At 36.0% G+C, this 72,089-nt stretch overlaps 1 pseudogene; it reads right to left on the bottom strand.

Annotated features, from left to right (window-relative positions):
• Positions 1-25,548: 25,548 nt before the first annotated feature.
• LOC141708662 (protein unc-13 homolog) lies at positions 25,549-30,818 on the bottom strand (annotated as a pseudogene).
• Positions 30,819-72,089: the final 41,271 nt, after the last annotated feature.

Here is a 72,089-nt window from a genome sequence, read left to right on the forward strand (position 1 = left end):
TAGAAATGGGAGCATATAGCTATGGATTTTGTGACAGGCCTACCAAGGACTAAAACCAATCACGATGCAATATGGGTTATCATAGATAGACTAAGCAAGTCCGCGATATCCTGCCAATCAACGAAAGGTACACCATAGACAAGCTAGTGGATATTTACTTGAAAGAAATCGTAGTGAGACACGGTGTTCCTATTGCCATAGTGTCAGATAGAGACCCAAGGTTTAACTCCTGATTTTGGAGAAGCTTCCAACAGTGTGTAGGCACCAGACTGAATATGAGTACCTCTTACCACCCCCAAACAGACGGGCAAAGAGAAAGGACTATTCAGAACCTAAAAGATATGGTGCGAGTGTGTGCCATCGACTTTGAAGGGAATTGGAATGACCACTTACCCCTGATCGAATTTTCCTACAACAATAGCTATCACGCTAGCATAGGAATGCCTCCGTATGAAACTCTTTATGAAAGAAGATGTCACTCTCCCTTATGTTGGGATGAGGTCGGAGAACATAAAATAATAGGACCTGAGTTAGTCCAGCAAACCAGAGAGATGGTAGGACTCATTGGAAAAATGGCTGGTAGTAGCTCAAGAAAGACAGAAGAAGTAAGCCGACCAGACCAGGAAAGATATAGAGTATGAAGTAGGAGATTCAGTACTGTTGAAGGTATCTCCATGGAAAGGAGTGATGAGATTTGGAAAGAAAGGGAAACTAAGCCCCAGATTCATAGGACCCTTTGAGATCTTAAGGAGAATAGGACCTCTAGCTTACAAGCTCTCCTTGCCTCCTAATCTGCAACAAGTGCACAACGTGTTCCATGTGTCAATGCTAAGGAAATACCATGCCGATACGTGATATGTGATAAAGTATGAGCAGGTAGACTTACAACCAGACTTGACCTACGTTAGCAACCAGTAAGAGTAATGGACCATAAAGAACAAGTGCTGAGGAACAAGACTTTGAAGCTGGTTAGAATCTTGTGGAGAAATCAGAATGTTGAAGAGTCAACTTGGGAACTAGAGGACGCAATGAAGAATAGATATCCCCACCTATTTTCTAATTGATTCCGGGACGAAATCATTTTTAGAGGGGAAGACTATAATAACTTGAATTTTTGAGACTTTGTAAAACGCTTAATGAATAGTAACCCTAACAAACGGGAAAAACTTTTTATCCCACACTATGTTGTACACTAGAAAGTGAGTTTCAGAGTCGAAAACATGATTACACGTATCAAATGAGTGTATGTAAACGCTATTAGTTTTCGAAGAAAACGAACTTTGAAAAATGACTATATCTATGAACCATCAAGGATTACGGGAATCACAATATAATTATAAATTTAAAATCCTACCAATTCAAATCCAAGTACGATACTTCAAAACATAAAGAACATATAAAAAAGGATTTACACCGCGAACCGTTTACAAGAATTTATTACGAAAATGAATAAGCAACTGAGCGAACGCATAAACGAATAAATAAATGTATCAAACCAAGCTAACTATACTAGCTAACTAGAGTAAGAAACTAACCATGGTTAAGTAACCAAATAGTAACCTACACTAGATAGAATGATAACCTAAAAGCTAGTTAATAATAAACCTAGAATCTAAACTAAGAAGAAGAGCTTGCAACCTAGAATGGCTAGCCAAGATATTCATGGATTTAGTAGTACTAGGATATATACAAAATCATATCTCACAAATTGTAACACCCCTAAATCCGGGGTCGGGGATCCGGGTTGTCACGAGTTCCATTTCCCATAATAACACTCAATCTTAATAAACAACCAACTATTGCGTACTCTGACCCCACAATATACACACACACACCACAAGTTATAGTCTCAGAGATGAATACCAAAAATAACACAAGTCATTTTATTCCATAATTATAAACCATTACACCTTAAAAGGGTTTCTGAATAAATTTACATTTTCTTTGCCATTATTACAGTTCATAAATATACATAAGTCTGGTACATCAACAGTTGAAAACCTAGCCTATTGGTAGTTCCTACCTCAGCTACAGCGGCATCAACGCCTACAGGAAACTGCGGAACATTTCCTATCCGCTCGCGAATTAGGAGCTTGGTCCTATTCATCTTGTTTAGCTGTTGTTGTGTGATGAAAGAATAAAGCAAGGGTGAGCAACAAGCCCACCAAAATAACATGTATAATAATTAACAATATATAAGCATTCCTATAGTACTCATGAAAGTCTTGGTCAAAAAAAAATAAACCAAGTTTGATATCTTAATGTGATGAAGTCGCAAAATATACAGTATATATATACATATATATTTCTCAAAATCTTTGAAATCCTCTGACATGTATAATATACACAGAGTTCCAGTTTATAACTGTATAAAATATCGTTGCAAGGTGATCTCATATATCTAACCTTGTCTCAACATTTTTCTGAAAATCTTAGTCGTGCATAAGATAACCATTAACTAGATATAAGTTAAAAAGATGAAGTTACAAGATACTCCAATATACTTATATCTTTTACGAATACTACTTGAACTACCACCATTCAAGGTATAATCAGTTTCAAAAGTTCATCTGATAGATGAGACTACAAGTTAAGATTTGAATAGATTCAATCTTTGAAATATCATTTGAAATAAATGAAGTTACAAGATACTTCATTAAGTCCCGATATATATATACACCTATACATATATCTCATACTTTCCTTAAAAACCTCTGTTATGAACAGTATAAACAGAGTTGTAATACCCAATGAATTTGGAAAGAAGAAAAACTTTGGCATAAACCCGATATCTTGTTGATCAGGCAAAGATACCTATTAAGTATCCTTTTCTACTATAGATGGATGAATTCCTCGTCGGTCATCACCCTGGCCGCATTAGGACCTCGCGCTAGACCGTTACCCAGCCACTAATACGTGGATGGACTGTCACCCACGGCCTGTCGCTTATGCCGACTCAATTAGATGGACTTACTTCCTGAACATTGGGCAAGTAATCAAATTGTTTTCTCAAAACAGCAACCACGTTGCGAATATAAAATACACCATAGAGCCGGATCCCTTAGATTTTTGAGTGAGTATTCAAGTCCCCTTCAAAAGGGAGATCTTAAATTTGAAAACGAGTTTTGGGAGCCGCTCTAACTTTTAAAATCATTTTGAAGACTCGAAAACATTTTAAAGAATGTTTAGAGTAATGATGATCTAATAAAATAATTCAGTCCCGATATATTAGAAAATATCTGAATATTATTATTTAAATAATATTCCCATAAAGGATAATATTTATAAAAATAATTGAAGTGGAAGTTTTAAAACTCATACTTGAAACGAATAATAAATAATAAACGATATACTTATACGAAAGTACGATCCTTATTTGAATAATCAAAAATAAGTTTGATTATTATTCAAAACCATCGAATATACCATATTCGATTAATAGTTATAGAAAACTATATATATATATATAAATATACATATATTATACTCGGGAATATCGATTCCTGGTTTAGAAAAATATTCACCTTTGGGTCCCCTATACTAAAAGTATACGCAACTACTGCTTATCTTTAGCATAGGTATTATGCAGTTTATAAACATTTGAATTGATAATTGAATATCAAGATTTCACAACATGCATATATAACCATATCAACATGCTCCAATATATCGCAAGATTTGCTAATAACAGTTGTGGCGCCCTCCAAACCCGGGTCAGAAGTTTGGGGTCCACACACACACCTTAATTATAACCTACTTATAACAATAATAAAGATAATAATAATATATGCAGTGACCCTACTTACCATCCACCACGGACCGCAACAGGTTAAAGTATGCACACAAGCTAAACACACTAATATATTACAAACCGTTCAAATCCCAACTATTTCAAACTCAAACTGAATATTAAACATTATTACAAACTTTTACAAACTTAAATTATCCCAAAAGAAGCCTACTAGCTCAGCTTTCTCAACCTGAACCCCTAGCTCTCGCACTGGACTGGGGATCCTCGCTACCAACTGGTTCCTTTTTAACTGGAAAGAATATAAACAACATCGCACAAATGAGCTAACTAGCTCAGCAAGTCACAATGACAAAACTGAGAATAATGATCATTAGGTGAATATGATTATGATATCAAGTGAACATTGGATTATGATTTAGAATTGGATATTATACTTTTAATTTAAAAACCAAGGTTAGGCTGCTGATCAGTCACGCAGTATTGCTCTAACTACTGGATCCAAGGCACACATTGGCCTAACTTGACCATTATATGGTCTGACCACGAATCTGGTCCACAATTTTATAAAAACAATCCAATTCTAACATAATAACAGAATATGCAATAATAAACAATAATCGAAATCATTAACAACAATAAATGTTTAACAATGAAAGGGTTTCAATCCTTGTAAGGATCAATAAGGCAATTTAAAAGCTTGGATGCTGGGTAATGAAAGAATTGGATAACAAAGGAATCAACATTTCAGGGTTTTAAAGATTTGGGCTTTCAATGCATAGGATACAATGATTGAATGTACAAGTAATTCAGTTCAGTGTTTGGGATTTTGTTTGCATGTATTCGTGGAGTAGTATCGTATACTTGAGGTTCGTGTTTGGGTATACAACAATCAATAGTCTAGAAAGAATAAGGTTCATGGCTCAAGAACAATAACTGGAATCAGAGTTTAGGTTTCAGTGCTTCAAAGCACTTGCAATATCAACAAGACTATCACGTATTACAATATTTCGAGAAAGTTCGGAATACTTGCCTGATATTAGCTTACTACACTGCACTCGCTTCCAATCACAAGCGTCTTACTCCTCAACTATCCGTTTCCCTTTCCTACGTCATGCCTCTTCTGCTCACATATCATAAGCACCTATCAATAATTTACTCATGGAATTCTATTCAACACATACTTCTATCTACCCTTCGTTTTACCCAAATCCGATTAACGGATTGAAATTTATGCAATAATCAAGTAAACACAGAATATATAGACCGATAGTCAATTAACAAGTCACATATAGCTTATAATACATCACGTAATCAATGATATATCATTTATAAATAAGTCTCGGGTCATAAATAGGCTTTCTGGTATTTAAAATGACTTTTAAAACATTTTTCGGAATTAAAACGGGTCGTTGGATCAATTTCGGGTTAATAAACAGGGTTCGGTTGGCCAATTCTGGCTCCGAAATAATTTTAGAATAATTATCGAGCATTGGAAATAATTTAGAATAATATTTTAAAGCTCGAAACTATTTTTCAGAATTTTTAAATCATTTTTAAATAATTAAATCTAATTAAATAATTAATTAAAATCAATTAATAATTAATTAAATCAATTAATTAATTAATTTTCAAATTAATTGACCAATTAATCAATTAGAAATTAACTGAAATTAATTAACTAATTAATTTAGATTTCATTGTGAATTAAAAATAATTTTCAGAATTAAAATAATAATTCTTAGAATTTTCAGAAATTAAAAATGAATTTTTATAATAAAAATAAATAGGAAATATGATTTTTAAACATTTTTAAAACAGAAATCCAATTTTTGCAAAGTCTGGAAACTACAGGGACCAAACTGCATCGTTTTCAAAACTATAGGTACTAAACTGTAATTTTCCAGGGGGTCGCCGAAAAACAGTCGGGGATGGCCGGAGAACACGTTCCCGGCGTCCTCACCCCACCAACACCTCCAGATCACATCTACAGGTTATCAGGAACACAACCATGCAATCAAAACAACCTAACAATCCCTGAGTTGGCCGGAATTTGGCCGTGAAATTTTCCAGTTTCCGGCGAACGTCGGAAAACTTCAAAACACAACTCCCTTCTCTACAGACCTCGTTGGTTTATGAAACTTATACGACTAGATTGCAAATTTCACAGAGAACACAACCCACTATAACACAACATCAATCTATCACAGAATAAGAAACCCCCAAATTTCAATTAAGAACATTCATACGGGTTATAAACCCTAATTTTAAAATTCGAAAATCAAACTCAAATTTGAACATGTTATTGAACTCCAAATCAGACGTATGACATATGAAAATCATCAGGAAAACAAGCTCTACAACATGCAATCATCAAATCATACAAACAATCATTCGAACAAAAATTCATATTTTTAATAAAATAAATTCGAAAATAAATAAATTTTTAGAAAAATAACCTTGATTTCTGCAGGTGTATGGATTATAGAATCTAGTAGAGCTCTTCAAGACCTTCAGATTGGTTACTCGAGCTTTCCAAACCGAATTCAATAACACCTCCAAATGCTTGTTTGATTCTTAGAACAGTTTTAGGAAATTAGGGTTTTTCTCTGAAAATTATATAATTATCTGTCTACAATTGATTTTGATACGAAATAAAATACGGTAAAAGGCTATTTATAATTACGGAAAATTAGTATCTCGTTGGATCATTCTGGATATAAAACGGTACGTTTATTTGTAAAAACTGATCCAAACGGTATCGGTTTTCGGGATAATTATCCAAATCAGTACAATTTGTACTACGGTCTTGGTCTCAGCGCCTGGTTACACGTATTACGAAGTGATAATTGTGATAGTTTAATAAAAAGCTCCCGTTTATCGAAAATACGGGTTTTATTGATTTACCGAAACGAATATTATATCGAAAATGTTGCGCCGGGACCCGCGCAGGACAAACCGTACGCCGGATCGAAAAAGTCGAAACATGGAAAATGCTCAGAATATTACAATTAGGTTAGGAAGGGGTTCTCGAAAGAGTTTCGGGTTCCAAAAACGTAACAACGGTTGACGTCGGTTGGTTCCCGTTTTTATAAAATAGATTTTAATTACCCGGAAAAAGATTTTAGAAATTTCAGATGATTCTTATAAATCCATAAACCAACATAAAAATAATTAGGAAGATATGACAATTATCTATATTTTATTTTGGACATATAAAAATTAAAATACTCAATTAATATTATTTTTGAATATTCAAGTACAGATAACACTTAACAATTAACTCACAGAATAGATACTGAACACACATAATAATTATATAATAGCAAAAATAATTACACGATATATCCCGGATATTACATCCTTCCCCCCTTAAAAGGATTCTGTCCTCAGAATCTCCTAAGAAAACAAATGAGGGTACTTTTCTCTCATATCACTTTCTAACTCCCAGGTTGACTCTTCAACCTTTGGGTTTCTCCATAATACTCTTACTAACTTTACCACTTTATTTCTCAATACTTTCTCTCTCTCTTCTAGAACTTCTACCGGGCTCTCTATATATGACAAATCTGCTTGAAGCTCTATTGGCTCATATTCTATTACATGCCTGGAGTCTGGATTATATTTCTTAAGCATTGATATGTGAAAAACATTGTGAATGTGCTCCATGTGCGGAGGTAACGCCAATTCGTAAGCTACTTTGCCAATACGCTTTAGGATTTCAAAAGGTCCGACATATCTTGGGTTTAGCTTCCCTTTCTTCCCAAACCTCGTTAGTCCTTTCCACGGTGATACTTTCAATAATACCAAGCTTCCTTCTTCAAATTCCATGTCTTTTCTTGACTGGTCTGCATATTTCCTTTGACGATCTTGTGCGGCTATTAATCTTTTCTGGATAATTTCAACAACTTCTTTTGTCTGCTGTACCAATTCGGGTCCGAGTATTTTGCGTTCTCCTACTTCGTCCCAATATACTGGAGATCTACATTTGCGTCCATAAAAGGCTTCATAAGGTGGCATCCAATGCTGGCGTGATAACTGTTGTTATAAGCAAACTCTACCAGGGGTAAATGTTTGTCCCAACTTCCTTTGAAATCAATAGCACAAACACGTAGCATGTCCTCGATTGTCTGGATCGTTCTTTCACTTTGGCCATCCATTTGGGGGTGATAGGCCGTACTCATATTCAATCTTGTTCCCAAACATTATTGAAAACTCTTCCAGAATCTTGAATTAAACCTTGGATCTCTATCAGATACGATAGACACTGGAACTCCATGACGAACTACGATCTCTTTCAAGTACATATGAACTAACTTGTCGAGCAAAAATCTTTCATTTATAGGCAGAAAATGAGCTGACTTGGTAAGCCTATCTACCATAACCCAAATGGCATCATGATTAGCCCTTGTCCTTGGTAATCCAACTATGAAATCCATGGTAATATGTTCCCACTTCCACTCTGGAATCTCAATGGTTGTAGCAATCCGCTTGGTCTCTGATGTTCTGCTTTAACTCTCTGGCAGGTATAGCATTTTCTAACCCATTCCGTAATTTCCCTCTTCATATCTGGCCACCAATAATTCTTCTTTAAATCTCTGTACATTTTGCTACTCCCTGGATGGATGGAATATCTTGAACTATGTGCCTCTTGTAAAATTTCATTTTTCAGCTCCGTTACTGGTGGAATCCAAATTCTTGAAGAAAACCTAAGAATACCTTGATCATCTTGTTGCGTGCATAATTCCTCACCTACCAAACTATTTATATCTTGATCCATTACCTCTTTCTGGCATTTCTTTATTTTCTCCAATAACTCCGGTTGGAAAATTATACTGTACACTTTTGCTTCCTCAGGCTTGTAAATTCTAATTTCCAATTCCAATTTTTGAAATTCTTTATATATCTCTTCAGGTACGGATAACACATTTAACCTTTCCTTCCGACTTAACGCATCTGCTACAACATTCGCCTTACCGGGATGATAATTAATCGAGCAATCATAATCCTTGATCAATTCTAACCATCTCCTTTGTCTCATATTAAGTTCCTTCTGGGTAAATATATATTTCAAACTTTTGTGATCCGTGAAAATCTCACACTTTTCTCCATACAAATAATGTCTCCAAATATTCAAAGCGAAAACTATAGCTGCTAACTCCAAATCATGAGTAGGGTACTTCTGTTCGTGTGGTTTCAATTGCCTTGATGCATACGCAATCACCTTGTCGTGCTGCATAAGAACACATCCTAATCCTTTGTAAGAAGCATCGCTATAAATTACGAAATTCCCTTGATCATCTGGAAGTGACAAAATAGGTGTTGTGATTAATCTCCGCTTCAATTCCTGAAAACTTTCTTCGTACTTGTCATTCCATATAAACTTTTCATTCTTTCGTGTAAGCTTTGTCAATGGTGTTGCAATTCTTGAGAAATTCTGAACGAATCGTCGATAATATCCTGCCAATCCCAAGAAACTTCTTACCTCAATGGGTGTTCTCGGTCTTTCCCAATTCGTAATTGCCTCGATCTTTGCCGGGTCCACTTTGATCCCTTCATTACCGACTATATGTCCTAAGAACTGAACTTCCTGTAGCCAAAACTCACACTTCGACAATTTAGCATATAACTTCTTTTTCCTTAAAATCTCCAAAGCTGTCCTTAAATGTTCCGCATGATCCTCCTCCGTCTTTGAATAGATCAAAATATCATCTATAAATACTATAACGAACTTGTCCAAATATTCCTTGAAAATTCTGTTCATCAGGTCCATAAATGCTGCTGGGGCGTTGGTCAATCCCAAAAGACATTACTAGAAATTCATAATGCCCATACCTTGTTCTGAAAGCTGTCTTTGGTATATCTTCTGGTTTGATCTTCAGTTGATGATATCCCGATCTTAAATCGATTTTGGAGAAATACTTGGCTCCCTTCAATTGGTCAAACAAATCATCAATTCTGGATAACGGATACTTATTCTTGATTGTCAACTTGTTGAGCTCCCTATAGTCGATGCACAATCTCATGCTTCCATCCTTCTTCTTGACAATTAATACCAGTGCACCCCACGGGGATACGCTGGGTCTGATTACTCCTTTCTCTAACAGCTCTTGTAATTGCTTTGCTAACTTTTTCATCTCAACGGGCGCCATTCTATACGGGGCCTTGGATACTAGTTCGGTTCTAGGTGTTAAGTCGATTGCAAATTCAATTTCTCTATCTGGAGGAAGTCCTGGTAATTCGTCGGGAAACACGTCTAGAAATTCCTTCACAACTGGAATATCTTCAAGTTTTGCTGGCTCCTGACTTCTGTCGATCACATATGCTACGAAATGCTCACATCCTTGTCGTAGTAACTTCTTGGCTTGAATCATCGTTAAGAACTTCTTTACCTGCTTCTGTCCCTTGAACGTTACTATTCTTTCATCTGGCATTTTCACCATTACTTTCTTATTTCGACAATCTATCTGAGCATCATGCTTAGATAACCAATCCATCCCTAATATAACGTCAAATTCTCCTAACTTAAACGGTATCAAATCTACACAAAACTTACTACCAGAAATCTCAATCTCACAATTCCCACAAACTTGGTTAACAGTTACACGTTCTTGGTTTGCTAATTCCACAGTCATTATTTCATTTAAATACCCAACTCGACAATTTAACTTACTAACAAAATCTTGTGAAACAAACGATCGAGTTGCTCCCGAATATATTAACACTTTGGCATATAAAGAATTTACATTAAGCGTACCTGCCACGACATCCGTATCCTGGATCGCATCCTTCACCGACATGTCAAAAACTCTAGCCCTCGGAGTCTCATTCACTATTGGGGTAGATCCCATAATCCTTAATGCATTACTGACTGGGGATGGTGTCTTGCAATCCCTGGCCATATGTCCTGGCTTTCCACATTTGAAGCATGTAAATCCAATGGCTGGAACCTTCACTGCTGGATTTCGGATAGGTTGATCCTTATTTGCTGGCTCTCTTGCTGGCTGATTTCGGCACTCCCTCGAGTAGTGCCCTTTCTGGTTGCATTTTAAACATACCACATTCAACTTGTTACAAACTCCTCCATGCTTCTTTCCACATACTTGACAATCTGGAAAAGTTAATCTCAACTGATTCGGCTGATTCACATTAGCTGGACGATTACCCTGGCCTCCGTCTCCTGCATTTTGTCTCCTGAAATTAAAATTTCTCCCTGGCTGAAACTTGCCCTTCTTAAAATTTGGAAACTTCCCTGTTTGTGACTGACCCTCACTTCCCTCAACTTTCCTTTTCTTACTTTCCTTATCTTTCTGGAACATCTCACTCTCTGTCTCTGCGATCGTAGCCTTCTGTACAACCCCGGCATAGGTATCCAATTCGAAAATAGCTACCTTTCCTCTGATCCATGGCTTCAAGCCTTGCTGGAATCTCTTAGCTTTCTTTCTATCAGTATCAACATACGACAGCACATACCTTGACAATTCCTCAAACTTCCCCTCATAATCTGTTACCGACATGTTCCCTTGCTTTAATTCTAAAAACTTCAGCTCCATTTGATCCTGAACAAACTGAGGAAAATACTTTTCTAAAAACAATTCCTTAAACCTTTCCCAAGTAATAACATCTGTGCTTTCCAATATCTTCACCATCTCCCACCAATAGGTGGCCTCATTCTTCAGATAGTAACTTGCAAATTCAACCTTCTGCTTATCTTTCACTTTTACCAAGGAAAATGCCTTCTCTATTTCCTTTAACCACACATTTGCTTCAATTGGCTCTAAGGAACCCTTGAATTCTGGTGGGTTTACTGCCTGAAAAGTTTTGAAAGTTACCTGGGGATTGGTCTATCTCTGCTGTTGTTGTGCTAGGTGAACTGTTTGTTGGGGCAAGATTTGAAGAATCTGGGCTATTGCTGGGTCCATGGGTCCTGGGTTCACATTCTGGTTTGTATCATCTTGGTTGTTATTATTGTTGTTGTTGGTTTCTTCATTCTGGGTGTTGGTGCGGGTATTTCTTCTGGGAGGCATTTTCTGTAAAGAATCAATCAATCAATTTAGCTTTTGAATCAAATCTTTGTATAAAAGAAAAGTTTTGTAAAATAGGAATATCTCTTTTTGAAAACAGTTGTAACTAAATAAATTGCATGCTTCTTTACAGAATATAAACAGTTATGGAAAACAGGGTACATGGTATCACAGGGTATACTGGTGCAATAAATAAGGTAAAGTAAAACAGGTGCAATAAAGTAAATGACAGTGTTGGAAAGGAAAAAGGTACTGATATATAGATCAAAAGTTTTAGGTAGTACAAGCGTAAAGACGCTTCGAAAGTAAAAGCAAAAAGGGTACAACCACCTACTCACTAGTCAGCATCGCTAGTCTATAAATATAACTCAAAAGTCTACTGATACACACTACTGTATATACTACATAATCATAACAACACTGCTCAACATCTCCATCTCTGAATCTCTGGCTCATGGTAAATCTGGACCTCCTATCTCCTCAAGCTCCTCTAGAACCCACTTAGCCCACTCCACTAGGAAATCAGGGGTGATGTCCTCATGTGTAGCCTCAGCAATCCTCACAGCAGCTGCTCTACAAAATGCCTGGAGCCTCTCCCTAAGTCGCCTCTCACCACTCCCCATCTCTCTGGTACGCATGATATGCAATAACTCCTGGATCTGACCCTGTGGGAATCGCTGTTCCATAAGGCAAGCCTCAAACTGATGATATGGGACAGGATAGGAAGAGAACTGGAAAGGTACTCCTGTGACTGAATGACTAGTAAAGCCTGAATCAGCAGGTGGGGGTCCTCTAACAGGTGGCCTCATGCCTGGAGGTGGAATGGCCTGCAATGGTACGGGCTGCAACACCGGTGGAGGTAGAATAGCCAATGCTGGTGGAATAACAGGACGTGGATCCAATGCTGGTGCTCCAACTGAAGGCTCTGAGTGATCAGCTGATACGGGAATAAAAGAGTCGGCCATCTCTGCTATCTGAAATCATATCGTAATATAAGAATCTCGTACCATGACGCAAACTATACTAATACCGGTTATACCATAACACTCAACCTCTCGACGTTCTATCATCCTATACCTTATTTCTAATCCTATCCCTCTACCCATTTCCGTCAACCTAGGCTTGTGTCAGTGATTTATAACCTGTAGCTCTGATACCAAACCTGTGGCGCCCTCCAAACCCGGGTCAGAAGTTTGGGGTCCACACACACACCTTAATTATAACCTGCTTATAACAATAATAAAGATAATAATAATATATGCAGTGACCCTACTTACCAACCACCACGGACCGCAACAAGTTAAAGTATGCACACAAGCCAAACACACTAATATATTACAAACCGTTCAAATCCCAACTATTTCAAACTCAAACTGAATATTAAACATTATTACAAATTTTTACAAACTTAAATTATCCCAAAAGAAGCCTACTTGCTCAGCTTTCTCAACCTGAACCCCTAGCTCTCGCGCTGGACTGGGGATCCTCACTACCAACTGGTTCCTTTTTAACTGGAAAGAATATAAACAACATCGCACAAATGAGCTAACTAGCTCAGCAAGTCACAATGACAAAACTGAGAATAATGATCATCAGGTGAATATGATTATGATATCAAGTGAACATTGGATTATGATTTAGAATTGGATATTATACTTTTAATTTAAAAACCAAGGTTAGGCTGCTGATCAGTCACGCACTAACCCCGAGCAAGGCACACAGCATTGCTCTAACTACTGGATCCAAGGCACACATTGGCCTAACTTGACCATTATATGGTCTGACCACGAATCTGGTCCACAATTTTATAAAAATAATCGAATTCTAACATAATAACAGAATATGCAATAATGAACAATAACCGAAATCATTAACAACAATAAATGTTTAACAATGAAAGGGTTTCAATCCTTATAAGGATCAATAAGGCAATTTAAAAGCTTGGATGCTGGGTAATGAAAGAATTGGATAACAAAGGAATCAATATTTCAGGGTTTCAAAGATTTGGGCTTTCAATGCATAGGATACAATGATTGAATGTACAAGTAATTCAGTTCAGTGTTTGGGATTTTGTTTGCATGTATTCGTGGAGTAGTATCGTATACTTGAGGTTCGTGTTTGGGTATACAACAATCAATGGTCTAGAAAGAATAAGGTTCATGGCTCAAGAACAATAACTGGAATCAGAGTTTAGGTTTCAGTGCTTCAAAGCACTTGCAATATCAACAAGACTATCACGTATTATAATATTTCGAGAAAGTTCGGAATACTTGCCTGATATTAGCTTACTACACTGCACTCGCTTCCAATCACAAGCGTCTTACTCCTCAACTATCTGTTTTTCTTTCCTACGTCTTGCCTCTTCTGCTCATATATCATAAGCATCTATCAATAATTTACTCATGGAATTCTATTCAACACATACTTCTATCTACCCTTCGTTTTACCCAAATCCGATTAACGGATTGAAAGTTATGCAATAATCAAGTAAAGACAGAATATATAGACCGATAGTCAATTAACAAGTCACATATAGCTTATAATACATCACGTAATCAATGATATATCATTTATAAAGAAGTCTCGGGTCATAAATAGGTTTTCTGGTATTTAAAATGACTTTTAAAACATTTTTTGGAATTAAAACGGGTCATTGGATCAATTTCGGGTTAATAAACAGGGTTCGATTGGCCAATTCTGGCTTCGAAATAATTTTAGAATAATTATCGAGCCTTGGAAATAATTTAGAATAATATTTTAAAGCTCGAAACTATTTTTCAGAATTTTTAAATTATTTTTAAATAATTAAATCTAATTAAATAATTAATTAAAATCAATTAATAATTAATTAAATCAATTAATCAATTAATTTTCAAATTAATTGACCAATTAATCAATTAGAAATTAACTGAAATTAATTAACTAATTAATTTAGATTTATTTGTGAATTAAAAATAATTTTCAGAATTAAAATAATAATTTTTAGAATTTTCAGAAATTAAAAACGAATTTTTATAATAAAAATAGATAGGAAATATGATTTTTAAACTTTTTGAAAACAGAAATCCAATTTTTGCAAAGTCTGGAAACTACAGGGACCAAACTGCATCGTTTTCAAAACTATAGGTACTAAACTGTAATTTTCCAGGGGGTCGCCGGAAAACAGTCGGGGATGGCCGGAGAACACGTTCCCGGCGTCCTCACCCCACCAACACCTCCAGATCACATCTACAGGTTACCAGGAACACAACCATGCAATCAAAACAACCTAACAATCCCTGAGTTGGCCTGAATTTGGCCGTGAAATTTTCCAGTTTCCGGCGAACATCGAAAAACTTCAAAACGCAACTCCCTTCTCTACAGACCTCGTTGGTTTATGAAACTTATACGACTAGATTGCAAATTTCACAGAGAACACAACCCACTATAACACAACATCAATCTATCACAGAATAAGAAACCCCCAAATTTCAATTAAGAACATTCATACGGGTTATAAACCCTAATTTTAAAATTCAAAAATCAAACTCAAATTTGAACATGTTATTGAACTCCAAATTAGACGTATGACATATGAAAATCATCAGGAAAACAAGCTCTACAACATGCAATCATCAAATCATACAAACAAAAATTCATATTTTTAATAAAATAAATTCGAAAATAAATAAATTTTTAGAAAAATAACCTTGATTTCTGCGGGTGTATGGATTACAGAATCTGGTAGAGCTCTTCAAGACCATCAGATTGGTTACTCGAGCTTTCCAAACCGAATTCAATAACACCTCCAAATGCTTGTTTGATTCTTAGAACAGTTTTAGGAAATTAGGGTTTTTCTCTGAAAATTATATAATTATCTGTCTGAAATTGATTTTGATACGAAATAAAATACGGTAAAAGGCTATTTATAATTACGAAAAATTAGTATCCCGTTGGATCATTCCGGATAAAAAACGGTACATTTATTTGTAAAAACTAATCCAAACGGTATCGGTTTTCGGGATAATTATCCAAATCAGTACAATTTGTACTGCGGTCTTGGTCTCAGCGCCTGGTTACACGTATTACGAAGTGATAATTGTGATAGTTTAATAAAAAGCTCCCGTTTATCGAAAATATGTGATTTATCGAAACGAATATTGTATCGAAAATGTTACGCCGGGACCCGCGCAGGACAAACCGTACGCCGGATCGAAAAAGTCGAAACATGGAAAATGCTCGGAATATTACAATTAGGTTAGGAAGGAGTTCTCGAAAGAGTTTCGGGTTCCAAAAACGTAACAACGGGTGACGTCGGTTGGTTCCCGTTTTTATAAAATAGATTTTAATTACCCGGAAAAAGATTTTAGAAATTTCAGATGATTCTTATAAATCCATAAACCAACATAAAAATAATTAGGAAGATATGACAATTATCTATATTTTATTTTGGACATATAAAAATTAAAATACTCAATTAATATTATTTTTGAATATTCAAGTACAGATAACACTTAACAATTAACTCACAGAATAGATACTGAACACACATAATAATTATATAATAGCAAAAATAATTACACGATATATCCCGAATATTACAACAGTCATACACTTATCTCAAGATAATGGATCAATATATTTACATCACAACAACAGTATAACGGGTAGAAAACTTGCCTGAGCATTCCGAGCTAGACTTAAGCTTAGAGTGAGTCCGGCAACCTATGAACAATAACATAAGCCGGAAATAGACTATGTTCGCTTAAGAAACTAGTCAAAACTCACTCATACCCTAACGGTCGCTTATGGTCGCTTATACGCTTGACGATTTACGTTAATCGCTCGCGTACCCTTGGCTCCACTAATTTTAATAAATTAACTGTTACGAATTTTAAGGCGACTCTTTCACGAATACTCTATCAACTGACCAATTAATCTTACATAATTGTTTCGTAATCCAGTTAGTCTTTTAAGGGCCTTAAACAAGGTTTCAAAGTTAAGCGAGGGGTAATGGTTCGCTCGCGAAACGCCGTTACTTAAAACAGTCGTTTCTCCTAAACCGTTAATCGGATCTAAGCGAACCACATACCAAAATGAAGCTTACGACATGATCTAGCTAAAAATGGTAAAGTTACATATTGGTCAGTGAGCTTTCTATCCCAAACACTAAGTACAAGTAGTTGAATAAAAACGGGTATTACGACGGCAATGCTTACACGATTACCAATATTTATACTACTCCAATTCCTTATCAATTCACTAAAACCACCCAACCATCAACAATACATCAAACACAACTTAGATCAAGGCAAAGTCAGTCCATAATCTCAAGTTTTCCAACTCATTCAACCACAATCATGATCTACTATCCATAACTTAAGATTCATTAACTATTAACCAAGATTCATATCCAAAATCACCACAAATCCAACCAAACTATCTAACATACATGGATCTTGCTATATATACATGGATATTTCTATATATACATTAGTCCATCCATAAATTCATCAAAACTCAAAGTCCAAAGTATAAGTTAAAGGTGAGAGTTGTTTATACCTCCTTGAAGCTTCCTAACACAACCCAAAAGCTTTGAATGCCTAAAAGAACCTTGATCCTTGCTTGTATAACCTTAACATTTAATAAAAATCAAGAAAACTAACATTAGTTCTTGAAAGTTACTATTTCTCATCACTTTTGATGATTTGTTTGCCTAGGTTAAGAATGGAATTTGGCTTCCAAGCTTCTACCATGCATTCACTAGTAGGTAAGGAAGCTATGGTAATTACCTTGTGATTTTAGAGAAAAAGAAGCTAAGATTTGCTTCTTGAAAAAAACCAGCAGAGAGTTTAGGTGGGGAAGAAGAAGAGAGCTTGCTTGATTCTTGAATGCTAAAGTTTGTGAAATGATTTGCTTAGCTAGGATTAATCCTTTGTAAATATCTTCCTTCAACTTTAATAAAGTGATGACATCACCCCCATAACATCATCACAAATACACTTGTCCAAACCTTATGGTTGGATGATGTCATAACCCACTAATCCCATCTGATTAGTGCTTAATTACTTGGCTAATGGTCATTATATGTTTTACGGTTCGCTTAACTTTCGTTCTCGTTCGTCGTTTGAGGGATCATATTCGGGATCTTATTACTTGGGTTCCCTTAGACCATTCTCAATATTTATATTCCTTTTATGATCCTCTCTTATAATCCTTGAATTTAAATCTTTTTAATTATGTTACCTTATACTCAATTCTTTCGGTATCTGGTGGATTTTCGGGAAAAATCAAAGTGTCCGAATTCGAATTCTAACGGCCTTTACATACACTCATTTACTGTCTGAAATACTAATACGATATTAGAATTTCCATAACAGTACTCCTATAGCGTGATCTGATACGAAAACCAAGATTTATTCCATTATTGTCCAAAATTGCAGCATAATTGTTTGTGACAAATTTGGCACCGCCATTGCTTGTTTAGAAGATATTTATTTGTTTAAGCTTTTGATCCGGGTTAGACGTCCTACCCGGGTGAGTTCGCTTTGCTGCTTGATTTGGATCATGGCTTGGATTCTAATAGGAGTTGTTGCTGGCACTTAAAAAATATTTAGTGCACAAATGATTTTAATCCGGGTTGTGGCTATGGCCCCCAACCCGGATTGGGTTTATAGCCGGGTGGTTCCGGGTATGAAGCCTTATCAGGGTAATTTTTTCTTTTCATATTGCCTTTTAATCCGGGCATGTATCCATATCTGGATTGATGATTGCATTTGCTTCTTTGTGTACTTAGAGAATGATCCAAGTACACAATGGTTATTTTTTATCCGAATTTGGATGCTTATCCGGGTTTGTTTTGCTTTTTATATTAGGTTTCAATCCGGGTATGATACCATAGCCGGATTGTTGTTTGCTTTTACTGCTTGATGTACTGAGAATAATCTGAGCACATGATAGCTATTGTCAACCCGGATTTGGATGCTTATTCGGGTTGATTTTTGCTTTTAATATTTGCTTTCAATCCGGGTATGAAGCCATATCCGGATTGATGGTTGTTTTTGTTTTTAATATTTGCTTTCAATCCGGGTATGCTGACAAACCGGATTGATGACTGCTTTTAATATTTTTCTCTATGTACTTAGAAAATTTCTAAGTAAATAGTGGTTGCTGTTAATCCGGATTTGAATTTCTATCCGGGTTTTCTGCTTTTATTTTTTGGTTCCAATCCGGGTATGAGACCATATCTGGATTGTTTTCTTTTTGCTTTACTGCTAAGGTAAAAGAAATAACAACTTTTTGAGAAAGGAAAACTCTTTTCATTGATTTGGAATTTTCATACAATGGTTGCTTGCCATGGGCTACAAGTTTTTGTTTGCTTTTGGTTGTTTTTTCTACTGATAGAATTTTATAAGCCTGAGTCCATGCCAAGTGTTCGGGATCTTGGATTCGTCCATGCTCATGAGCTTGTATGTGTCTGGCCTTAGAACTTCCTTGATTTTATAAGGGCCTTCCCACCTTGGCGTTAGCTTCCCAGTGTTGGTTGGATCTGAGGCTTTTGTTTCTCGAAGTACTAGGTCTCCAACTTGAAAGTTTTTGACCCGGGACTTCTTGCTGAAGTGCTCTTTAGTTTTTTCCTTGTACTTTTCCATTCTCTCAACAGCCTGGTCTCGGACTTCATCGATTTGCTCAATATTTGTTCTCAGCCCCTCCTCATTTTCTATGTCATCAAAGTTGATAGCTCGATGGGAGGGGATCCTACTTCAATTGGTAGCATTGCTTCAGTTCCATAAGCCAGTTTGAAGGGTGTTTCTCCCGTGCTTGTCCGGGGGCTGGTCCTGTAGGCCCATAGGAAATTAGGCAATTCTTATGGCCATTTGGTTTTGCTTTCCCTGAGCCTCTTCTCGATTCCCCGAAGAAGGATCCGGTTGGTTACTTCCACTTGGTCGTTCCCTAGAGGGTAGGCTACAGATGATTTCTTGTGCCGGATACCCCGCTCTTGAAGGTAGGATTCAAATTCTGATCCAATGAACTATGGTCCATTATCCGAGACCAGTACTCTTGGGATCCCGAACCTCATCAAGATGTTGTCCATGAACTTGATGCAATCTTGATGGTTTATTGTTCTCATGGCCTTTGCCTCTACCCATTTGGTCATATAATCAATTGAGACTAGCAAGTACCTGAGGTCTCCTTTGGCCCTGGGGAAGGGTCCCATGATATCAATACCCCATACAGCAAAGGGTATTGGTGACAAGACTGAGGAGGGTAGGACTGGGCTCTTCCGGGTCACATTGCTGAAGAGCTGGCATTCCTTGCATTTTTTCACGAACTCTATTACATCATGGTGAATAGTTGGCCAGTAGTACCCTTGTCTTATGATCTTATGATCTGGGGTATTTGCGGACATGTGATCCCCGCATATCCCTTTGTGAACTTCCATCAAAGAAAGCTGTGCTTCTCCTGGGCCGATGCACTTCAGGATCGGGGATGAGAAAGTCCGTCGATAGAGTATCCCCTCTTTAATGAAGAATTTTGTTGCTTTGGCTTTTAATCTTTGGGCTTTCCCTCTGTCTTCAGGGAGCTCTCCTTTCTCCAAGTAGTTGATAAATGGAGTCATCCAATTCGGGTTGCTGTCTATTTCCATTACCTCTTCAGATTCTATACTAGGTCTCTGTAATTCTTCGAAATAGACGGAGCAATCCAGGTTTGATGAGTTTTGAATGAGTTTAGATAGTGTATCAGCCTCTGAATTCTCCTCTTTGCAGATTTGAAGGACTTGTGTTTTTGGTATTAAGGCAAGGTATCTTTGGACCAGAGCCTGGTACTTGGCTAGAACTGGATCCTTGACTATGCACTCGCCGTTTGTTTGCTTTACTACGATCTGAGAGTCGCTGTAGATTTTGAGATCCTGGATCCTGAGGGTTTTTGTTAGCTTCAATCCTGCTATCAGCGCTTCATACTCTGCCTGGTTGTTGGTTGCTGCGAAGCCAAATGAGATGGCAGTTTGAATTGTGAAGCCTTCTAGGCTCTTTAGAATGAGCCCTGCTCCTGACCTTTCATTTGTTGAGGATCCATCAACTTTGAGAGCCCAGGCTCCCGGGTTATTCTCATTGCTGCTCTCTAGGTCAATGCTCATGGGACTAGGCTCGTTTCCTGGAAGTTGCATTCTATTATGAAATCGGCCAACGCCTGGGATTTGATTGATGTTCTTGGGATAAAACTCAAGTTGAATTTGCTTAGCTCAACTGCCCAATTTACCAACCTTCCTGAGACGTCTGGCTTGTGTATTAACTTCCTCAAGGGTTGGTTACTTACAACCCGTATCTCTCTTCCCTGGAAGTAGTGTCTGAGCTTTCAAGATGCTGTGACTAAGGCAAAAGCAAACTTTTCTAGCCTTGGGTATCGGGTCTCCGTGTCTTTTAGTACTTGGCTCACATAGTAAACTGGTTGCTTTTTGTCATTCTCTTCCCTAATCAGGGCTACTCCAACTGTTAGGGCCCCTGCTGAGAGGTAAAGGGATAAGGGCTCCCCGGGTTGGGCTTTGGTTAACATAGGAGGTTGAGAAAGATATCTTTTAATTTTTTCAATCTGAAAGGCAACATTACATAGGCATAGACCTCCCTGTGCGTGATGAAGGCTGTCTTCAAGATATCTTTCAGATTCATTTTAATCTGGTTGTACCCCGAGTAGGCGTCTATAAAGCTCAGAATTACGTGCCCGGATGTCGCGTCGATCAATTGATCAATATTTGGCAAGGGATAAGGATCTTTGGGACATGCACTATTCAAGTCGGTGTAGTCGACACACATCCTCCATTTCCCGTTTGGTTTTTTCACCATAACAACATTTGCTAACCATTCCGGGTATTTGACCTCGCATATGATCTTGGCTTTCAGTAGTTTCTCAACCTCTTCATCTATTGCTTTCTGCCTCTCTGGTGCAAAATTTCTTCTCTTCTGCTTAACTGGTTTCCTCTCGGGGTTGACATCCAAGCTATGCATTGCTATGGATTCATCCAACCTGGGCATGCCTCTTGGGCTCCAAGCAAATATATCGGAGTACCCTTAGAGTAATGATACCAGGTCTTCTCTGAAGGTAGCCTCGAGTACGGATCCTATCTTTACCTTCTTAGAAGGATCGCTTGCATTAATCAGAATTGTTTCCGTTTCTACAGCAGCCTCAATCTTGGCATGATCCATGCTTGATACCAACTGCTGGATACGGGCATCTGTGTTCTTCTTCATATAGACCCGACCCTGGGCTGTCATTTCTTTTTGGTTGTTTTCCCCTACTTCACTTGTTTCAGGGTTGGTTTCTTGCGCAATAAGATTTCCTTGGCCGAGGCCTGGGCTCAATTCAATCTCTTTTGTGACTTGGTTGCTTTTTTGCTCTTTCGAGGTTGGCTTGGTTGCTTTTGAATCCGGGGTGGTTCTATAATCTGGACTTTTTTTCTCGCATCATCCCTTGAGGGGGCGATGTTTCTTAATGCTTTGCTGTTTGTGAAGGACTTTGGCCTTCCTCTTGTTGTCTTGGTGAGTTTCAGCCATGACCAGGGCCTGACTGTAGCATCTTTCAGCGACCTCATAGTCTCCCTTAACTTCTCCTATCCCTGTTGGAGTTGGGAATTTGATTTTCAAGTGTAATATGGAGGTGATTGCTTGTATCCTGGTCAGAGCTGAGCGTCCAATTATTCCGTTATAGGATGATGGAGTATTGATCACATAGAATTTTATGACATGGGTTACTTGGTTTGGGGCCGATCCAAATATTACCAGCAAGTATAAGGTTCCTTGGATCGGGACCAAGTTATTCCCAAATCCATAGAGAGGGTCCTCTCGGCATTCATTGGAGCGCACGCTCCCTAGCTTCATTCGGTCCACAGTATGCGTGAAAAGTATGTTTACTGAAGAGCCATTGTCTATCAGCATTCTCCTTACCTCTTTATCAAATATGTCAAGTGTCACCACCAAAGCTTCATTATGGTTCGGGTTGACCCCTTCATAATCCTTGCTGCTGAATGAGATTACCATCTCCGGGTAGGATTGGACTGAGAACACCTCATCTCCAGAGCCTGGGCTCCTCGGGGGGAATGGGACCCCCCTAGTACCACATTCACTACATTCTTCCCTCTCCTTTTCCCATCATACTTCTTATTTGTATCCCGGGAGATGTACTAATCTGGTTACCCTTCTTGACTCGGTCTTCAATGAAGTATTTAAGAGAGACACAATTTTCAGTTTTGTGCCCATGTGTTTTATGATAGTCGCATTGTCTATTGTAAGGCCTGCTCTCTGGGAGTCTGCATGAGCTTCGGTGGGAAATAGAATGGCTTTTCCTTGATCTCCTTTAGTATCTCTTCCCGGGTCCTGTTTAGTGGTGTCTAGTCTGGCTCTTGCCTTGGCTCTCTGGATTGCCTAGGTGGACCGGGATCGCTTTTTGATTTTGTCTTAGGACCCAGTCTTTGAAATATTGGAGTGTTTTGCACCACATTGGTCTGCTGGGCTTGTTGACTTTGCTTGAACTTCTTTTCCTGACGGTATCCCCCTTTCGGTCGGTCATCAGAAGTTTTGCTCATGGATCCTCCATTCCGAGTCATTCTCATCGCCTGGAGAACGTCTGTTTCCTTTATGAAACTGGCTGCCATAGAGTAGGCAGCGGCTAGGCTTTGTGGCTCTTTGTTTATCAGCTCTATAATGTACCTCTCATTGTATTCCAGATCCAGGTTCCTCCGAAATATGCTTAGAGCCTCTCTCTCATCAAGATTCGAGACTTTGTTGATGGCTTCCTGTTGAACCATCTTTGAGCCCCGCCCTTTAAGGGTCGAGGCGAAGAACCTGGACTTGGTTAAGTCGTTGTAGTAATATATTTGGGTGATTTGTTCAAAGTAATTGAGGTGCTCTTCCGGATCCCCCAATCCATCAAAATTGTCAAAGTTGTAATGTTTGAGATTTTTCTGTCGAGGGATGGCTTCTAGGGAGTGACCAAATGGTGTAAGGGTTTCCCCAATCTCCAATCCGAAATCTTTTTCCATTTTTCGTTAGAGCTCATAAATCATATCTTTCAGATCCTTTTGACCCTCCTCTTCGTCATCAGAAATGACCTCGGGGGTAGGGTCCCTCCGGATCCTCTTGTCTTTTGTCTTAGCTAGGAGTCTCTCCTCTTCCAGCTGCATCCTTTTCTGGATCTTTAGCTCAAGCTTTTCCTCTTCTTCTCTTCTTATTTGTTCTCTCATTTCTTCCAATTTTTTCTTCCTGGTTGCTTCTGTCTCCTTCTTACTAGGCTCTTTTTGATTCTTTTTTGTCTTGGCTCCAATTCGGTCGAAGACAGATCTCCTAGATTGTTGAGAGTCTCCGGATTCTTCTTGATCATCCTCTTGCTCATATTCTATCTGAGCCCGGGCTTGTTCATCTCTATAGAGCCTGATTGCTTCAGCCAGTTCATGACTTGTTAAGTTGGCCATATGTTCCTCTGCAACTGGAACATTAGTATACTTATATTGATTGAGCTCTATGACATATCTGGCATCCCGGGGTGTTATTATCCTTTCCAAGACCAGGGTATGCTACGTCAATGGTTGCTCCTGGAGGGTCTCTCGGTCTCCCCCAGGTTCATGAGCCTGAGAGTGGTCCTGATCCTGGACCTAGGTACTGGCGGAGGGCCTACCATCCGTACTCTTTCCTGCTCTTGCCATTAGCACAATTGTACAAACAACTGACCAAGATTTGAGGCTAAAAATATGGATCTAAGGTCGCTTTTTTGAAGATTACAAAAAATTTCCAGAATAACACCAAACAAACTTTCTAGGTTTTGCTAACAATACTACTGAATAAGAACAACAGGCTCTAGAACACAAAGACAATATGCAAACTAAAGTAGATCTGGATTTTAAAACTATCAAAACTATCAAACCCCGAGCTTTAAGAATATCAAGATTATCAAACCCCAAACAATCAAAACTAACAAGCGAGGATGGGCTCACATAAACGTGGCCTAACGTAATGAGCTCACACAAATGTGGCTAAAATGAACAACATTCATATTCAAGAGGGGGTATGGTTGCTTGTGTTTTTACAGGTTTAAGATGTGAACTCTCTTAAGAGTTTGCTAATGAAGGTGAATTCAGGGGCACCGAGACCCAAGGATGGAGCCCCCTCCTTCTAGCGCCAAATGATAACTCCAGTCAGCGGGGCGGCCCCTTCCGACGCCGTTCCTGGACCTTCTGGGTATGAATGAGGTGCAGCTGCTGTTGGGCGCCTGCAAAACAACACCGGAGGGGGTTTTGTCTCGCGGTGCGTCCGGTGTAAGAATAAGAAGCTGGTTGGGGAAGAGGAAGATAGAGAGGACTAAGGTGGCTGTGTGTGTAGGCTGAGCATATGAGAGTGTGTGTAATGAAAGTATTTTCTGACCCCTAAACCCTTCATCTTAGGGGGTATACATAGCCCAAAGGTAGGGTTTAGGGGTTGGTACCTCCAGATCAGGGCCGTTGGTTCTTGGGGGCGGAGGATGCCTGACTTGGATGGATTAAATACACGTGTCCAGGGGAGGACCACCTTCAGGGTGTTCTAACGGCACTCTGACACGCGTTGTGTTTGTCTGATATGTTGGTTCTTGATAGCTGTCATCGTCACGTGCCCACATACCCTTCATTGGCGGGTTATGGAATGTGCATGTGCTTGCTGGGACCCCCCTCAGGGTGATCCTGGTTCTGGGCTGGATCCAGCTAGGCAGGTGATCCAGGTCATGACCTGGACCATGGTAGGCAGGTGATCCAGGTCATGACCTGGACCATGGTAGGCAGGTGATCCAGGTCATGTGTTGGACTCTGGTTAGAAGGTGATCCAGGTCCTGGGTTGGATCCTGCCTGGGAGATGATCCAAGTCCTAGATTGGCCCTGAACCTGGGTCTCTCCACTTGATTGCGCTAAGTGAGGGGGATCTGGGTCCATCATTTGAGCCTGATACCTATTAGATCCAGGTTGAGCCCTGATCAGGTTGCTGATACCCTATCAATGCACACAAGCCCTTTATCGGTATCCAGATTTACACATAATGCACCTATAAAATTTATTAGAACTCTTTAAAAATCAAGCTAAAAAAATCACATAAAATAATTCGATATTATGTACAGGTCGCATTTGTTCTCTGGTTAAAAGGTTAGCAAGTTGGTTATCAAACTATGCTCAAGTCGATCACAGTTTCTTGGGCAAGTTGTACGTCTTTTTAAGAAAATTTGTTGCCACCTTGTCATTTCGATAACATAAAACACGTAAAATTGTACTAGGTTCGTCAGGATTCCAATGACCAGATGTCGGAGGCAATGGGAGCTTGGAACTAGCAGATGAACCATACTCATTCAGTACTGCATATCTATACTGTTCGATGAGGATATGACTATCAATTTGGAGAAGAGGAAGTATACGTTTCACGACGATAGCCAATTTATTTATCAACTCAGTTGGCAATCCATTTCCGTTGGACCAGAACAGATCTGTGAGAAAATTGAAGTCCTCCTCTATCATAATAGAATCTTCCACAGAATAAGCACGAGAAGGGCCTCCAGCAAGCAAAACCAACAAAAAACCTTCAAAAGAAGCTTTCATTACATCAGCGATCAGACGCATTCGGACTCTTTCATGAACTATGGATGACATAATCTCCAAGTATTGCTCTAGATCCTCAAGAAAAGGTTCAATCCTCGAAGAAGAAACTTCTCCACTGTATAGACCATCCCAAAATAGGGGGCTTAAATCATGAAATATGACTTTGTATGCAGTGGCTACACACAGTTGATGCACCCCTTCTAAACATGCAGTTTGTGAAAGATCAAACATTTTCCCCATACCATCTAAGTGAGTATATCCAGCATTTCTTAAATGAGTTATCATCCTATTTTCTAGAACTTCCAATTCTTTCTGTATGTGATGCAAAGTATTAATGCGAACACAAAGTTGTGAAATTTCTGCGTTGTCCTCAATTATAACCCTAACTTGAGGTTTCCTCATGAATTAACTTATCTTTCTTCCTGAAGGCAGCTTGGAGTTTTGATCCAGCTGTACATCTGGTTAAATCAGGAATGGCTGGAAGAAATTTACCTTGAGATCCTATAAATCAAAACACAATGGAATGATAAGTTCTGAACAAAACTTCAGAATAGAATTACTTAAACTTTTGCTTTCTATGTAGTGCTCACCGCAGCCAGATTTTGTAGTTAATATGTAATACTGGAGGCATTTATCAAGACTGGTCATTAATTTGGGCAGTAATACAGGATGCCTCGGTATTGGCAACAAAAAGAATGCCTCCAAAGTTTCGTCAGCTATCCGCAAAACCTCCACTGCTGATGGAGCAAACCGCTCTTTGTTTGCTTGTGGGTTCCAGACCTATACCAAAGGCTAAGGTTAGTCATGCAAATCATTATTTAATAGTCGTAATGATTTCATGTGTTCGAATTACACATCTGTTAAACAATTGGCAGAAAAGTGAGGAATATTGGTTGAAGGAAAGGAGGAATTAATGGCTGAAATATCTATTGACTCTAGTTATGCTTATCATTTAACATTAAGGTCATTCATCGATCCCTTAATAGAAGAGGGTTGTGACCATGCAGCACAGTCACACACTTAAACGTGAATGTAAGTGTCAGTGAAATCGACTTTAACCAAGTCATCAACTAAAACATCTTTCCAGAGCCACTTCTATCATTTGAAATAGTCTAACCAAAAAGTCTAACCAACATAATGATATTAAGCACAATTCATCAACTATCAGTAATCAATTTGGAAACAAGTCCAGCTTCTGAAAACTATTTTGGATATGGAAAATACCTCTTGTTGCAGATTTCTGACAACCCATTCCTTAAGCCTGTCTATTCTTATTCTTATCCAAGATTTTACTAGATTTGTAATCACAACTTCAGACTCATACGGGGTCATCTCCTTAATTATTGATATTCCACCATCTTCACTGTCAACTGAATCTTCAACTGCCATCTGCACAAGATCCTTTTCAAGCTTATCAGCAGCAATCAACACTTGTATAGCATCAGGAGTCAGTTCACTGATCCTAGAAATAAATTGCTTTAGTTCCTTTGCAAAGCAAGCATGCAGGGTTGCTACTGCTACACCAGTGGCAAGAGGGTGCCATCTCTTCAATAAAGGACTATATATTTCCTTCTCATTGAAAGCAAGATCACATGTCTCTTGTGCAAGAATGGAAAGGATAGGAAGAGCATTCTGCGGGTGTCTTGACGACCGTCTGCTTAAATATATTTTCTCCTTTTTCTGATTTAAGGCAAGTCAAACAGAAGATCTGAGTCATAGTCATATTAGAAAATAATGAAAATTTAATTTTGAAGTAGATTTATGAAAAAAAACCACCAGCATAAATGTATATATTTCACTGTATAAAATGTGAGGGAACTGCAATAGACCAGAATGATGTCAAAATGATTTTTTTACAGATGAACTGGGAGAAGTCAGCCTATTAGCAAAACCAAGGAGACCAACAACTAAGGAGTATAAAATACGATACTGAAATATAGAAACAAACCACGGATGCTGATTATTTAAATATACTAATCTGAAGTACGGGTTGCAATGTGATTTAAGCCTTTCCTATAAAGAGTTATCCTCCCCCCTAGATTACATTATTCAGGTTGATGCAGGTAAACTAACATCAAGACAATAAGGCCCCAGGCCTTCTTTTTTTTTGAAGAAAAGGTTCAATCCCTTAGTTACTGGTTCTTATTTTTGACATGTTCTCTTTCATTATTATTTTTGTATCCATAAAAGCAAGATAATCCAGAAAATTGTAGAACTTGCCTGAAAGAATGCACTGCATACTGATGACCTTATGTAATTGTCAATTCTGTCACATGAGATGTCAACTTCTGTGCTTTTGCTCCGATAATCACGAGATTTGTCTCCAACAAGTATATCATTGGTCAAGGCATTGAGAGATAGAACAGTTTGCATTACATCAATGTTACCTCTGTAGAAGGTGTCATGGTAAGCTGTAAGTTTTCTGTCAGTCCAACTCAGAACAGAGCTCAAAGCAAAACTCAACATCTTGGAGTAAGAAGGGTCCTTTGCACCCTTCGCGTCGTTTTCTACTTCTAAAAGCAATTTTTCAGCAGCAAAGAGCAGGTCATTTTCAACTTCATCTGTAGCAACATAACGGTCAAATAACACCAGGGAAAGACAGAGATTATGGTATGCTTGGTTTATTCCGAGGATCCCCCATGTTTTCTTTATGAGCTCTAATAATTCATCAACCTCTTCAATAACTGATGTTGTCTTATCGATATCAAAGCAAGATTCTAAAAGTGTTTGATATAGTCTGAGATTGAAAGGGACCCCATCTGCCCAATGACATATATCAGAGACAGACCCATCAAATGATCTACAGGCAAGTGACATAACATTGTTCCAGAGAGCCTGCATTGTTTCACTATGCCTTCTAGTGTCAATGGATTTCTCCAAGCCCCTATCTATAATCTCTCGAAGTTTTTGAGTAGAAGTACTCGTCTTATCCAGGGGCATGTGAGGATGCTGGAGGATACCAGCTTGAAGAACCTTCAATATCCGTTTTTGACTTGCTTCATATTCTCTTACAGAGGAAAAATCTGAAGCTATAAGTTGCTGTAGTAGCTCTAAAGGTAGAACAAGTGACTCCATCCGCTTTCCTAGCTGATACAAGATCAAGAATAAGATATTGTAAAGCAGGCATTATTTGATATTTAATCAGCTATTGAGCTTATTTCTACATTTCCATATCTTCTAGTTCTACTAGGTGACAATGTACTCCATGTAAATCGTAATAGTTTGTTTGAGTATATACTAAATATTAGAGTTGATTCTTAAATTGTGACAATCCAACTTTTCATCCTAAAACAAGATTAACTGAAAAACTAAAACCTCTGTAAACTACATATTAATTCTGCTGCAAACTGTATGTTTTAGCTTACACTCACACAAACTAGAACTAGGTAAAAATTATTAGTTACCTTCAAAATACAATATGTTAATCAAGATTGCTAGTTTTTTTTCCTTGCAACAATCAATTACTAGTAAATTAAGATATTATACTAGTTTCTAATTTGTAAGCTGAACTTTAGTTTGTATCTGAACCGAAGACACACATTTATATATGAATATCTTTCGGAGCAAGTCCAATGCTAGATGCAAATTTACTATATATATTGCAATAATTTGGCATTAGAAAGTATTTTTTGGTGCTAAAATAGAACTTCAACTACAATACTTGTTCAATTTTGAAACCAAATAATTCCAAATTATACTATTTTTGTCTTTCCCTCGAAAATCGTATTTAAACTTTACCGATATGCATATCATTTATGGTTACATGATGATGATGTGGTATGGATGTATAAATGTATCCTTGATTTAAAATTTAGAGTCAAGTATGCATATATGCATGAGGAAAGAACTCCTTTGAAATTGAAATTTTTAGCATCTGGTTTCATGTTACCGAAATGACAGTGCTAGTATACATTGACATATAAGTGGCAAGAGATTGATTAAGAATACCTGTCCAGCTGTAATTCTAAGCAAGGCACGTCTGAGCCTGGAATGAAATTCCTCAGAAATCCTCATTTGAACCCTCATCACCTCTCCAATCGTCATTACTCGTTTTACGGAGTTTTGGTGAGTCCCCACCAAGTTCTTGGCCGGATTCAAACCCCACACCTTCTTTACCTTACTAGGCAAAGACGACCCGGTTGACGACGAGGAAGAAGAAGAAGAAGAAGAAGAAGAAGAAGAAGAAGAAGAGACATAATTTAAAGAGCTGCCACCTTTGGGGCTCCGAGAAGCTGCAACGAAGATTTCGAAAGCTGTCTCTCGGAGATCGGTATCAGATAAATGCAAACTGAGTTGGCCAAATGGGCTGTCACTCACCATGATGATTTCTAAACTTAACAACCGTGTCCTATGTTTTAGCTCTCTCTACCTGATTCCAGTACTAGACTACAAATAAGCTTCTTTCTAATCAAATGCAGAACAAACTTTAATGTAAATGTAAAGATGATTTGAGAGATATCGGACGGTGGGTGGGGGTGTAAATGTAAATGTAATTGATTTAAGAAAAATTCAACACGGTGTCTGTACCAAATGTCAATCACGTCCACATCGTCAGAGGATGTTGAAGAAGCCTCCTTGCCCAAACGCTTTAATTAATTTAAGCGCTTGCACACTCAATTCGAATACCATTTTTTTACAATTATTCCCCAATTACTAGATTCATTTATTACCCTATAAACAATATTTAAATTATTTAAGGACTGCTGCTTCATATTATTCTTTCCATCCAACTTGTTCTTTTTGTCACTTTGCTTCATTTTCCTGCATATGTTACGTGACTATAATTTTTGTAACAGAGAACCATCAAAATATTAGTTTCTAATTTCTATATGTTAATTGACACCCTCATGATTAATTTTTTTATTTGCCAAATGACAACCTCCTGTTATAAATTTTTCCTCTTTCTCGAATGTCACTATTTGGGTATAATGATACTAAATGTCTTTTTGAAAAAAAAATTACTCCAAATGTCACTTTAAAACGGAGTCTGGCTTTCCGTTTTTCTAATTTGACGAGAACACAATTGCGCGTTCCATTTTTTATTTTGTTCCATTTTTTATTTTTTAACTTTAAACACGCAAGTGCGTACTCTGTTTTTCAATAATTGTTTTTTATATTTTTTATGTCAAAACAAAGGTTAAAGTTCTGTTTGGAAGGAAAACACAAAATGGAGTTCCGTTTTGCAATTTTTTTTCTTTTACCAAAAATACTAGATAATGTAATGTTTTTGAGTTTAAAGCGTTTTTTTGAGGGGTGTTTTGTTTGTATTTTATTAATATCAATACATAATTTGATATTTTTAAAATATAAATTTAGAATTGGTGAAACCTAAAATATTAAAAACAATTAATAATTAAGTTAATAATTAGTGTTTTGTTCCTAGAGTTTATGGCATAAACCCTTTGCCTACGGTCTTATAGAAAGAGCTGTTAGCATGTGATTGCATAGCCGGTGATCTAAATCATAAACCTTAAATTGGTGTACCATTTATTAATTTATTTTTAATATGTTTAAAACCCAAAAGGGACTGATGAACCTTAATATATTAAAAATTGTTAAATTAGACGTGTTTTTATTTAATTTTTTAAAATTTCTAAAATCTAAAAGAGTTTATTGAACCCTTAAAAAATTAATAATTATTAAATTATGGTTCACGCTTGAATTTAAAAATTTTAATTTAAGATTTTAATCTTTTTCAAACCCAGTAAAAAAGGTATGAAAATATAAAATATTAATTAAAAATAAATGAAAATGTATTTTTAAGTTGTATTTTATTGTTGAAAACGTAAAATCAAATATTTTCAGAGTCTTCAAATGTGACTGAAAGTAATTAATTAAATGTAATCAAATATTTTTAAAGTCTTCAAATATTTTTAGAGTCTTCAAATGTAATAAATCAAAGAAAAAATAAAAGAAAAAAAGAAAAAGTTAAAAACGTGGAAGGAGAGTACGTTTTCCGGTTTAACAAAAACTTGTTTTGAAATGAAAAATTGCCCAAACTACACTACTTTTGTACCCAACCCGCCCAATATACCCATTGGCGGGATTACCGACAAAATTACCCTCTCATTGCACATCCGCCATCAGCATATCCATATTTTATCTATTCGAGATGGCGGCGAATTCCCATTATTCCATTAATTCACATAATTTAGTGTCAACATATTTTATATGTAGGGCACATCGATTTGGATATAAAATTTATTATACCAGGTTTAGGGCCCCACAATCAATAGTAAAACTAAAACTAAGGGTCTACAACAATCTACAAAAATGTATGGTAATTATTTGAGAATTTGGGACTGTGGTTCATCCACCAGATCCTTACACACCGAGAGAAAATTGGGAAAAGGGAGTTCTTTGTTAGTACGAGGAAGTTTGATGCTTCAAGCATCAAACTATCACGTCAATTTAAATTTAGTACAATTTGGAAGTTTGGATTGTTTGGGTGCATCCTTGGTTCACGCATTGTGCATCAACATTACTGGCTGATGTGTGATTTCGTACGGTGTATTAGCTGTACATATTTGGTATCTTGTCCGTGTATTCAAACAATACGCCTCTGAGTATCCTATTGATACTCCCTCTGGTAGCCCGCATGTACACGATGCGTCTTTGTTCATGACGTGACATGTAGGCATTTAGGGCGCTATAGTCGTCTTCTAGGTGTTTCTGGTTGACTCCTCAAAAAAATGGTTATAAACTTCTTTCACCGTTTGAAATTAGGTTATAGAATGATAATTGGGGTCATTTTTTCGGAAAGAAACATCGAGAGCCATTTGTTTCAAAAAAATTTGAGACCTTTTTTTAACTAGGGATTTTTTCCAGCGCAATGTGCGCTCGTAATTTTTTAGTTTTTTAATTTATTTTATAAATATAATTTAACATAATAATATCACATTTTATTTATACATACTTGTCGGTTGTTGTATTTTATTTGTATTAAAAGCAGTGCATGTGTCATATTTTTTCATACGATTTATAAACTATTAATTTGCAATGTCCACGCTTTTACGAAGAAAATGATCAAATAATTAAATTATTTAATTACTGAACATTTAATTAATCTCCTTATATGTAACTTGTTGGGTAATATAGCTTTGTAATTTATCCGAAAAACCCATAATAGTATAAAATATTTTAGAATTTTAAAATGTTAGGAATATATTGTATTCTTAATGATATTACACCAAAACACCTTAGTAGATTTAATTAAGTATGTTTGTAACTTTCAACGGATAATCTTTGTTTGTCATCCGTTGAAAGAGTAGCTTATGTTTAAATAAGCTTTTGTAGCACATTCCTGTAGGATATTCTAAGTCATGTCGACAAGTAGAATGATATGCAAAATAGGTTGGCTAATTATAAATATTAGATGCCTTGTAATTTTGCATAAATGAAATTGTGTCAACTTCTATGAAAATATTTTCAACGGGTGATTCTACAAGGTTTCACCGGATGACTCAAGATACTTTTAACGGATGATCCAGTAGAGACTCAATGGATTATCTACAAAGTCTCAACGGATAAAAAATTCAAATAGCAGTTGATAATGACTTGATATTCACATGGGTTGATTGTATACAAAAGGAATGTGGCAACCTATTTGCAGGTTTATGAGAACAAAGAAGTATTTCCATTTCCATGCTTGCTTGAAGAAATACAAAGATGCTGGATAGAGAGATGAAGAAACATGTGATTAGACTTGCATACATATATCTTTGTATTTAATTACTTTTTTTCTTAAATACATATATATTTCATTTGTGCATACTTGTATATTCAAGCACATATATATTTTGGTAAAGAGTTTTCTTAATTTCCAAATGAAACCAAGAATTACATTCAACCCCCCTTTTGTAATTCTATTGGTAGATTGTCTGGGAATAACAATTGGTATCAGAGCAAACTCTTGACATACTAAGAGTTTAAAGATCAAAACAAGCTAACAATATCAGTAGAAAGGATGTTGGAGTGAAGATCCCTTTTCTGGACAAAGACAACTACCATCATTGGAAGGTGAAAATGCACCTGCATCTTCTCTCTCAAGATGAAAGGTATGTTGATTGCATTGAGAAAGGCCCTCATGTTCCTCGCATACCTGCAATAGATGTTGAAGGAGCTGTTGGCAACGAGAAGACAATTCCAAAGTCACAATCAGAATGGACAAATGAAGATATTGAGTAAATGCACAAAGATAAAAAGGCTATGAACATTCTGTTCAATGGTCTTGATAGTGATATGTTTGACAATGTTATCAATTGTAAATCTGTTTAGGATATTTGGGATACAATTCAAATCATATGTGATGGAACTGAACAAGTAAGGGAAAATAAGATGCAATTTCTAATACAGCCGTATGAGCACTTTCATTATGAAGAAAGTGAGTCTTTAAGTGACAATTTTAGTAGGTTTTAAAAACTACTAAATGCACTGAAACTGCATGGAAGAATCTACCGGACAAAAGATTCAAACGTGAAATTTTTTAGATCTCTACCAAAAGACTGGAAGCCTATGACTATTTTTCTTAGAAACTCTCAAGATTATAGGGAGTTTACTTTGGAGAGACTGTGTGACATTCTAAAATCTTATGAGCTTGAGTTGGAACAAGATGAGCAGTTAGAGAAAGAAAGGAAGAAGGGATGAACTATTGCATTAGTAGCTGAACAAGAGAGAGTGAAAGAGATGAAGGTTGAAACTGTGGAATCTGCACCAAACTTAAGGGTTTATGAAGGCATAGGAAAAGGGCTAGTGACTGAGCATGAAGATCATCTTAGTTAGGATGAAATGGAGGACATAGATGAATATCTAACTTTCCTATCAAGAAGATTTTCCAAGCTCAAATTCAAAAAGAATTTTGGAGCAACCAAGCCAAATAGAAACATGGTGGATAAATCTAAATTCAAGTGTTTCAAATGTGGCTTGAGTGGTCATTTTTCCAATGAATGCAGAAAGCCTAATTTTGAGAAAAAGAAGTTTGAGTCTGTGGATTACAAAAAGAAGAACTTTGAACTGCTCAAACAAAAGGAAAGGGCTTTCCTAACTCAAGAAAATGACTGGGCAGCTGATGGGGTAGATGAAGATGAAGAAACAAGCTATGTCAATCTAGCTCTAATGGCCAAATCAGATGAAGTAGAGGTCAAATCTTCAAGCAATAAGGTAATCACTAATAATCTAGCACACCTTTTTAAAGATGAGTGTAATGATGCTATAAATGACATGTCAACATAATTATATCACTTGCGTGTTACACTTAAATCACTCACTCAATAAAACACAAAAACTAAATATAATAATATATTTTTAAGTAAGAGGAAAACTGTGTTAGAAACCCAATTTGTTGAGTTTGAGAAACTGAAGATAGAGTGCAAGATTGCAAAAGATGAATTGACTGAATCCTTGAAGAACGAGGAAATTTTAAGAAAGCAACTTGAACGAAAGCAAGAGGTAATCAAAGCTTGGAAATCATCAAGTAATGTAAGTGCCTAAATTGATAAGATTTAATGTAAAGAATCATTCTGTGAAGAAGCTTGGAAAAAGAACAAGGAGAAGCCGGATACTGTGTTGGTAGAAGGATTATCAGCGGATGTGGAATCAATGGATGATGAAGTTTATCCGTCGAAAGCTAAAAGGGATTAACTGTCGAAAGACAAGGAACCACATCCGTCGATTGAAAAGAAACCAATTAGCAAATATAGCCTAGCTAAACTCAATGAGAAATATGGATCAGTTTCCAAGCAGGAGAATCAAGTCAAGGAAAACAAAAGAGTTAATGTGGGGCATCTATCATGAAGCAACTGAATGATAGATTGGAGAAAATTGAGGTCAAGGAAGACTCCAAAAGGAAAAATAACAGGAATGGGAAAGTTAGAATTAACAAATATAACAATTACACACCTGATAAATATGCACCTAGAAAAATATATGTTAAGTGTGGTAGGGTTAATCATTTGTCTGTTAATTACAAATCTGCTATGCCTGCACCCATGTCTGCACCTCCCTCATTTCCTAACATACCCACAATGCCTATGAATGTTTTGTCTGCACAAATTTTGAATGCACAATTTGCTAATATGTCATTTGTACAAAATCCTTACTATGCTGCATTCAATATGCCTCAAATGCCATTTAGCATGCCATAGTGGAATAACATGTTTGCACATAATATTCCATTTCATGTTAACCAACCTTTGCATGATAATTCTGCAGTTAAGAATGGTTTTCAAAGCCCCACTCTAATGAGCAAGGTTGAATCTCAATCATCTAAGTCAAGTGAGGAAAATTCCAAGAAACCTAAAAAGAAGGCTAACAAGACAGGAACCAAGGAAACTTGGGTACCAAAATTAACTTGATTTGATTTTGATGTGTGAAGGGAATAAAAAGAGTCTATGGTATCTAGACAGTGGATGCTCAAGGTACATGACTGGAGACTTTACCATGCTCACTAAGTTAAAGGAGAGAGCTGGCACAAGTATTACTTTTGGAGATGACAGTAAAGGGTATACTGCGGGAAATGGCTTGATTTCTAAGGAGAATGTCATCATTGAATAAGTTGCTCTAGTGAATAGACTCAAACACAATCTTATGAGTGTCAGCCAACTATATGATAAGGGCTACTCTATAACCTTCAATTTAGAAGCCTGTGTTGTTATAAATAATAAGATCAACAAAGTGGTTCTCATAGGAGTGAGAAAAGGAAATGTGTATCTAGCTGATTTCAACTCATCAAATGCAGATTCCATCACTTAACTTTTCAGCAAAACAAGTCAAGATGAAAGTTGGCTATGGCACAGGAAGCTGTCTCATTTGAACTTCAAGACTATGAATGAACTAGTCAGGAAAGACCTATTAAGAGGCATTCCTCAAGTTGAGTTCCCAAACGTAGATTTATTTATCGATTAAAACTCGCAATCTCCGGATCTATCTAACTATCCAAGCCATTTTTTAGAATTCGAAGCCAAACTAAATTTTCGGTGAACTTCGATCATCTCTCTCTCTCCGGCTTTGCTTCCTCCGTGTTTGCCGTAACCACAACATCGCCACCACCACCAACGGTGGCGGCTCTCTGTTTTTCCGACGGAGCCTCGACATACCTAAAACACACCCCTCTTCTCCCTTGTTTCCGTCGGTTCTCTCCACCAAGATGACCGTATCGATCTCCTCATTTGATCTCTTCTCTTTTCCTCTTCATCCCGATGTCATTTACCCCTATCCCGCTACCTTCACCGTCACCAGAAACGGACGAGGTGGTGACCCTCATTTCGGTGACTTTCCGGTAGTAAAACACTCATGGTTCCCTTTAGTTTTTAATCCTCAAGCAACTTACATCAATAATTTTACCAATCAATTACCAAAACAAAAAGGCCCAAATTTGGGCAATACCCGACCATAAACAAATTGAAATAACCATTTCCAAATCTTTTATCAATAACACTCAATTAATTAATAGCCCTAGAACTTGTATTACTAGGCACAAACTAAAAAATTTCATATTCATAAAAATTATATAGTCTTACTCTTGTTCACAAAATAAATAAAACAATAATTAAATTTGATTTAAGTCGTTTATAAAATTAAAAGATAGATTAGAGTACTACCTTCTTGATGATCATTTGCTGAGCGCCATAAAGCCTCTTGAAGATACTTCATTGTTAAACTTAAATTCGTAGGAAAATATTGATAGAGAAAATTTGGGATAATATGTGTGTGTTTTTGGTGTGTGATATTTTTATGTGCAAGTGAAAATGAGGATTTTGGTTTCACCAAAATATTTATATTCTTGGAAAAGATAAGTGTAGGGGTTTCTAGATTCTTCTAACCAAATCCTAAATAAAATAAAATAAAATAAATGTAAACTTCTAGAATGGTCTTCCCCAGCTTTCTCCCTTTAGTTGAAATAAAAAATAAAAATAAGGATTGAATAATTCTCCATATTTATGAAGAAATAAAATCTTGTAAATCTTAAAATTAATCAATCCTCTAAAAAAATTATCATTAATTATAATATCGACGATAAATATGTACATATTTTAAACCCAATTTACCAAATAAAAGGATTGTGAATAAAATGCAAAAACGGAAAATTAACAGACTCGTATAAATTTCCCATTTACTCACGGCAAGACCAAAAATTAAATTAATAATATTATCGAGTATAACTTATTAAGACATTCTAATCTTTTAACCTCCAAACTAATTCGCACATCAAAAGCTAGAGAAAATAGTAATACTAATAATGATAAATAATTTATTTATATATTTATTTATTAGTATATTTTTTTAAAAAAATATTGCGGTCCTTTCACCAACTTAAGAATTAGTTAATAAATTAACAAAACCTCAAACGTAACCAATATCAAATACCACATTTCCTTGACTTTAATTGAATGATATATTCATCATAATAATAATCATAACAATAATAGTAATAATAATAGGACTATTGCGTCTCCTTCTGCTACTAAGCCACTTTTAATAAAAATCTAATCTCGAAATTACTTGCAAAATCTTTAGCGCGTTCTTACGATTCAAACATTTACTAAAATATTGATATATTCAACAATCCACTTAGGTTCACAAAATATATTTAACCGAACTATCGAGATAACCTAATTAAAAATTTGTGGTCGTTACAGTCTTCCCCCTTTAAAGGATTCTGTCTTCGGAATCAACACTGTTAAACAAGTACAAGCAACTTTTATGCATCTCCTCCTCGAGTTCCCAAGTTATTTTCTCTATAACGTGATTTCTCCAAATAGCTTTGACCAAACTGACTTTCTTATTCTTTAACGATGCCCTTTCTGTCCTACAGTTAGTATATGTTGCTCCTCGTATGTCGAATCAGATTTTACTTCTATCGGCTCATAATTCAGTATATGTTGATCTTCGAGGCTGTAAGAATTTCGAATAAGGATATGGAAAATGTCAAGAATATACTATAATTTAGGGGTTAACACTAATTGATGAGCACAACTCTAATATTTTCAAACTCTAAAATGGAACAATATAACATAGGGTCAACTTGCCTCTCTTCCTGAAACCTAGTATACTCTCTTGCAACTTTGAAGTACTAACTATTCCAGGGGTCTTACACATTTCGAATATACATAAAAATTATTAAGTGTCAACCAAGGGAATTTGTAGGATCGATTGATAGGGAAAATAATTTATAAAAAGGTGAACTGAGAGATCAATATGATCATTGAACTTTCATTACATTTTCATTAGAAAGATCATCAAAGTACACAAGGTGGCCGACCTTAAGTACTCTAATGACAAGAAATAGAACAACCAGTGGGGTCCCACTAGACCTCTATCACAGAGACAGATAGTCCTTTCCCCCATATAAATAAGGTTGTTCATCTCAATGATAACAGGGAATATATATAAAGATCAAGGGATGATGCAAGAAGGGTTCAAAATTACAAAACTATACAGAATGATATAAAAATAACCCTCTGAAAAATAGATGTTCCTTTCAAGGAATACATAAATATCATTGCAAAAATTTGGATGAAGAAAATCACCAACCAAGGGTGAACCAATGTATTAACTCCTTTTTAAACCCTAGACACATCAACTTGTATCATATCTTAGGTGTATTTTTAACACGTGCTTACTATACTTTCAGTCTAAGTGTGATAAGGTATACTTAAATTATGCGTTGTGCCCAAGCATTCCTGGAAATTCTTTTAAAATCTCGAAGTAATATCAAACGTCAAAATTTGTTACTATCGACTTAGGGACTCCATGTCTCATTATAATCAACCTCGTATATACCAGTTTTCAAATTTATCAAAATGTTTCTCTCAGTGACTAGAAGCAGGTTTAGTTAGTCGATCTACAATATTACACATCACGTTATGATAAGCTCTTGTCCTTGATACTCATAATCTTTTCTCTCGTCAATTAAGGATTCTTATCTTAATCCCTTTTCTAGACATTATCGAACCTCGATTCGACTCCGTATCGTCCCGGTTGTCCTTGATTTTTATCCCAAACGATTGCAAACTATCCCTACAGTCCATAAACAACAGAAATCCCATTCACCCAAACCCAGAACCCGTTCACCAGCCAAACTCCATTAAAACCGACGAAAGCTTTAAGCTATTCCTGCTATAATCCGATCTTAGCAAAAACAGTCCCAAAATAAACGTTTAAGGCACCAAATTAAATCTTTAAACTCCTATAATCTATGTATGCTACCATAATCATCATTCAACAAAAGATAATCACAGAAAACTAAAACTCGGCTATATCAATCCTGGACTCAAACAATCAATATAAACATATAAATCCATTCCTCAGACAAAGATACAACTATATCCAACATCAAAACAACCAAACAATTACTTAAAATCAAAAACCGAATTCAAGATCAAGAATAATAAAAATCGATTTTAGCAAAAACCCAACCTCGATTTGTGATTTTGGTATCAAAAGATCCGTCTCCTCGAGAGGATTGATTTGGTTACTAGAGCTAAATCAGAGGATCAGTAAATCTCTCACAATCACTATTTGATTTCCCAGCAAAACCAAGAACAAGAACTTCACCCCCACTGATTTTTTTTCAGAATTATTTATTTTTAATGATTATTTTATAATTAGTTAATAAAAATTTAGCTATTTATAGTAGTAATAAAAATACCCCTAATTAAAATTTAGGTCCTAATTATATCCCTAAATAAAATTAATTGGCCCCTAATTAACAATTTTTGGGTATTAATTTTTAATTTTAAATATATAACAAATATAAAATATATGCCGAAAATTCCCAAAGGTTGTGAATAATACTAAAATGCAAAGAAATGAAATACTAGATAATCCCATAATCCTATAAAAATATATATGTGATTTTTTGTGGGGCTTTTGACACCCGAAGGGGCCCGTAAAAGTCATTTTTCGCGAAATGAGATAATTTATAAAATGACTGGTTGTTCAGAATATCGACATGGTATAAGCTATACTAGGCAGAATAATGCCAATGATTTTATATGAATTATCAGCTATTAAAATACTATTTGGGCCGTACAACTTTTGATATAAAAGCTTTGAACTTATAATAAAGCACCCGATAATTTCCCGAAAAATATGCAGACAATACGAAATACACGTAGCATATAACATCTAGGGTTTTATAACTCAATACACTTAATGACAAAATAAAACAAATAAATCAACTTTATTAGAATATAATACAAGCGTAATTTCTCAGTCGTTACATCCTTCCCACCTTAATAGGATTCTGTCCTTAGAATCCCGCTAAGAAAATAACTGGGGGTATCTTTTTAACATCTCAATTTCAAGTTCCCATGTTGACTCTTCAACTATAGGATTTCTCCACAAGACTCTTACTAGTGGTACAAATTTATTTCTCAATACTCTCTCCTGCCGATCTAGAAATCTTATCGACTGCTCTATATAAGCCACATTATCTTGAATCTCTATCGGCTCATATTCTAGTACATGCCTCGAATCAGGATTATATCTCTTAAGCATTGATACATGGAAGACATTACGAATATGTTGCATATGGGGCGGTAAGGCTAACTCGTATGCGACCTTTCCGACTTTCTTCAAAATTTCAAAGGGACCAACATATCGTGGCTTCAGTTTACCCTTACTGCCAAATCTGGTCAATCCCTTTCATGGTGATACTTTTAGTAGTACATGTTCCCCTTCTTGGTAATCCATATCCTTCCTGGTTTGATCTGCATATTTGCGTTATCAATTCTGTGCTGCTTCTAGTCGCTTTTGAATAAGTTCCACTTTCCTTTAGTCTGTTGAATCAGTTCTAGACCCAAAATCTTATTTTCACCAACTTCATCCTCGTATATTGGTGATCTACATTTATTTCCGTATAAAGCTTCATAAGGTGGCATTCCAATACTCGCATGATAACTGTTGTTGTAAGAGAATTCCACTAGCGGTAAATGTTCATCGCAACTACCTTCAAAATCTAATGCACATACTCGGAGCATATCTTCAATTGTTTGGATTGTTCTTTCACTTTTTCCGTCCATTTATCGATGATAAGTGGTGCTTATATTTAGTTTAGTACCTAGGAATTCCTAAAATTGTTTCCAGAATCTCGAATTAAAACATGGATCTCGATCAGATACGATTGATACAGGTACTCCATGTCGCATCACAATCTCCTTAAGATATAAGTGTACTAACTTATCGAGCGAAAATATCTCGTTGATTGGGAGAAAATGTGCTGGCTTTGTTAGTCTGTCGATAATAACCCAAATCGCATCATGGTTTGCTCTGGTTCTTGGAAGTCCTACCACGAAATCCATTGCTAGTTGTTCCCATTTCCATTCTAGAATATCCAGTGGTTGTAATAATCCGCTTGGACATTGATGCTCTGCTTTGACTCGTTGACACGTATAACATTTACTGACCCATTCAGTTATTTCTTTCTTCATATCTGGCCACCAAAAGTTTTCCTTCAAATCTCTGTATATCTTGAGCTATGAGCGTCTCGTAAAATTTCTTCTTTAAATTCTGGTGCATTGGGTATCCAGATCCTTGAAGAAAATTGTAAACTTCCTTTGTCATCTTTCTGACTTGTAATTTCTTTTCCTGTCAGGCTGTCATCTTCATGATTCATTACTTTATCTTGACATCTTCTAATCTTTTCTAACAATTCTGGCTGAAAAGTCAATTCATAGTTCATTTCAGTGGATTTTTCTGGAGTACGAATTTCAATTTCCAATTTATCAAACTCTCTGATCAATTATTCTGAAGATGTTAACATATTTAATCTTTCTTTTCGACTTAATGGATCTGCTACAACGTTTGCTTTACCTGGATAATAGTTGATTCACACGTCGTAGTCTTTGATTAACTCTAGCCAACGTCGATGTCTCATGTTGAGTTCCTTCTGCGTAAAAATATATTTCAGACTTTTATGATCCGTGTATATTTTACATTTCTCGCCATAAAGATAATGTCTCAAGAGTTTCAGTACGAACACGATGGCGGCTAATTCCAGATCGTGTGTCGGATATTTCTGTTCATGAGGTTTGAGTTATCTAGAAGCATATGCAATTACGTTGTCGTGCTGCATTAATACACACCCTAGTCCTCGATAGAAGGCGTCACTGTAAATGATAAAATCTCATTGATCATCTGGTAGCACAAGTATATGTGCAGTTACTAGTCGATTCATCAACTCTTGAAAGCTTTCTTCAGATTTTTCATTCCATGCGAACTTTTCGTTCTTCCGAGTCAACTTGGTTAATGGCGTTGCTATCTTCGCAAAGTCTTTAACAAATCTTCTAAATTAACAAGCCAATCCCAAGAAACTTCTAACCTCTGTCAGGGTCTTTGGTCTTTCCCAATTTAAAACAGCTTCATTTTTTGCTAGATCGACTTGAATTCCTTCAGTACTGATTATATGACCTAAAAATTATACTTCCTTTAACCAGAATTCGCATTTCAAAAAATTTGCATAAAGTTGTTCTTTTATTAAAATTTCCAAAGTGATCTTTAGGTGCTCCCCATGTTCCTCTTCAGTCTTTGAGTAGATCAAGATGTCATCAATAAATACAATTATAGATTTATGCAAATACTTTTTGAACACCTTGTTCATCAAATCCATGAACATCGTTGGTGCATTGGTCAATCCAAATGTCATTATGAGGAATTTATAGTGTCCATATCTGGTTCGAAAAGTAGTATTAGGAATATCTTCCGCCTTCATCTTTAACTGGTGGTAACCTGACGTTTTATCAATCTTCGAAAACCATGCTACTCCCTTCAGTTGATCAAATAAATCATCGATCCATGGCAAAGGGTATTTATTCTTGATAGTTAACATATTCAGCTCATGATAGTCGATACATAGTCGTATACAGCTGTCTTTCTTTTTCACAAACAATTCCGGTGCACCCCATGAGGATACAATAGGCCTTATAATTTCTTTATCTAGTAGATCTTGTAATTGGGTTTCCAGCTCTTTCATTTCAACTGGTACCATTCGATACGGAGCTTTCGAAACTGGTTCAGTGTCTGGTGCCAGGTCAATAGTAAACTCGATCTCCCTATTCAGAGGTAGTCCTGGAAGTTCATTGGAAAAGAAATAAGGAAATTCACATACCACAGGACTGTCTTCGATTTTCGGACTTGCCTTTTCCGTATCTAATACATAAGTGAGATAAACTTTACACCCTTGGCGTGATAATCGTTTAGTCTGCATCATTATTAGGAACCTTTGCTTCTGTTTCTCGCCTTTAAATATTACCGTTGTATTTTCTTGAGTTCGCAGATTCACTTTCTTATTCACGCAATCAATCTGGGCATTATTACCGGCTAACCAGTCCATTTATAGAATAACATCAAATTCTCCCAACTTGAAAGGTATCAAGTCAACAGAGAAGTGATGTCCCGCTATTTCGATATCGCATCCTGGACACACTCGGTCTACGGAGACTTGATCATCATTCGCTAATTTTATAATTAGCGTCTCACCCAACTGTTGGATTTCAAAATATAACTTATGAATAAATTCCTCATAAATAAAAGATCTTGTGTCTCCAAAATCAATCAATACTTTTGCATCTACAGAATTAACAAGAAGCGTACCTGCCACTACGTTTGGATTCTGCACAGCTTCTTTCATTGAAATATTAAAGGTCTTTGCCTTAGGCTGATTCTGCTGTGGTGGTGGAGGTAGTGCCAAGATTCTTGGAATACTGGCTGCCATAGTTGCTCCTCTACAATCCTTAGAAATATGTCCCTTTCTTCAGCATTGAAAACAGGTAATCTCTGTCTTCCTTGTTAGGCATTCACCAGAACAGTGTCCCTTTTGCTTGCATTTGAAACACGTGACATTCAGCTTATTACAAATCCATGTATGTTTCCTTCCACATGTCTTGCAATCGGGTAGTGGTGGTCTGATGATCCTTTGTTGGTTTGGGACTTAAAATCGGTTACCAGTTCTCTGATTGCGTTGCTCTATCCTTTTAAAAATTGTATTTTTCCGGGCTTGAAATCCCGGCCTCCTGTTGAAACGGTTCTGAAAACTTCCTTGTCCCTTCTCCTTTTGGGACTTCTCACTTTCCTCTTCAATAATCATGGCTTTCTGGACCACGGCTGTATATGTAGTCAGTTCAAATACTGTCATTCTACTACGAATCCATGGATGCAATCCCTGTTGGAATCTCTTAGCCCATTTCTCATCAGTATCAACCTGTTCCGAAATAAACCTAGACAATTATGTAAACTTGGCTGCGGGTTATTGACATATTCCCTTGCTTTAAATCCAAGAATTTGATTTCCATCTGGTTCTTGATATAGCGGGGAAATACTTTTCCAAAACAAGCTCTGTGAATCTATCCCAAGTTATGACGGCATCGCCTTCTAGAGCTTTTATGAACTCCACCAGTAATTAGCTTCTCCCCTTAGGAAGTAACTAGAGAAATCTATTTTCTGATATGCTTCCACTTTTACATGTGCGAACGCATTTTCTATCTCCTTCAGCCATGCCCAAGCTTTAGTGGGATCTGATGTACCTTCAAATTCTGGAGGCTTTACCGACTGAAACTGTTTAAAAGTAACAACAGGTACAACTGGTGGTATTTGTGTCTCAAGATGAGGTGGTTGCTGTAACATCTACTGCCGGAACTGTTGTTGCTATTGCTACATTTGCTGCTGCATCATTACCATTTGCTGTTGCATTAGGTGAAACATTTGGTCCATATGATGGTTATTGTTTTTCCCTTCAGTATTATCATTGGATGACTCAATTCTGGTCTTTCTTTTTGGTGCCATTTTTTGATAATAAAACAAACAGTTCTTTTAGTAACTTTGTTAAATGATTGAGTACAGATAAGAAATAATTTAACTTGTATTAAAATAGAAAATTTAAATAATTTAAAATTTTTAACAATTCATTTGAAATAATGTCGAATAGTCTGAACAATATCATTTTAAACACTTCAGTTATCTTTTTAAAATTAAACAAAATTTAAAAATATGAAAAGATTGTAAAATAACAAAGTTAAAATGAATGTTGTAAAGGCTGGAAATTAAATAAATGAAAAAAAGAGATTGAAAAAGGTTTATTTTATAAAACAAACACCACCCTCAACTATTAATGATTGATACAAAAGGTCTATCATAACTGCTACCGATACAGGCCAAAAAGGGGTACTACACACATATCTAGTCTCGCTATAACTATAGCTGCCTCTATATACATATATCACATATGGTACGACATCTTTGTCTAACTGTCCGGCCTCAGAAACCCGGTGGAATATGATCTAACTCCTGACGGATCGTATAATGACTCGTATATTTTCTATTATTTTTATTATTATTTTAAAGTGTAATAATTGAATAAATAATTAAATAAAATATGTGTATTAGTTTTGGTAGCAGTGTGTTGATTTTTATTAATTATCTATGATTTATTGGTACAAAAGATTGGACTGTGTAATTAAGTATTGAGTCATATTGTGGCGCCCTCCAAACCCGGGTCAGAAGTTTGGGGTCCACACACACCTTATTTATAACCTGTTTATAACAATAGTAAAAATAATAATGATATGCAGTGACCCTACTTACCAACTACCACGGACCGTAACAGGTTAAAGTATGCACACAAGCCAAACACACTAATATATTACATACCGATCAAATCCCATCTATTCAAACTCGAAACTGAGTATTAAACATTATTACAAACTTTTACAAACTTAAATTATCCCAAAAGAAGCCTACTAGCTCATCTTTCTCAACCTCAACCCCTAGCTCTCGTGTTGGACTGGGGATCCTTGCTACCAACTGGTCCTTTTTAACTAGAAAGAATATAACAACATCGCACAAGTGAGCTAACTAGCTCAGCAAGTCACAATGACAAAACTGAGAATAATGATCATCAGGTAAATATGGTTATGATATCAAGTGAACAATGGATTATGATTTAAAATTGGATATTATATTTTTATTTTAAAAACCAAGGTTAGGCTGCTGATCAGTCACGCACTAACCCCGAGCAAAGCACACAACATTGCTCTAACTACTGGATCCAAGGCACACATTGGCCTAACTTGACCATTATATGGTCTGACCATGAATCTGGTCCATAATTTTATAAAAACAATCCAATTATAGCATAATAACAGAATAAGCAATATTAAACCATAACAGAAACAACAACAATACTGGATGTTTAGTAATGAAATGGTTTTAATTTTCATGAGGATCAATAGGGCATTTCCAAAGCTTAGCTGTTAGGTAATGAAAGAATTGGATAATAAAAGAATTAACATTTCAGGGTTTCAAGGATTTGGTCTTTCAAAGCATAAGATACAATGGTTTGAGTATGTGGGTAATTCGATTCAGTGTTTGGTATTTCGTTTGTATGCATTTATGGAGTAGTGTCGTATATTTGTGGTTCATATTTGGGTATACGACAATCAATGGTCTGGAAAGAATCAGGTTTACGGCTCAAGATCAAAAGTGGAATCATGGTTAGGGTTCAGTGATTCAAAGCACTTGCAATATCAACAAGACTACCAAGCACTATAATATCTCAAGAAAGTTCAGAACACTTGCCTGGTATTAGCTTACTACACTGCACTCGCTTCCAATCACAATCGTCTAACTCCTCAACTACCTGTTTCCCTTTCCTACGTCTTGCCTCTTCTGCTCACATATCATAAGCATTATCAATATTCAACTAATATGATTCTATTCAACACATACTTCTATCTACCCTTCGTTTAACCCAAATCCGATTAACAGATTGAAAGTTATGCAATAAACATGTAAACATCGAATACACAGACCGACAGTCAACCAACAAGTCACATATAACACATAATACGTCACATAATCAATGATATATCATTTATAAAGAAGTTTCGTGTCATAAATAGGCTTTCTGGTATTTAAAATGATTTTTAGAATATTTTTCGGAATTAAAACGGGTCATTGGATCAATTTTGAAATAATAAACAGGGTTCGGTTGGCCAATTTTGGCTCCGAAACTATTTTATAATAATTATCGAGCCTTGGAAATAATTTAGAATAATATTTTAAAGCTCGAAACTATTTTTCGGAATTTTTAAATCATTTTTAAACAATTAAATCTAATTAAATAATTAATTAAAATCAATTAATAATTAATTAAATCAATTAATCAATTAATTTTTGAATTAACTGGCCAATTAATCAATTAAAAATTAACTGAAAATAATTAACTAATTAATTCAGATTTATTTTTGAATTAAAAATAATTTTCGGAATTAAAATAATAATTTTTAGAATTTTCAGAAATTAAAAATGAATTTTTATAATAAAAATAAATGGGAAATATGATTTTTAAATATTTTTAAAACAGGCATCCTATTTTTGCAAATTCTGGAAACCTGGGGGACCAAACTGTATCGTTTTTAAAACTAAAGGGGCCTGTTTGCAATTTTGCCAGCCCCGCCGTCGACTTCGCCGGAGTGTGGCCGGAAAACACGATTCCGGCCACCTCAGGCCACCAAACTGTCCAGAATCAATCTACAGGTTACCAGCAACTTATACATGTAATCAAAACTCATTAATCATCCCTGTCCTGGCCGGAAAATGGCCAAGAACATCGCCGGTTTCCGGCGAACATCGGAAAACTTCAAAACACAACTCCCTTCGATTCACTAATCCTCTTTTAACGAGCTATATACCAATCGATTGCAAATTTCATAAGGAACACAACCCACTATAAATCAACAGCTAATAACCCCTAAATTAAACCCCCCCCAAATTTCAATTAAGAACATTCATACGGGTTATAAACCCTAATTTTAAAATTCGAAAATCAAATTCAAATTTGAACATGTTATTGAACTCCAAATCAGACGTATAATATATCAAAATCATCAGGAAAACAAGCTCTACAACATGCAATCATCAAATCATACAAACAATCATCCGAACAAAAATTCATATTTTTACTAAAATTAATTCGAAAATAAATAAAATTATAGAAAAATAACCTTGATTTCTGCAGGTGTATGGATTACAAAATCTGGTAGAGCTCCTCTAGACCTTCAGATTGGTTACTCGAGCTTTCCAAACCGAATTCAATAACACCTCCAAAAGCTTGTATGATTCTTAGAACAGTTTATGAAACTAGGGTTTTTCTCTGAAAATTATATAATTATCTGTCTACAAATGATTTTGATACGAAATAAAATACGGTAAAAGGCTATTTATAATGACGGAAAATTAGTATCCCGTTGGATCATTCCAGATATAAAATGGTACGTTTATTTATAAAAACTGATCCAAACGGTATCGGTTTTCGGGATAATTATCCAAATCAGTACAATTTATACTGCGGTCTTGGTCTCAGCGCCTAGTTACACGTACTACGAGGTGATAATTGTGATAGTTTAACAAAAAGCTCCCGTTTATCAAAAATACGAGTTTTATTGATTTACCGAAACAAATATTGTATCTAAAATATTGCGCCGGGACCCGCGCAGGACAAACCGTACGCCGGATCGAAAAAGTCAAAACATGGAAAATGCTCGGAATATTATATTTCGGTCGGGAAGGAGTTCTTGGAAGAGTTTCGGGTTCCAAAAACGTAACAACGGTTAACGTCGGTTGGTTCCCGTTTTTATAAAATAGATTTTAAATACCCGGAAAAAGATTTTATAAATTTCATATGATTCTTATAAATTCATAAATCATCATAAAAATAATTAGGAAGATATGACAATTATCTATATTTTATTTTGGATATATAGAAATTAAAATACTCAATTAATATTATTTTTGAATATCCAAACACATATAACACTTAACAATTAATTCACAGAATAAATACTCAACACACATATAATAATTATTTAATAGTAAAATAATTATACGATATATCCCGGATATTACACATATTGTTTTATTACGCTTTTAAAAGTGATTTTACTACAATTTAAATCCATAAATATTTTGATTGTCTCTAAATTTAGTTTTATAATTTTATAATTTCAATAATTATTTTTAGGATTTTATAAAATTGAGAAATTAATATTTCATTAATTATTTATTTTTAAGTAATTTTCTGATTGCATTTATGTGTAAAATCCATATTTAATTACAGGATTCTTCAAAAATCACGAAACTCATATTTTATTAAGTTCAGAATATTTTGAGAATTTTAAAACTATTTTTGAAATTTTTGGGATTAATTTCACCCGCGCGTTGATTCATCTAATTGTTAAAAGCGGGTATAAATTGTGTTTCAAAATTTATTTTAAAATTACGAAACTTATGTTTTTATTAACTTGAGGATATTTACATCATTTTAAGACTGTTTCCGTAATTTTCTGAATTCATTTTAAGTGGGACTCGGTTCGCTAAAATCGAATTTCGGGTTAAGTCAGGTCTTAGAATCTTCGTATTTATCCTAAGCTACGTGTCAGTTTTTAACAAATTAAGGGACACGTGCTTTCCTTCTTTTGCAACATCTGTTAACAAAGAAAAATTAATTAACTACCCAAAGCCGCCCACCCCCTGTTGTCTCGGATCTCTGCCTTCTCTCTCTCTCTCTCTCTCGTTTTTCTTCCATATTTCTTCCCTCCCCTCCTTATTTCCTCGGCTTCCCTGTTGTGGTGATTTTTCCGGCCACTATTTTTTATTCTTTTCCGGTTGGGTGCTTAGTCCCGTGCTTTCTTGGTTTGTAAATATATATATATACATATGTATATGTATATAATCAGTCAAGTTGTGTGCCTTGCTTCCCTGTTTTTGCTGCCTGTCCCTCTATTTTCCAGTTGTCGCCGGCTCCGTTCGACGAGGCGACCACGTGTGTATAAATATCTGTTATGCGCGTGTGTTTTGGTTAGTTTCTTATTGCTGTGACTTGATAAAAATTCTTATGTTTATTTTTATATATTAATTTTGAATAATATTCGTGATATGAATATTTCGTGTAGAAAATATTTTGATTAATCGGTGGAATTTTATGTTGGAAACCCGAAACTTAATCGCGTACCCGTAAAACTTCACCGTCGTCGACGATGAGCCTCGGCGAGTCGACGGTGGAAGGTGATGATTTTTATCTGAGTCCTAATTTTTATAAAATAAATAAAATGAGACGTATAATTAATTTCGTGTGTGATTGATTGTGAAATTGTGAAAGTTGGATTGTCATTGGTTGGGATTAACGTCGATTATGTTTCGACGGGAAGGCTTATAAATAAAGGTGTCGCTGTCGAAATTTTTCTAAGAATCTATTTTAAATACGAGGAAAACGTACTTTATTATACAAAATGTTTTATCTTTATGTGACTACAGACTATGTGATTACGTGTATAATTATTATACGAGTCGGGTTATCGAATTGGGTTATTAGGATTCGAGGATATCAAGCATGTCGGTATAACTGATTAGGGTATTCTGTTATTGTAGATCCCGGTCGAGTATCGCCAGGACCAAAGTCAGCGTAAAAGCTACTTAGGGTTTCCGAAAGCGTTGCGAGGAAAGTACCCCTGACCATTCTTTAATGGTTTAGTACGTATGAATAAAATGTTGTTTTATTCTCGTAAAGGAACATAAACGTTTTAAGTTACGTATCCCCTGTAGTTATAAATCACTATTTTAAACCTGTTTTGGGGAAAAGTAACTTCGAAAGGTACCTATCTCGGATGAAAATGATTTGTGAATTAGTTTTACGTGTGCTATTAAAACGAATGGTTTTGAAATGAGATAGGTACAAATGTTTTGAAAACTGGATAAAATGATCAGATAAGGGATACATAGGGGCCAAAGTAGGCCTATTGAGGTGGCGTAGGAGGCTAATTCGGTTGCACGCATTATATAACCGATTAGTCCAGCAAGTCAGAGACCTAGCTAGTCTCTAAGTTCCGGAACAGATATATGGGATGACAGTTAGAGTCGTCTGGTGTTGATAGCCTGATCAGCTATCTTCACATATCCGTTACATATCTGATTTAACTTTGTGATTGTCGTAAGGGTATAAGTAAATGATACCGTGGATTTATAAATGTGAATAGCATGCTAAAATTGGACTCTGGTACTTACATAGCACATTACTACGTTTGTTTTGTTAAAAGCATTCTAGTCAGTGATATCCAGTTATCTCAGCTTTTCTCTATATACTGTTGTTTGAAATGATCTACAAACTCAGATTTTATGTTGATTGTAGTTCTGTTCCTATAACTGTTTACATTACTGTTTTTATCTTAATATTCATATGTTGGTACTGCTGAGTGATTATGCTCACCCTTGCAACCTGTTATATATATATATATATATATATATATATATATATATATAGACCCTGGCAGAACCGTGTCTCCGCCCCTTCAGGACCCGGTTCCTCAGAGGTAGTTAGTATCAGACCATATAGGGTCTGATGAGTTGCTGAATAAGTTAGTGTGTCAGTCTTTTTAATAAATGGTTTATTATAATTTATAGCTTGGATCTTACTTGAAACTGGATCGGATCTTGGTTTGGGGTCATAGTAGTTTAATATTAATAATAATCCTGTTGTTTATATTTCTGGTAATTATGTTTAGTGACGTCAACTCCTGACCCCGGGGTTGAGGCCGTCACAGTTGGTACCAGAGCTACAGGTTCAAGTCCCTAATTCAGGTTAGGGATTGAGTCAAAAAGGTATATAATTGTGTTTTAAGGTGAGTCGGGAACTCATATCAAGGAGCAAACCCTTAGAGTCAGTCGAGGGTTCCGACGGCGTTGCCCTGGAATCTATTAATGTTTTGATATAATTGCCTTGACCTTGTTGTGTCTTTCCTATATATTTATCCTGTTGGTAGTGGCCTATTATGATCTCTAGTTCTCTATCCCGGGAGAACCTATCAGACTCGGATAGCTCTGAATCAGAGAGGACCGTGGATGTTATAGCTGAGGAGACTCATTTGCCTCCCCTACCAGTTCCTTCATTCATACCGAGGGATATCCCTGGACCTAGTGCCCATCCTTGCTGGGTATGTAGGTCTGTGTCTGCTTTTAGGGACTTTCCTCCCAGTTGTGGTCCTAGTTCTTCCTCTTCGAGACCTCCGGTTCCTTTATCTGCCCCTACCGGTACCTCTTCCCCGATTCCCTACCATGTTCACCAAGCGGTGAATAGATCTTTCATTAGAGAGCAGAGCCCGGGGCTGGCTGCACAGCTTGACCATATACCAGTTGGACCCTTCCAGGGAATCCCTGCCCCATCACCTAAGGTGCATGCCCGTGTGCGATCTTTGACCCAGACTGCTGTTGAGAGGGCTAGATCTATTGACCATTTTATTAGCTCAGAGCTCAGGGTCATTCAGTACCAGGACCTGGTGAACTGGTTGGTGTTTGAGTTAGGTTCTATCAGTGGCAGTGGCAGTGGTTAGATCGGGGTTGCAACAGTGAGATACAGAGCTCAGAGTTGGCTTCCAGGAGTTCTGTAGTTGTTTTCTTTATATATGTACATTATGTTGTGATAGTTTGTAGTAGGCGGAGGCTGCTAAGACAACCAGTTTGTTGTGTATTTGGATGGTTTCTTTTCAGTTGGATTTCAGTTGTATCATTTGGATTTTTGTTGGTTGTTATATAGTAGCTGCTTTATTTTGTTGATCAGTTTTTATACTTGTGCGTTGTTATTATTGTTTTTACTATCATTGTTGCTTCTATTGCTGGCATTTCTAGATCATGATCATTCACTCATGATGGATCCAATTAAACTAAGGATGAGGATATTGTCTTGGTAGCAACACTGTCCTGATATATATGTATAAACTGCTTGGAGCAATCCATTTTTTTTATATGACTATTATATTTCAGGAGAATGCCATCAAAGAAGAATTCTCAACCCAATAACGGATCTGCTGGGGATCCCTCCATGAGTGAATTGATAGATTTGTTCGCTCAGCAGTCTACTCAGCTAGCCCAACAACAACAACAATTCCCATAGCAGCAACAATAATTCCAGCAACAATAACAATAGCAACAACAGCTCATACAACAACAACAAATACAATAGCAGCAACTGCAAATCCAACAACAGCATGAGATGAGGGGGATAATCCAAGTTGTTAGTTTTAAGTCTTTCCAGGATGTGAAACCCTCAGAATTTAAAGATGAAGTAGATCCTGTTGCTGCCAGGATATGGTTGAAGGAAATAGAGAAGGCTTTTGCACTCACCAAGGTGGGTGAGGATTTAAAGACAGATTATGCTAGTTATTTTCTTAAGAATGATTCAAACTATTGGTGGGAGTTTACGCGAGCATTAGAAGGAAAAGGTCCTATTCCATGGACCCGATTTACAGAACTTTTCTTGGAAAAATACTTTCCGGATTGTTTCCAGAGTCAGATGGAGATGGAGTTTTTGGAGTTGAAGCAAGGAGACAGGAGTGTCACAGAGTATGAAGATAAGTTCACGGAATTGGCCCGTATAGCACCAGAGTATGTGAGTTCGGAAGCTCAACGAGCGAAACGGTTTCAACAAGGGTTGAAGCCAGGGATTAGGAGTGGATTTGTATCCTTACAACTCAAGACGTATACTTCGGTAGTTCAGGATGCCTTAGTGATAGAAAGTGACCAGAGGTTGGCTGCTATGGAGCAGAGTGAGAAGAAAAGGAAGTTTGAAGGTGAACCTGCTAGGTCAGAACCAGGAGGAGTAAGTCAAAAGTTTCAGCGCCGGTTTGAAAAGAATAAGGATAGGAAGTTCAGGAGACAGAATTTCCCCCAGGCTAGGCCCAGTACTACTTTAGTTAGTTCTATCCCAAAAAAGTTTAACAAGCCAATGATCGACTACAAGACATTCAGAAAGAAGCACAGTGGTTAGTGCAAGGAAAATGTCAACTGTTTTAAGTGTGTCCAGAAGGGTCATTATTCCACTGAGTGCAAGTTTGAGACCCAAGGATTAACCTGTTTTAGTTGCGGCAAAGTGGGGCATATTGCTAGGAATCGCAGATCAGTAACCCAGGGTAGTGCTGGAAGAAGTGTGTCCCAAGGACGATACCCTTTGTTATCGGTTATCACCCTAACCGCATTCGGGCCTTTTATATGTCCATCCCCCTCAGGTACACACTTCGTGTCCATCCCCCTCAGGACACGGTTTTGCATCCATCCTTTTCAGGTACGCGTACTCCACATGTTCATTGGTATTTACGGTACCTTCTCATGTGGTAGTAAATAGTATTCTCCCCAGTCCACAAAGTACTGTAGTCTACCCCTCATTGTCCTTTAAGAATCCTATCATATATCTGGAACTTATATTGTGCCCTAATCATATTGCTTGTTGATAGGTACATACTGATATATTTATACACAAACACACACATACATATTTCTGAGAATTTTTCGGAGGAAGTATTATGATAATGTGAGTTGATCGTTGTCAACAGATATATAATTAAGGGGGATTTTCTTTTGACACTATAGTCAAAATATATAAAATACGTCGAGATAACATTTTTCGACGATCTGAAGGTATTAGTATGATTTTCTGATACTCAGGTAATATTTTTAAAATAGGTTTTATGATTTTGAAATCATATTAATCATTTAATAAATATGTAATAATTAAAAAATAATATAACCTCAAATAATTTGATTTTTAAAGAATACTTGTAATAATATTCCTCAACAATTTTATGTTTAAGAAATTAAATTAATATTTAATAAATATTATTAATTGAATTTAAAATAAAATAATCATCGAAGAATACTTAGCTTTTTAAATTAATATCTGACATAATATCCATTTTTCAAGTAATTAAATATAGTTGAGGAAATACGATCTTTGGAAATCGTTTTAAATAAATTCGAGATATTTAATACTCTGCAAGAGGACACCGAGTCCTTGAAATAAAATAATCACGGACTTTAATCATCCAAAACATCTGCGTAATGATTTCTGGGTTTTTAATTAATACAAGCTGGCCGACTCTCGGTCTATAAATTATACATCACGCTACTCACTAGCGTTAATATATTTCACGATATATGCATTATAATTTCAATCAATATTTATACTTAAAAGCTTGTAATCTGCTATCATGGCAAACATGGCATTTATACAAAATGCAATAAATCAAATCTTCACAACACAATAGTATATAAAGTAGTGTTTATAAACTTGCCTGAAGTCCAAGATACGTTCTCCGACTTCCTGTCATTTCAGGCTTTCTAATCAACAAATATTGTAATCTCAATCAGTACTCCTAATACTATCAACGACTTATATTTTTAAGAAGTACAATAATGTACCATTTTCGATATTCGACCTACTCGAAATAACTATCACCTTTGGTCCTAATGGACGGTCAAAGTGGTCTCCCTGAGTTAATTTTACCGAATGTTACTATTACGCGACTCGTAATGAAACATTTTTAATAAATTGAAAACTTAATATTTATATACGAAACCACCTCGTGAAGCTTTTTAAGTGTTTTAATATTTATCATAAAATTTTCATTTTGAAAATATAAATTTATATCAATGAAAAATATTTTAAAAGTTCGGTCAACTACGAAGTTTTTCTTATTCATAACGCTTTCACTAAAATGTTAATTTCTTTCTAACCGTTAACTTAATCAACGCGCCATTTTTGCGTGCACGATCTAGAAAACATTTAGAGTAAAATACTTAAATATGGTTTATTGAGCAGAAGGTTAAATTTCCCGAAGCACCAGTTTATAGCAGTGGATTGGGTATGGTATTCTTATTCCGCGCGACCTCGGCTCTGACATATTTATTAAATTGAAACATCAACATTTTCACTTGAAATTTTTGTAGAAGTTTTTATACTCTATTTTTTACTCTCTATAAAATTTTCATAATTTTAGAATAGTTTTAAGTTGATCATTTATGTTTCCAAAATTTATAAGTCGTAGCAGTTTTTGTCGTGTAAATCGTTTTCACTAAACAGACCTAACTTTTGAACCGTAAATCAAAATCAAGCGATTCAAGCGTCTAAACTATCCTTACAACAAGATCAATCATTATTAATTCTTATTGTGGAAAACTTAGTATCACGATTCAGGCATTATAACGGCATTACATTAACTATCCGTATTTCATTTTAACTCCAAGTTACTAATTATAAATCAACAACAATTAATACAACAAACATCTTAACTACTTAATCAAATCAAGAACATCTAGTTCTTGAGACCCTAACATCATCTCTAACATCCAATATACTAATACTTCTTAAATCATTAAAACAACCATTAAAACTATCTTTATGTTCAAGATCTATGAGTTTATTGAAAGTTAAAGCTTAAACAAAGTTTGGACGAAGTTTTATACCTATATTGGTAGCTTGGGAGGTTATCTTATTGATGGATGATTCTTGGTGAGTCCTTGGTGACCTTAAGAAGCCTAAATATTTCCAAGAAATCAAGAAAATACTTTAAAGTTACTATTTGCTACTATTCATCATCACTTTCACCATTTTATTTAACCAAGTAAACCTTAAAGAAAAGCCATGAAAGATTTATCTTACCTTAGTTTGATGATGAGCAAGCTTGGGAATTAATTTGAAAAATTATCCATGGCTTGAAGTTGAAGATTTGAATTTGGTTTATTTGTTTATGGTGAAGGCCGAATGGAAGCTTGGGAAATGGGGGAGAGAATGCTTCTTGTCTTTTTATAGGTTGCTTGAAGTATCAGTGATGTTTTGATCCATTGATATGCATAAAATATTTGTATATATTTTATCAACCAAGGTGTATTGATTTTCCAAGGCTACATACTTGCCATGTACATGCATCGCTATTCTCCTCACCATTCATCATATCATCTTACTATTTCCTTTACTATTTAATTAACATTCTCTAATTGCATCTTATGCTAATTTATTTGCATGGGTATGGGAAGTTGCATGGGTTTGGTATGTTTATTTGTTCGCTTATGTATTCACTTAGTCGCATTCTCTTAATTGTGATAATTCCTAGTAAGCGATTTGTGGGGTAATACTTTCTTATAGATCCTAATATTTTGTATTCTTATGCTTGGGTTTTATTCGTAGGGTTTTAAATCATTGATCGTAATGTGAATCTCGTATTCCTCGATAGTTGGTAAAATAAGGTTGTTTTGCAAAATTGGTTTTCTTCAAAAAATAATGACTTTTACATAGACTCATTTGGTACCTATATCCACAATATCAACTTAGAACTTTAAAGTTTTTCCTTGATCATCGAGATTACTATTCATTCATTGTTTTTCAAAGTCCCAAAATTTTGGGTTATTATAGTCTTCCCCTTAAAAAGATTCCGTCCCGGAATCAAATTGAAAACAGGCGGGGATACTTTCCAACTTCATTAATCCTTTCTATGTAGTCAGCTTCAGCAATACTAGGTCTCTTTCTTCATATTCTATGTCCTGACAAGTTTGGTCACACACTTCTCCTGTTTGTCCTGGGCTGTCACTAGTCGGGTCAGAATAAGACCTTTGGTTTCATTGGTTCTTTAAATCACCTCGAGTCCGAGTATTCTTCTCTTACCAAATTCTTCTCAACATAAAGGAGAACAACAACCTTCTCCGGTATAAAGCTTTTTAAGAATTCAATTCATCGTTCGCATGATAACTGTCATTTTTGGTAAAGTTAATAAAATGTCAACTGGTCATTTCGCCTTCTTTTAAAAATCTATAACATAGAATATGGTGTAACTTCTCTTATTTGAATAGTTCTTTTTAATTATCACTATTCTTCCATCACTCATATTAGTGCTATAGTTTTGTTTGTCAACGCTTGCTTTTTCCGGTATAATATCCGTTTTGATTACTTATACAAGAAGTTCTGGTTGCAGCCTTACACGCTCATCTTTTGTCAAACGGTTGGCATCAGATTTAACTATTCTTCCTATAGTTACCTAAGAAACATCCTACTTCTTTTGCCATCTCGAAGGAAGCCTTATTTCGTACGCAGTTAAATAATACATTTAGAATTTTGGAATGCTCAGCTTCCGCTATTTGTCGGAATACTTTAATCATTTTCCATATAACATTTCTAGTACTATGATACCTTCGAAGTCGTATTCCTTGTTCTTGTTATCGCCTTAGATGTATCTGTGCTTATTGGAAACTGCTACAAATGGCCTTTAAAGGGCGTGCACGAGCTTCTTTGCCTTCTGTCAGTTCTAACAGTTACATCCTTCATCTTTCTACTTTGTCCTTCGTAAGGGATATCAGTGGCTCTTTTTCTATGCTTGAGTGGTAAGTGTAACTACATAAAATTTTCTTTAAACGATAGGCGATTCTCCCAGTTGCCTTTAATTTAAGCCTTAGCGCTTGACGTATCTTCAACAGTTTGTATAGTTCTCTCATTTTACTTGTCGATTTGAGAATTCCGAGCCGTGCCTCTGCTCAATATTTTTCACAAAATACTTTGGAAATAATCCAGTTGCGAAATTAAATCTCGGGTTCTTGCATGGTGCAATTGCCATGGGATCCCTCTATCATCAATTATCTCTTTCGTGTTCGAGATATTATTGGCCTCTTGTGTGAGCTATACTATGAAATGCGTGGCCACACTCAAATGTTGATTTGATATGATAGTCTACTCATTGATTAAGGAAATTTGGATTAAACTATGATGAGGATGACACTTTACATGCCTCTAGTTTAATCTATAATATTTAGTTAAAGGGATTATATTACATTGTAAATTATCACAAAAGGTTTAATCGAATCACCGATTTAATTATTATTACTCGGGTAACAATGATGTATTAGTAGATGCCGCTAATTATTTATAATTTTAATATGAGATATTAAAATTATTGACAATGTAATAATAACTTACAGGGTTGCACAGAAAGAACGCTTGAAGGAGAAATAATTTAAATTATGAATTTAAATTAAATAAGTAATTTGTTTTATTTATGATATTAATTAAGTATGACTTAATTAATTAAATAAATAAAATAGATAAATTACTTAAACCAATTCCGAAATAACTTATTAATTAATTAGGTGTGACTTAATTAAATAATAAATCGGGATTTCCGATTAGTACTAACTATAATTAGATTATAATTAGAAAAACTCATTCTTCTCTCTATATATACTCTTTGAGGGCTGATTTATAAAATAAGAAGATGAGACTTGGTTTACAAAACCCTAGTCGTTCAAGGAGAAAGAGGAAGAGAGGTAGAGTTGGAGTTTCCGGGTGCTTGTACACATCAATCCTTCAAGAAAAGCATTCGTGTGGATACCGTAGAGCGTAGATCGCGATAACGGGATACGTGGTTATTCAACAAGGTTTGGAGCTCCATTAATCCTCCATTAATGAACACTTAAAGCTTCTTTAAGGTAAAGATTCTTACTACGAATTAAATATCTATTTTCGCATGGATCCTGCGTAGGGTTTCGATTTTATTCTAGTTTTAATTTAATTTTACATCATTTCTGTTGCGTTTATATGCTCGAAACCCTTCAGCTATTTCATATTTTAATCTTCAACTATGTCGAGTGTGGCGCCCTCCAAACCCGGGTCAGAAGTTTGGGGTCCACACACACACCTTAATTATAAATTGCTTATAACAATAATAAAGATAATAATAATATATGCAGTGACTGTAATATCCGAGATATATCGTGTAATTATTTTTGCTATTATATAATTATTATGTGTGTTCAGTATCTATTCTGTGAGCTAATTGTTAAGTGTTATCTGTACTTGAATATTCAAAAATAATATTCATTGAGTATTTTAATTTTTATATGTCCAAAATAAAATATAGATAATTGTCATATCTTCCTAATTATTTTTATGTTGGTTTATGGATCTATAAGAATCATATAAAATTTCTAAAATCTTTTTCCGGGTAATTAAAATCTATTTTATAAAAACGGGAACCAACTGACGTCAACCGTTGTTACGTTTTTGGAACCCGAAACTCTTTCGAGAACTCCTTCCTAACCTAATTGTAATATTCCGAGCATATTCCATGTTTCGACTTTTTCGATCCGGCGTACGGTTTGTCCTGCGCGGGTCACAGCGCAACATTTTCGATACAATATTCGTTTCGGTAAATCAATAAAAACCGTATTTTCGATAAACGGGAGCTTTTTATTAAACTATCCCAATTATCACTTCGTAATACGTGTAACCAGGCGCTGAGACCAAGACCGCAGTACAAATTGTATTGATTTGGATAATTATCCCGAAAACCGATACCGTTTGGATCAATTTTTACAAATAAACGTACCGTTTTATATCCGAAATGATCCAACGGGATACAAATTTTCCGTAATTATAAATAGCCTTTTACCGTATTTTATTTTGTATCAAAATCATTTGCAGATAGTTAATTATATAATTTTCAGAGAAAAGCCCTAATTTCCTAAAACTGTTCTAAGAATCAAACAGCAAAACGAAGGCGTTACCGATCTCTGTTTTCAAAGCTTGAGTAACCAAAACGAAGGATTTGAAGTGTTCTATCAGATTCTGAGCTTTGTTTCACTGCAGAAATCAAGGTTATTTTTCTAAAAATTTATTTATTTTCGAATTTATTTTATTAAAAATATGAATTTTTGTTCGGATGATTGTTTGTATGATTTGATGATTGCATGTTGTAGAGCTTGTTTTCCTGATGATTTTCATATGTCATACGTCTGATTTGGAGTTCAATAACATGTTCAAATTTGAGTTTGATTTTCGAATTTTAAAATTAGGGTTTATAACCCGTATGAATGTTCTTAATTGAAATTTGGGGGTTTCTTATTCTGTGATAGATTGATGTTGTGTTATAGTGGGTTGTATTCTCTGTGAAATTTGCAATCTAGTCGTATAAGTTTCATGAACCAACGAGGTCTGTAGAGAAGGGAGTTGTGTTTTGAAGTTTTCCGATGTTCGTCGGAAACTGCAAAACTTCACGGCCAAATTCCGGCCAACTCAGGGATTGTTGGGTTGTTTTGATTGCATGGTTGTATTCCTGGTGTTGTGTAGATGTGATCTGGAGGTGTTGGTGGAGTGAGGACGCCGGGAACGTGTTCTCCGACCACCTCTGTGTTTTCCAGCGACGGGGTGTAAAAATTACAGTTTAGTACCCCAACTTTTGAAAACGATGCAGTTAGGTCCCTGAAGTTTCCAGACTTTGCAAATTTAGGATTCCTGTTTATAAAATGTTTAAAAATCATATTTCCTATTTATTTTTATTATAAAAATTCATTTTTAAATTCTGAAAATTCTAAAAATTATTATTTTAATTCCGAAAATTATTTTTAATTCACAAATAAATCTAAATTAATTAGTTAATTAATTTCAGTTAATTTATAATTGATTAATTGGTCAATTAATTCGAAAATTAATTGATTAATTGATTTAATTAATTATTAATTCATTTTAATTAATTATTTAATTAGATTTAATTATTTAAAAATGATTTAAAAATTCTGAAAAATAGTTTCGAGCTTTAAAATATTATTCTAAATTATTTCCAAGGCTCGATAATTATTCTAAAATTATTTCGGAGCCAGAATGGGCCAACCGAACCCTGTTTATTAACCCGAAATTGATCCAACGACCCGTTTTAATTCCGAAAAATGTTTTAAAAATCATTTTAAATACCAGAAAGCCTATTTATGACCCGGGACTTCTTTATAAATAATATATCATTGATTACGTGATGTATTATGTGCTATATGTGACTTGTTAATTGACTATCGGTCTATATATTCGGTGTTTACTTGATTATTGCATAACTTTCTATCCGTTAATCGGATTTGGGTAAAATGAAGGGTAGATAGAAGTATGTGTTGAATAGAATTCCATGAGTAAATTATTGATAGATGCTTATGATATGTGAGCAGAAGAGGCAAGACGTAGAAAAGGGAAACAGGTAGTTGAGGAGTAAAACGGTTGTGATTGGAAGCGAGTATAGTGTAGTAAGCTAATACCAGGCAAGTGTTCTAAACTTTCTCGAGATATTGTAGTACTTGATAATCCTGTGATATTGCAAGTGCTTTGAAGCACAGAAACCTAAATCCTGATTTCAGTTATTGTTCTTGAGCCATGAATCATAATCTTTCTAATCCATTGATTATTGTATACCCAAACAAGAACCACAAATACATACAAACTAAATACCAGACACTGAAATGAACTATTATATACTCAACCCATGGTATTTTATACTTTGAAAGACCAAATCCTTGAAACCTTGAAACGCTGATTCCTTTGTTATCCAATTCTTTCATTACCCAACATCCAAGCTTTTAAATTGCCTTATTGATCCTTACAAGGATTGAAATCCTTTCATTGTTAAACATTTATTGTTGTTAATGATTTCGGTTATTGCTTATTATTGCATATTCTGTTATTATGTTAGAATTGGATTGTTTTTATAAAATTGTGGACCAGATTCGTGGTCAGACCATATCATGGTCAAGTTAGGCCAATGTGTGCCTTGGATCCAGTAGTTAGAGCAATGCTGTGTGCCTTGCTCGAGGTTAGTGCGTGACTGATCAGTAGCCTAACCTTGGTTTTTAAATTAAAAGTATAATATCCAATTCTAAATCATAATCCATTGTTCACTTGATATCATAATCATATTCACCTGATGATCATTATTCTCAGTTTTGTCATTATGACTTGCTGAGCTAGTTAGCTCATTTGTGCGATGTTGTTTATATTCCTTCCAGTTAAAAAGGAACCAGTTGGTAAAGAGGATCCCCAGTCCAGCGCGAGAGCTAGGGGTTCAGGTTAAGAAAGCTGAGCTAGTAGGCTTCTTTTGGGATAAGTTAAATTTGTAAAAGTTTGTAATAATGTTTAATACTCAGTTTGAATTTGAAATAGTTGGGATTTGAACGATTTGTATTATATTAGTGTGTTTGGCTTGTGTGCATACTTTAACCTGTTGCGGTCCGTGGTGTTTGGTAAGTAGGGTCATTGCATATATTATTATTATCTTTATTATTGTTATAAGTAGGTTATAATTAAGGTGTGTGTGTGGACCCCAAACTTCTGACCCGAGTTTGGAGGGCGCCACAGGTTTGGTATCAGAGCTACAGGTTATAAGTCACTGACACAAGCCTAGGTTGATGGGAATGGGTAGAGGGATAGGATTAGAAGTAAGGTATAGGATGATAGAACATCGAGAGGTTGAGTGTTATGGTATAACCGGTATTAGTATAGTTGGCGTCGTGGTATGAGATTCTTATATTACGATATAATTTCAGTTAGCAGAGATGGCCGACTCTTTTATTCCCGTATCAGCTGATCACTCAGAGCCTTCAGTTGGAGCACCAGCATCGGATCTACGTCCTGTGATTCCACCAGCATTGGCTATTCTACCTCCACCGGTGTTGCAGCCCGTACTATTGCAGGCTATTCCACCTCCAGGCATGAGGCCACCTGTTAGAGGACCCCCACCTGTTGATTCAGGCTTTACTAGTCATTCAGTCACAGGAGTACCTTTCCAGTTCTCTTCCTATCCTGTCCCATATCATCAGTTTGAGGCTTTCCTTATGGAGCAGCGATTCCTACAGGGTCAGATCCAGGAGTTATTGCATATCATGCGTACCAGAGAGATGGGGAGTGGTGAGAGGCGACTTAGGGAGAGGCTCCAGGCATTTCATAGAGCAGCTGCTGTAAGGATTGCTGAGGCTACACATGAGGACATCACCCCTGATTTCCTAGTGGAGTGGGCTAAGTGGGTTCTAGAGGAGCTTGAGGAGATAGGAGGTCCAGATTTGCCATGAGTTAGAGATTTTGAGATGGAGATGCTGAGTAGTGTTGTTAAGGTTATGTAGTATGGACAGTAGTGTGTAGTGTGTATCAGTAGACTTTTGAGTTGTATTTATAGACTAGCAATACTGACTAGTGAGTAGGTTGTTGTACCCTTTTTGCTTTTACTTTCGAAGCGTCTTTACGCTTGTACTACCTAAAACTTTTGATCTGTATATCAGTACCTTTTCCTTTCCAACAATGTCATTTACTTTATTGCACCTGTTTTACTTTGCCTTATTTATTGCACCAGTATACCTTGTGATACCATGTACCCTGTTTTCCATAACTGTTTATATTCTGTAAAGAAGCATGCAATTTACTTAGTTACAACTGTTTTCAAAAAGAGATATTTCTATTTCACAAAACTTTTCTTTTATACAAAGATTTGATTCAAAAGCTAAATAAATTGATTGATTCTTTATAGAAAATGCCTCCCAGAAGAAATACCCGCACCAACACCCAGAATGAAGAAACCAACAACAACAACAATAACAACCAAAATGATATAAACCAGAATGTGAATCCAGATTCTTTAAATCTTGGCCCAACAAACAGTTCACCTGGCACAACAACAACAGAGACAGACCAATCCCCAGGTAACTTTCAAAACTTTTCAGGTAGTAAACCCACCAGAATTCAAGGGTTCCTTAGAGCCATTTGAAGCAAATGTGTGGTTAAAGGAAATTAGAGAAGGCTTTTGCCTTGGTAAAAGTGAAAGAGGAGCAGAAGGTTGAATTTGCAAGTTACTATCTGAAGAATGAGGCCACCTATTGGTGGGAAATGGTGAAAACATTGGAAAGCACAGATGTTATTACTTGGGAAAGGTTTAAGGAATTGTTTTTAGAAAAGTATTTTCCTCAGTTTGTTCAGGATCAAATGGAGCTGAAGTTTTTAGAATTAAAGCAAGGGAACATGTCGGTAACAGATTATGAGGGGAAGTTTGAGGAATTATCAAGGTATGTGCCGTCGTATGTTGATACTGATAGAAAGAAAGCTAAGAGATTCCAGCAAGGCTTGAAGCCATGGATCAGAGGGAAGGTAGCTATTTTTGAATTGGATACCTATGCCGGGGTTGTACAGAAAACTATGATCGCAGAGACAGAGAGTGAGATGTTCCATAAAGAAAAGGAAAGCAAGAAAAGGAAAGTTGAGGGAAGTGAGGGTCAGTCACAAACAGGGAAGTTTCTAAATTTTAAGAAGGGCAAGTTTCAGCCAGGGAGAAATTTTAATTTCAGGAGACAAAATGTAGGAGACGGAGGCCAGGGCAATCGTTCAGCTAATGTGAATCAGCCGAATCAGTTGAGATTAACTTTTCCAGATTGTCAAGTATATGGAAAGAAGCATGGAGGAGTTTGTAACAAGTTGAATGTGGTATGTTTTAAATGCAACCAGAAAGGGCACTACTCGAGGGAGTGCCGAAATCAGCCAGCAAGAGAGCCAGCGAATAAGGATCAGCCTATCCGGAATCCAGCAGTGAAAGTTCCAGTCATTGGATTTACATGCTTTAAATGTGGGAAGCCAGGACATATGGCCAGGGATTGCAAGACACCAGCCCCAGTCAGTAATGCATTAAGGATTATGGGATCTACCCCAACAGTGAATGAGACTCCGAGGGCTAGAGTTTTTGACATGTCGGTGAAGGATGCGATCCAGGATACGGATGTCATGGCAGGTACGCTTAATGTGAACTCTTTATGTGCCAAAGTGTTAATAGATTCGGGAGCAACTCGATCGTTTGTTTCACAAGATTTTGTTAGTAAGTTAAATTGTCTAGTTGAGTATTTAAATGAAATAATGACTGTAGAATTAGCAAATCAAGAACGTGTAACTGTTAACCAAGTTTGTGGGAATTGTGAGATTGAGATTTCTGGTAGTAAGTTTTGTGTAGATTTTATACCGTTTAAGTTAGGAGAATTTGACGTTATATTAGGAATGGATTGGTTATCTAAGCATGATGCTCAGATAGATTGTCGAAATAAGAAAGTAATGGTGAAAACGCCAGACGAAAGAATAGTAACGTTCAAGGGACAGAAGCAGGTAAAGAAGTTCTTAACGATGATTCAAGCCAAAAAGTTACTACGACAAGGATGTGAGCATTTCATAGCATATGTGATCGACAGAAGTCAGGAGCCAACAAAACTTGAAGATATTCCAGTTGTAAATGAATTTCCAGACGTATTTCCTGATGAGTTACCAGGACTTCCTCCAGATAGAGAAATTGAATTTGCAATTGACTTAGCACCTGGAACCGAACCAGTATCCAAGGCCCCGTATAGAATGGCGCCCGTTGAGATGAAAGAGTTAGCAAAGCAATTGCAGGAGCTATTAGAGAAAGGAGTAATTAGTCCCAGCGTATCCCCGTGGGGTGCACCGGTATTATTTGTCAAGAAGAAGGATGGAAGCATGAGACTGTGCATCGACTATAGGGAGCTCAACAAGTTGACGATCAAGAATAAGTATCCGTTACCCAGAATTGATGATTTGTTTGACCAATTGAAGGGAGCCAAGTATTTCTCCAAAATCAATTTAAGATCGGGATATCATCAACTAAAGATCAAACCAGAAGATATACCAAAGACAGCTTTCAGAACAAGGTATGGGCATTACGAGTTTTTAGTGATGTCTTTTGGATTGACCAATGCCCCAGCAGCGTTTATGTACCTGATGAACAAAATTTTCAAGGAATATTTGGATAAGTTCGATATAGTATTTATAGACGATATTTTGATCTATTCAAAGACGGAGGAGGATCATGCGGAACATTTGAGGACAACTTTGGAGATTTTAAGGAAAAAGAAGTTATATGCTAAATTGTCGAAGTGTGAGTTTTGGCTACAAGAAGTTCAGTTCTTAGGACACATAGTCAGTAACGAAGGGATCAAAGTGGACCCAGCAAAGATCGAGGCAATTACAAATTGGGAAAGACCGAGAACACCCACTGAGGTAAGAAGTTTCTTGGGATTTGCAGGATATTATCAACGATTCGTTCAGAATTTCTCAAGAATTACAACACCATTGACAAAGCTTACACGAAAGAATGAAAAGTTTATATGGAATGACAAGTGCGAAGAAAGTTTTCAGGAATTGAAGCGGAGATTAATCACAACACCTATTTTGCCACTTCCAGACGATCAAGGGAATTTCGTAATTTATAGCGATGCTTCTTACAAAGGATTAGGATGTGTTCTTATGCAGCACGACAAGGTGATTGCGTATGCGTCAAGGCAATTGAAACCACACGAATAGAAGTACCCTACTCATGATTTGGAGTTAGCAGCTATAGTTTTCGCTTTGAAGATTTGGAGACATTATTTGTATGGAGAAAAGTGTGAGATTTTCACGGATCACAAAAGTTTGAAATATATATTTACCCAGAAGGAACTTAATATGAGACAAAGGAGATGGTTAGAATTGATCAAAGATTATGATTGCTCGATTAATTATCATCCCGGTAAGGCGAACGTTGTAGCAGATGCGTTAAATCGAAAGGAAAAGTTAAATGTATTATCCATACCTGAAGAGATATATAAAGAATTTCAAAAATTGGAATTGGAGATTAGAATTTGCAAGCCCAAGGAAGCAAAAGTCTACAGAATGATTTTCCAACCGGAGTTATTGGAGAAAATAAAGAAATGCCAGAAAGAGGTAATGGATCAAGATATAAATAGTTTGGTAGGTGAGGAATTATGCACGCAACAAGATGATCAAGGTATTCTTAGGTTTTCTTCAAGAATTTGGATTCCACCAGTAACGGAGCTGAAAAATGAAATTTTACAAGAGGCACATAGTTCAAGATATTCCATCCATCCAGGGAGTACCAAAATGTACATAGATTTAAAGAAGAATTATTGGTGGCCAAATATGAAGAAGGAAATTGTGGAATGGGTTAGCAAATGCTATACCTGTCCAAAAAGTTAAAGCGGAGCATCAGAGACCAAGCGGATTGCTACAGCCATTGGAGATTCCAGAGTGGAAGTGGGAACATATTGCCATGGATTTAATAGTTGGATTACCAAGGACAAGAGCTAATCATGATGCCATTTGGGTTATAGTAGATAGACTTACCAAGTCAGCTCATTTTCTGCCTATAAATGAACGATTTTCGCTCGATAAGTTAGTTCATATGTACTTGAAAGAGATCGTAGTTCGTCATGGAGTTCCAGTGTTTATTGTATCTGATCGAGATCCAAGATTTAATTCAAGATTTTGGAAGAGTTTTCAAGAATGTTTGGGAACAAGATTGAATATGAGTACGACCTATCACCCCCAAACGGATGGCCAAAGTAAAAGAACGATCCAGACAATCGAGGACATGCTACGTGTTTGTGCTATTGATTTCAAAGGAAGTTGGGATGAGCATTTACCCCTAGTAGAGTTTGCTTATAACAACAGTTATCACGCCAGTATTGGGATGCCACCTTATGAAGCCCTTTATGGACGCAAATGTAGATCTCCAGTATATTGGGACGAAGTAGGAGAACGCAAAATACTCGGACCCGAATTGGTGCAGCAGACAAAGGAAGTTGTTGAAATTATCCAGAAAAGATTAATAGCCGCACAAGATCGTCAAAGGAAATATGCAGACCAGTCAAGAAAAGACATGGAATTTGAAGAAGGAAGCTTGGTATTATTGAAAGTATCACCGTGGAAAGGACTAACGAGGTTTGGGAAGAAAGGGAAGCTAAACCCAAGATATGTCGGACCTTTTGAAATCCTAAAGCGTATTGGCAAGGTAGCTTACGAGTTGGCGTTACCTCCGCACATGGAGCACATTCACAATGTTTTTCACATATCAATGCTTAAGAAATATAATCCAGACTCCAGGCATATAATAGAATATGAGCCAATAGAACTTCAAGCAGATTTATCATATGTAGAGAGTCCGATAGAGATTCTAAAGAAAAGAGAGAAAGTATTGAGAAATAAAGTGGTAAAGTTAGTAAGAGTATTGTGGAGAAACCCAAAGGTTGAAGAGTCAACCTGGGAGTTAGAAATTGATATGAGAGAAAAGTACCCTCATTTATTTTCTTAGAGATTCTGAGGACAAAATCCTTTTAAGAGGGGAAGGATGTAATATCCGGGATATATCGTGTAATTATTTTTGCTATTATATAATTATTATGTGTGTTCAGTATCTATTATGTGAGCTAATTGTTAAGTGTTATCTGTACTTGAATATTCAAAAATAATATTAATTGAGTATTTTAATTTTTATATGTCCAAAATAAAATATAGATAATTGTCATATCTTCCTAATTATTTTTATATTGGTTTATGGATTTATAAGAATCATTTGAAATTTCTAAAATCTTTTTCCGGGTAATTAAAATCTATTTTATAAAAACGGGAACCAACCGACGTCAACCGTTGTTACGTTTCTGGAACCCGAAACTCTTTCGAGAACTCCTTCCTAACCCAATTGTAATATTCCGAGCATATTCCATGTTTCGACTTTTTCGATCCGGCGTACGGTTTGTCCTGCGCGGGTCCCGGCGCAACATTTTCGATACAATATTCGTTTCGGTAAATCAATAAAACCCGTATTTTCGATAAATGGGAGCTTTTTATTAAACTATCCCAATTATCACTTCATAATACGTGTAACCAGGCGCTGAGACCAAGACCGCAGTACAAATTGTATTGATTTGGATAATTATCCCGAAAACCGATACCGTTTGGATCATTTTTTACAAATAAACGTACCGTTTTATATCCGGAATGATCCAACGGGATACAAATTTTCCGTAATTATAAATAGCCTTTTACCGTATTTTATTTTGTATCAAAATCATTTGCAGATAGTTAATTATATAATTTTCAGAGAAAAGCCCTAATTTCCTAAAACTGTTCTAAGAATCAAACAGCAAAACGAAGGCATTACCGATCTCTGTTTTCAAAGCTTGAGTAACCAAAACGAAGGATTTGAAGTGTTCTATCAGATTCTGAGCTTCGTTTCACTGCAGAAATCAAGGTTATTTTTCTAAAAATTTATTTATTTTCGAATTTATTTTATTAAAAATATGAATTTTTGTTCGGATGATTGTTTGTATGATTTGATGATTGCATGTTGTAGAGCTTGTTTTCCTGATGATTTTCATATATCATACGTCTGATTTGGAGTTCAATAACATGTTCAAATTTGAGTTTGATTTTCGAATTTTAAAATTAGGGTTTATAACCCGTATGAATGTTCTTAATTGAAATTTGGGGGTTTCTTATTCTGTGATAGATTGATGTTGTGTTATAGTGGGTTGTATTCTCTGTGAAATTTGCAATCTAGTCGTATAAGTTTCATGAACCAACGAGGTCTGTAGAGAAGGGAGTTGTGTTTTGAAGTTTTCCGATGTTCGTCGGAAACTGCAAAACTTCACGGCCAAATTCCGGCCAACTCAGGGATTGTTGGGTTGTTTTGATTGCATGGTTGTATTCCTGGTGTTGTGTAGATGTGATCTGGAGGTGTTGGTGGAGTGAGGACGCCGGGAACGTGTTCTCCGACCACCTCTGTGTTTTCCGGCGACGGGGAGTAAAAATTACAGTTTAGTACCCCAACTTTTGAAAACGATGCAGTTAGGTCCCTGAAGTTTCCAGACTTTGCAAATTTAGGATTCCTGTTTATAAAATGTTTAAAAATCATATTTCCTATTTATTTTTATTATAAAAATTCATTTTTAAATTCTGAAAATTCTAAAAATTATTATTTTAATTCCGAAAATTATTTTTAATTCACAAATAAATCTAAATTAATTAGTTAATTAATTTCAGTTAATTTATAATTGATTAATTGGTCAATTAATTCGAATATTAATTGATTAATTGATTTAATTAATTATTAATTGATTTTAATTAATTATTTAATTAGATTTAATTATTTAAAATGATTTAAAAATTCTGAAAAATAGTTTCGAGCTTTAAAATATTATTCTACATTATTTCCAAGGCTCGATAATTATTCTAAAATTATTTCGGAGCCAGAATGGGCCAACCGAACCCTGTTTATTAACCCGAAATTGATCCAACGACCCGTTTTAATTC

Source organism: Apium graveolens, chromosome 2 (assembly GCF_009905375.1).
Source record: "Apium graveolens cultivar Ventura chromosome 2, ASM990537v1, whole genome shotgun sequence".
NCBI lineage: Eukaryota > Viridiplantae > Streptophyta > Magnoliopsida > Apiales > Apiaceae > Apium > Apium graveolens.